The sequence below is a fragment of the Castor canadensis genome, chromosome 6 (assembly GCF_047511655.1).
Source record: "Castor canadensis chromosome 6, mCasCan1.hap1v2, whole genome shotgun sequence".
Classification (NCBI taxonomy): domain Eukaryota; kingdom Metazoa; phylum Chordata; class Mammalia; order Rodentia; family Castoridae; genus Castor; species Castor canadensis.
In genome coordinates, this window is record NC_133391.1 from 53,235,682 (window position 1) to 53,307,770 (window position 72,089).

Sequence of the window (72,089 nt, forward strand, 5' to 3'; positions counted from 1 at the left end):
CTTTGTGCCAAATAGGCCTATTCAGCTGAGTTGAAGAAACAGCTGTACTACTCTAAAGAAACCATCTATGTTTCAGACTGTACCACCTATCACCTGGTTTCCAAGTGAAAATTGAGTTACTTTTTGAAAGGTGTTCCTCCTACAACTTAGATTTTGAACGTTGGAGATTAGCTCATGTTGTCCTAAGGGGCATAGTCACCTCAGTTGAAAAACCCATGTATCGCTGCAAAGAAGAACATCTGTGTTAAAAGCTTCATCATCTAGCACATTGTTTCCCTATGAGAATTGAGTAATTTTTGATAGGAACTGCACCTTCAACTTAGATGATTCAAAGTGGAGATAGGCTGTCATTGTTTAAAATAGGCCTACTCACCTGAATTGAATGAACACATGTTTCTCTAGAAAGAACACCATCTGTCATGGAAGCCAGATCAAAAGTCACATTGTTTCCCTGTGAGAATTGAATGAATTTTTGAAAGGAAAACTTCCTGCTACATAGGTTGTTCAAGGTGTATACAGGCTGTGTTGGTTCCATATTGGGCTGTTCAGCTCAGTTCAACAAACACATGTGTCACTCCAAAGAATCCATCTATGTTACAAGCTGCAGCATCTAGCACACTGTTTCCCTGTGAGAACTGAGATTCTTACTGAAAGCAATACTTCTTGCAAGTTATGTTTCTCAAGGTGGGGATTGGCTTTCTTGTTCCAAATAGGCCTATTCATCAGAGTTGAAGAAACACATATATCACTGCAGAGAAAGCCATGTTTGTTGGAAGCTGCAAAAACTAGCAAATTGTGTCCCAGTGAGAATTGATTTCTTTTTAGAAGGGAATACTTCTGCAACATAGGTATCTCAAGGTGTAGAAAGGCTGCTTTTGTTAGAAGTACGTGTGTGCAGCAGAGTTGATGTAACACATGTATCTCTCGAAAGAAAACCAGCTGTGTTAACTATTTGAGCATCGGACACACTGCTCCCTGTGAGAGTTGAGTTAGTTTTTGAAAGGAAAATCTCCTGAAACTTGAGTGTTTCAAGGTGAATGTTGCCTCTCTTTGTTCAAAATAGGCCTATTCATCTCAGTTGAAGAAATACATGTATCACTAAGAAGAAGGCCACGTGTGTTACAAGCTGCAGTATCTAACACATGGTTTCCCTGTGAGAAATGAGTTCGTTTAGGAACGTAAACTTCCTGCAACTTTGCTTTCTCTCGGTGGAGATAGGCTCTGTTTGTTTCAAGTAGGCCTATACTGCTGAGTTGAAGAAACACATGTATCTCTCGAAAGAAAACAATCTGTTTTAGAAGCAGAATCATTGAGCACATTGTTTCCCAGTGAGAAGGGATGTATTATTGAAAGGAAAACTCCTGCTCCCTGGAATTTTCATGGTGGAGCTAGGCTCTGTTTGTTCCAAGAAGCTCTATTCAGCCCAGTTAAAAATACACATGTATCCCTCCAAAGAAACCATTTCTGTTAGAAGCTGTACCACATACCACATTGTTGCCTTAGGAGAATTCAGTTTCTGATGGAAATACTTCCTGCTCATTAGGTTTGCCAAGGAGGCGCTTCACTTTCTTCCAAATAGGCCTCTTAAGCACAGTTGAAGAACCACATGTATCATGCAAAGAAAATCATCTATATTAGAAGTTGCAGCATCTAGTACATTGTTTTCCTTGCAGAATTGAGTGAGTTTCTTAAAGTGATACTTCTTGCAACTTATGTTTTTCAAGGTGGAGGTAAGCTCTTGTTGCAACTATTCCTATTTAGATGAGATGAAGAAACACATGTATCTCTCCAAAGAAAACCACCTGTGTTAGAAGCAGGATCTTCTAGCACCTAATTTCCCTGTCAGAATTGAATTAGTTTTTCAAAGGAAAACCTCCTGCTTCTTAGGATTTTCAAGGAGTAGATATGATCTGTTTGTTCCATGTAGGCCTGTTCAGCTGAGTTGAGAAATGGATGTTGAACAACAAAGAAAGAGATCTGTGTTAGAAGCTGCAGCATCAAGCACATGGTTTCCCTATGTGACCTGAGTTAGTTTCTGAAAGTAATACTTCCTACAACTTATGTTTTTCAAGGTGGATATAGGCTCTTTTTGTTCCATAGAGGACTATGTAGCTGAGGTGAAGAAACACATGTATCATACCAAAGAAAACCATTTTGGTTACAAGCTGCAGCATCTAGCTCCATGTTTCCCTGTGAATATTGAGTTAATTTTAGAAAGGAGTACTTCCTGCAACTTAGGTTTCTCAAGGTGGAGGTGAGCTTACTTTGTTACCAGTATGCCTATTGAGAAGATGTGAGGACACACATGAATCTCTTGAAAGAAAATAATCCACATTAGAGGCAGGAGTACCTAGCACATTGTCTCTGTCTGAGAACTTAGTTAATTTCTGAAATTAATCGATCCTGAAACGTAGGTTTTTCAAGGTGGAGATAGACTCTCTTTGTGCCAAATATCTCTATTCAGCTGAGTTGAATGAACACCTATATCAATTGAAAAAAAACCCTCCGTTCTGAGATGCAGGATCATTGAGCTTACTGTTTCCCTATTAGATTTCAGTTATTTTTTCCAAGAAAAACCTTCTGCTACTTAGTATGTTCAAATAGGCATATTCAGCTCAGTTGAAGAAACACATATGTCACTGCAAAAAAGGCCATCTGTGTTAGAAGCTACAGCATTTAGCACATTGATTCCCTGTGAGAATGCAGTTATATTCGGATAGCAATACTTCCTGCAACTTAGGTTTTTCCAGCTGGAGCGAGTCTCTCTTCGTTCCAAATATCCCTAGTCGGCTGTGTTGAAAAAACACATGTATCTCTCAAAAGAAAACCATCTGTGTTAGAAGCAGGGGCATCTATCACACTGATTCCCTGTGAGAATTGAGTTATTTTTTGAAAGTAAAAGTTTCTTCTACTTAGGAATTTCAAGATAGTGATAGGCTCTTTTTATTCCCAGTAGGCCTACTGAGCAGACCTGAAGAAACACATATATCCCTTCCAAGACAACCATCTATGTTGAAAGCTGCAGCATCTAGCACATTGGTTCCCTGTGAGAATTGAGTTAGGTTTAGAAAGGAATACTTCCTGTAACTTATGTTTCTCTAAGTAGATGTAGGCTTAGTTTGTCACCTGTAGGCCTATTGATTAGAGTGGATGGAATACATGTATCTCTCCAAAGAGTACCATCTGTGTTCAAAGCTGGTGCATCTAGCACTTGATTCCCTGTGAGAATTGAGTGAATTTGTGAATATAATACTCCCTGCATCTTCGGATTTTCTTTCTGGAGATAGATTCTGGTTGTTCCAAATAGGCCTATTCAGCATAGTTGAAGAAATGTATGTATCAATCGAAAGAAAATCATCTGTGCTAGAAACAGGATCATCAAGCACATTGTTTCAGAGTGAGAATTGAATTAGTTTTTGAGAAGAAACCTTTCTGCTACTTCGGTAATTGAAGGTGAAGTTAAGCTGTGTTTGTTCCCATTTGCCCTGTTCAGGTCACTTGAAGAAACACTTGGATCACTCTAAGAAAAACCATCTATGTTAGAAGCTGCAGAATCTGGCAGACTGTTTCACTCTGAGAATTGAGTACGTTCTTGAAAGCAATTCCTCCCATAACTTAGATTTTCCCAAAAGACGTTTGACTTTCTTTGTTCCAAGTAGTCATACTCACCTCATTTGAAGAAGCACATGTATCAACAGGCAGAAAAACATCTGTGTGAGAAGAAGGACCATCTAGCACATTGTTTTCCTGTGAAAAGGGAGTTAGATTTTGAAAGGAAAATGTCCTGCTATGGAGGTGATTTAAGGTGGAGGATGGCTCTGATTGTTCCAAATAAGCCTATTCAGCTGAGGTGAAGAAACACATGTATCAATTGACAGAAAACCATCTGAGTTAGAGGCACGATCATCTATCACATTGTTTTTTATTTGTGTGAGAATTGAGTTACTGTTTGAAAGGAAAACTTCATGCTACTTGAGGATATCAAGGTGGTGGTAGGCGCTCTTTATTCCAAATAGGCCTATTCGGCAGATTGAAGAAACACATATACCACTGCAAAGATAGCCATCTATGTTAGAAGCTGCAGAATTGAGCACATTGATTGCTTGTGAGAATTGAGTCAGTTTTGAAAGGAATTACTCTTGCCACTTAGACTTTTCGAGGTGGAGTAGGCTCTGGTTGTTCCAAATAGCCCTATTCAGATCAGTTGAAGAAACACATGTATCACTTCAAAGAAGACCATATGTGTGAGAGCTGCAGCATCTAGCACATTGTTTCCCGGTGAGAACTAAATGAGTTTCTGAAAGTAACCCTTCCTCCAACTTATGCTTTTCATGGTGGAGATATGCTGTCTTTGTGCCAAATAGGCCTATTCAGCTGAGTTGAAGAAACAGCTGTACTACTCTAAAGAAACCATCTATGTTTCAGACTGTACCACCTATCACCTGGTTTCCAAGTGAAAATTGAGTTACTTTTTGAAAGGTGTTCCTCCTACAACTTAGATTTTGAACGTTGGAGATTAGCTCATGTTGTCCTAAGGGGCATAGTCACCTCAGTTGAAAAACCCATGTATCGCTGCAAAGAAGAACATCTGTGTTAAAAGCTTCATCATCTAGCACATTGTTTCCCTATGAGAATTGAGTAATTTTTGATAGGAACTGCACCTTCAACTTAGATGATTCAAAGTGGAGATAGGCTGTCATTGTTTAAAATAGGCCTACTCACCTGAATTGAATGAACACATGTTTCTCTAGAAAGAACACCATCTGTCATGGAAGCCAGATCAAAAGTCACATTGTTTCCCTGTGAGAATTGAATGAATTTTTGAAAGGAAAACTTCCTGCTACATAGGTTGTTCAAGGTGTATACAGGCTGTGTTGGTTCCATATTGGGCTGTTCAGCTCAGTTCAACAAACACATGTGTCACTCCAAAGAATCCATCTATGTTACAAGCTGCAGCATCTAGCACACTGTTTCCCTGTGAGAACTGAGATTCTTACTGAAAGCAATACTTCTTGCAAGTTATGTTTCTCAAGGTGGGGATTGGCTTTCTTGTTCCAAATAGGCCTATTCATCAGAGTTGAAGAAACACATATATCACTGCAGAGAAAGCCATGTTTGTTGGAAGCTGCAAAAACTAGCAAATTGTGTCCCAGTGAGAATTGATTTCTTTTTAGAAGGGAATACTTCTGCAACATAGGTATCTCAAGGTGTAGAAAGGCTGCTTTTGTTAGAAGTACGTGTGTGCAGCAGAGTTGATGTAACACATGTATCTCTCGAAAGAAAACCAGCTGTGTTAACTATTTGAGCATCGGACACACTGCTCCCTGTGAGAGTTGAGTTAGTTTTTGAAAGGAAAATCTCCTGAAACTTGAGTGTTTCAAGGTGAATGTTGCCTCTCTTTGTTCAAAATAGGCCTATTCATCTCAGTTGAAGAAATACATGTATCACTAAGAAGAAGGCCACGTGTGTTACAAGCTGCAGTATCTAACACATGGTTTCCCTGTGAGAAATGAGTTCGTTTAGGAACGTAAACTTCCTGCAACTTTGCTTTCTCTCGGTGGAGATAGGCTCTGTTTGTTTCAAGTAGGCCTATACTGCTGAGTTGAAGAAACACATGTATCTCTCGAAAGAAAACAATCTGTTTTAGAAGCAGAATCATTGAGCACATTGTTTCCCAGTGAGAAGGGATGTATTATTGAAAGGAAAACTCCTGCTCCCTGGAATTTTCATGGTGGAGCTAGGCTCTGTTTGTTCCAAGAAGCTCTATTCAGCCCAGTTAAAAATACACATGTATCCCTCCAAAGAAACCATTTCTGTTAGAAGCTGTACCACATACCACATTGTTGCCTTAGGAGAATTCAGTTTCTGATGGAAATACTTCCTGCTCATTAGGTTTGCCAAGGAGGCGCTTCACTTTCTTCCAAATAGGCCTCTTAAGCACAGTTGAAGAACCACATGTATCATGCAAAGAAAATCATCTATATTAGAAGTTGCAGCATCTAGTACATTGTTTTCCTTGCAGAATTGAGTGAGTTTCTTAAAGTGATACTTCTTGCAACTTATGTTTTTCAAGGTGGAGGTAAGCTCTTGTTGCAACTATTCCTATTTAGATGAGATGAAGAAACACATGTATCTCTCCAAAGAAAACCACCTGTGTTAGAAGCAGGATCTTCTAGCACCTAATTTCCCTGTCAGAATTGAATTAGTTTTTCAAAGGAAAACCTCCTGCTTCTTAGGATTTTCAAGGAGTAGATATGATCTGTTTGTTCCATGTAGGCCTGTTCAGCTGAGTTGAGAAATGGATGTTGAACAACAAAGAAAGAGATCTGTGTTAGAAGCTGCAGCATCAAGCACATGGTTTCCCTATGTGACCTGAGTTAGTTTCTGAAAGTAATACTTCCTACAACTTATGTTTTTCAAGGTGGATATAGGCTCTTTTTGTTCCATAGAGGACTATGTAGCTGAGGTGAAGAAACACATGTATCATACCAAAGAAAACCATTTTGGTTACAAGCTGCAGCATCTAGCTCCATGTTTCCCTGTGAATATTGAGTTAATTTTAGAAAGGAGTACTTCCTGCAACTTAGGTTTCTCAAGGTGGAGGTGAGCTTACTTTGTTACCAGTATGCCTATTGAGAAGATGTGAGGACACACATGAATCTCTTGAAAGAAAATAATCCACATTAGAGGCAGGAGTACCTAGCACATTGTCTCTGTCTGAGAACTTAGTTAATTTCTGAAATTAATCGATCCTGAAACGTAGGTTTTTCAAGGTGGAGATAGACTCTCTTTGTGCCAAATATCTCTATTCAGCTGAGTTGAATGAACACCTATATCAATTGAAAAAAAACCCTCCGTTCTGAGATGCAGGATCATTGAGCTTACTGTTTCCCTATTAGATTTCAGTTATTTTTTCCAAGAAAAACCTTCTGCTACTTAGTATGTTCAAATAGGCATATTCAGCTCAGTTGAAGAAACACATATGTCACTGCAAAAAAGGCCATCTGTGTTAGAAGCTACAGCATTTAGCACATTGATTCCCTGTGAGAATGCAGTTATATTCGGATAGCAATACTTCCTGCAACTTAGGTTTTTCCAGCTGGAGCGAGTCTCTCTTCGTTCCAAATATCCCTAGTCGGCTGTGTTGAAAAAACACATGTATCTCTCAAAAGAAAACCATCTGTGTTAGAAGCAGGGGCATCTATCACACTGATTCCCTGTGAGAATTGAGTTATTTTTTGAAAGTAAAAGTTTCTTCTACTTAGGAATTTCAAGATAGTGATAGGCTCTTTTTATTCCCAGTAGGCCTACTGAGCAGACCTGAAGAAACACATATATCCCTTCCAAGACAACCATCTATGTTGAAAGCTGCAGCATCTAGCACATTGGTTCCCTGTGAGAATTGAGTTAGGTTTAGAAAGGAATACTTCCTGTAACTTATGTTTCTCTAAGTAGATGTAGGCTTAGTTTGTCACCTGTAGGCCTATTGATTAGAGTGGATGGAATACATGTATCTCTCCAAAGAGTACCATCTGTGTTCAAAGCTGGTGCATCTAGCACTTGATTCCCTGTGAGAATTGAGTGAATTTGTGAATATAATACTCCCTGCATCTTCGGATTTTCTTTCTGGAGATAGATTCTGGTTGTTCCAAATAGGCCTATTCAGCATAGTTGAAGAAATGTATGTATCAATCGAAAGAAAATCATCTGTGCTAGAAACAGGATCATCAAGCACATTGTTTCAGAGTGAGAATTGAATTAGTTTTTGAGAAGAAACCTTTCTGCTACTTCGGTAATTGAAGGTGAAGTTAAGCTGTGTTTGTTCCCATTTGCCCTGTTCAGGTCACTTGAAGAAACACTTGGATCACTCTAAGAAAAACCATCTATGTTAGAAGCTGCAGAATCTGGCAGACTGTTTCACTCTGAGAATTGAGTACGTTCTTGAAAGCAATTCCTCCCATAACTTAGATTTTCCCAAAAGACGTTTGACTTTCTTTGTTCCAAGTAGTCATACTCACCTCATTTGAAGAAGCACATGTATCAACAGGCAGAAAAACATCTGTGTGAGAAGAAGGACCATCTAGCACATTGTTTTCCTGTGAAAAGGGAGTTAGATTTTGAAAGGAAAATGTCCTGCTATGGAGGTGATTTAAGGTGGAGGATGGCTCTGATTGTTCCAAATAAGCCTATTCAGCTGAGGTGAAGAAACACATGTATCAATTGACAGAAAACCATCTGAGTTAGAGGCACGATCATCTATCACATTGTTTTTTATTTGTGTGAGAATTGAGTTACTGTTTGAAAGGAAAACTTCATGCTACTTGAGGATATCAAGGTGGTGGTAGGCGCTCTTTATTCCAAATAGGCCTATTCGGCAGATTGAAGAAACACATATACCACTGCAAAGATAGCAATCTATGTTAGAAGCTGCAGAATTGAGCACATTGATTGCTTGTGAGAATTGAGTCAGTTTTGAAAGGAATTACTCTTGCCACTTAGACTTTTCGAGGTGGAGTAGGCTCTGGTTGTTCCAAATAGCCCTATTCAGATCAGTTGAAGAAACACATGTATCACTTCAAAGAAGACCATATGTGTGAGAGCTGCAGCATCTAGCACATTGTTTCCCGGTGAGAACTAAATGAGTTTCTGAAAGTAACCCTTCCTCCAACTTATGCTTTTCATGGTGGAGATATGCTGTCTTTGTGCCAAATAGGCCTATTCAGCTGAGTTGAAGAAACAGCTGTACTACTCTAAAGAAACCATCTATGTTTCAGACTGTACCACCTATCACCTGGTTTCCAAGTGAAAATTGAGTTACTTTTTGAAAGGTGTTCCTCCTACAACTTAGATTTTGAACGTTGGAGATTAGCTCATGTTGTCCTAAGGGGCATAGTCACCTCAGTTGAAAAACCCATGTATCGCTGCAAAGAAGAACATCTGTGTTAAAAGCTTCATCATCTAGCACATTGTTTCCCTATGAGAATTGAGTAATTTTTGATAGGAACTGCACCTTCAACTTAGATGATTCAAAGTGGAGATAGGCTGTCATTGTTTAAAATAGGCCTACTCACCTGAATTGAATGAACACATGTTTCTCTAGAAAGAACACCATCTGTCATGGAAGCCAGATCAAAAGTCACATTGTTTCCCTGTGAGAATTGAATGAATTTTTGAAAGGAAAACTTCCTGCTACATAGGTTGTTCAAGGTGTATACAGGCTGTGTTGGTTCCATATTGGGCTGTTCAGCTCAGTTCAACAAACACATGTGTCACTCCAAAGAATCCATCTATGTTACAAGCTGCAGCATCTAGCACACTGTTTCCCTGTGAGAACTGAGATTCTTACTGAAAGCAATACTTCTTGCAAGTTATGTTTCTCAAGGTGGGGATTGGCTTTCTTGTTCCAAATAGGCCTATTCATCAGAGTTGAAGAAACACATATATCACTGCAGAGAAAGCCATGTTTGTTGGAAGCTGCAAAAACTAGCAAATTGTGTCCCAGTGAGAATTGATTTCTTTTTAGAAGGGAATACTTCTGCAACATAGGTATCTCAAGGTGTAGAAAGGCTGCTTTTGTTAGAAGTACGTGTGTGCAGCAGAGTTGATGTAACACATGTATCTCTCGAAAGAAAACCAGCTGTGTTAACTATTTGAGCATCGGACACACTGCTCCCTGTGAGAGTTGAGTTAGTTTTTGAAAGGAAAATCTCCTGAAACTTGAGTGTTTCAAGGTGAATGTTGCCTCTCTTTGTTCAAAATAGGCCTATTCATCTCAGTTGAAGAAATACATGTATCACTAAGAAGAAGGCCACGTGTGTTACAAGCTGCAGTATCTAACACATGGTTTCCCTGTGAGAAATGAGTTCGTTTAGGAACGTAAACTTCCTGCAACTTTGCTTTCTCTCGGTGGAGATAGGCTCTGTTTGTTTCAAGTAGGCCTATACTGCTGAGTTGAAGAAACACATGTATCTCTCGAAAGAAAACAATCTGTTTTAGAAGCAGAATCATTGAGCACATTGTTTCCCAGTGAGAAGGGATGTATTATTGAAAGGAAAACTCCTGCTCCCTGGAATTTTCATGGTGGAGCTAGGCTCTGTTTGTTCCAAGAAGCTCTATTCAGCCCAGTTAAAAATACACATGTATCCCTCCAAAGAAACCATTTCTGTTAGAAGCTGTACCACATACCACATTGTTGCCTTAGGAGAATTCAGTTTCTGATGGAAATACTTCCTGCTCATTAGGTTTGCCAAGGAGGCGCTTCACTTTCTTCCAAATAGGCCTCTTAAGCACAGTTGAAGAACCACATGTATCATGCAAAGAAAATCATCTATATTAGAAGTTGCAGCATCTAGTACATTGTTTTCCTTGCAGAATTGAGTGAGTTTCTTAAAGTGATACTTCTTGCAACTTATGTTTTTCAAGGTGGAGGTAAGCTCTTGTTGCAACTATTCCTATTTAGATGAGATGAAGAAACACATGTATCTCTCCAAAGAAAACCACCTGTGTTAGAAGCAGGATCTTCTAGCACCTAATTTCCCTGTCAGAATTGAATTAGTTTTTCAAAGGAAAACCTCCTGCTTCTTAGGATTTTCAAGGAGTAGATATGATCTGTTTGTTCCATGTAGGCCTGTTCAGCTGAGTTGAGAAACGGATGTTGAACAACAAAGAAAGAGATCTGTGTTAGAAGCTGCAGCATCAAGCACATGGTTTCCCTATGTGACCTGAGTTAGTTTCTGAAAGTAATACTTCCTACAACTTATGTTTTTCAAGGTGGATATAGGCTCTTTTTGTTCCATAGAGGACTATGTAGCTGAGGTGAAGAAACACATGTATCATACCAAAGAAAACCATTTTGGTTACAAGCTGCAGCATCTAGCTCCATGTTTCCCTGTGAATATTGAGTTAATTTTAGAAAGGAGTACTTCCTGCAACTTAGGTTTCTCAAGGTGGAGGTGAGCTTACTTTGTTACCAGTATGCCTATTGAGAAGATGTGAGGACACACATGAATCTCTTGAAAGAAAATAATCCACATTAGAGGCAGGAGTACCTAGCACATTGTCTCTGTCTGAGAACTTAGTTAATTTCTGAAATTAATCGATCCTGAAACGTAGGTTTTTCAAGGTGGAGATAGACTCTCTTTGTGCCAAATATCTCTATTCAGCTGAGTTGAATGAACACCTATATCAATTGAAAAAAAACCCTCCGTTCTGAGATGCAGGATCATTGAGCTTACTGTTTCCCTATTAGATTTCAGTTATTTTTTCCAAGAAAAACCTTCTGCTACTTAGTATGTTCAAATAGGCATATTCAGCTCAGTTGAAGAAACACATATGTCACTGCAAAAAAGGCCATCTGTGTTAGAAGCTACAGCATTTAGCACATTGATTCCCTGTGAGAATGCAGTTATATTCGGATAGCAATACTTCCTGCAACTTAGGTTTTTCCAGCTGGAGCGAGTCTCTCTTCGTTCCAAATATCCCTAGTCGGCTGTGTTGAAAAAACACATGTATCTCTCAAAAGAAAACCATCTGTGTTAGAAGCAGGGGCATCTATCACACTGATTCCCTGTGAGAATTGAGTTATTTTTTGAAAGTAAAAGTTTCTTCTACTTAGGAATTTCAAGATAGTGATAGGCTCTTTTTATTCCCAGTAGGCCTACTGAGCAGACCTGAAGAAACACATATATCCCTTCCAAGACAACCATCTATGTTGAAAGCTGCAGCATCTAGCACATTGGTTCCCTGTGAGAATTGAGTTAGGTTTAGAAAGGAATACTTCCTGTAACTTATGTTTCTCTAAGTAGATGTAGGCTTAGTTTGTCACCTGTAGGCCTATTGATTAGAGTGGATGGAATACATGTATCTCTCCAAAGAGTACCATCTGTGTTCAAAGCTGGTGCATCTAGCACTTGATTCCCTGTGAGAATTGAGTGAATTTGTGAATATAATACTCCCTGCATCTTCGGATTTTCTTTCTGGAGATAGATTCTGGTTGTTCCAAATAGGCCTATTCAGCATAGTTGAAGAAATGTATGTATCAATCGAAAGAAAATCATCTGTGCTAGAAACAGGATCATCAAGCACATTGTTTCAGAGTGAGAATTGAATTAGTTTTTGAGAAGAAACCTTTCTGCTACTTCGGTAATTGAAGGTGAAGTTAAGCTGTGTTTGTTCCCATTTGCCCTGTTCAGGTCACTTGAAGAAACACTTGGATCACTCTAAGAAAAACCATCTATGTTAGAAGCTGCAGAATCTGGCAGACTGTTTCACTCTGAGAATTGAGTACGTTCTTGAAAGCAATTCCTCCCATAACTTAGATTTTCCCAAAAGACGTTTGACTTTCTTTGTTCCAAGTAGTCATACTCACCTCATTTGAAGAAGCACATGTATCAACAGGCAGAAAAACATCTGTGTGAGAAGAAGGACCATCTAGCACATTGTTTTCCTGTGAAAAGGGAGTTAGATTTTGAAAGGAAAATGTCCTGCTATGGAGGTGATTTAAGGTGCAGGATGGCTCTGATTGTTCCAAATAAGCCTATTCAGCTGAGGTGAAGAAACACATGTATCAATTGACAGAAAACCATCTGAGTTAGAGGCACGATCATCTATCACATTGTTTTTTATTTGTGTGAGAATTGAGTTACTGTTTGAAAGGAAAACTTCATGCTACTTGAGGATATCAAGGTGGTGGTAGGCGCTCTTTATTCCAAATAGGCCTATTCGGCAGATTGAAGAAACACATATACCACTGCAAAGATAGCCATCTATGTTAGAAGCTGCAGAATTGAGCACATTGATTGCTTGTGAGAATTGAGTCAGTTTTGAAAGGAATTACTCTTGCCACTTAGACTTTTCGAGGTGGAGTAGGCTCTGGTTGTTCCAAATAGCCCTATTCAGATCAGTTGAAGAAACACATGTATCACTTCAAAGAAGACCATATGTGTGAGAGCTGCAGCATCTAGCACATTGTTTCCCGGTGAGAACTAAATGAGTTTCTGAAAGTAACCCTTCCTCCAACTTATGCTTTTCATGGTGGAGATATGCTGTCTTTGTGCCAAATAGGCCTATTCAGCTGAGTTGAAGAAACAGCTGTACTACTCTAAAGAAACCATCTATGTTTCAGACTGTACCACCTATCACCTGGTTTCCAAGTGAAAATTGAGTTACTTTTTGAAAGGTGTTCCTCCTACAACTTAGATTTTGAACGTTGGAGATTAGCTCATGTTGTCCTAAGGGGCATAGTCACCTCAGTTGAAAAACCCATGTATCGCTGCAAAGAAGAACATCTGTGTTAAAAGCTTCATCATCTAGCACATTGTTTCCCTATGAGAATTGAGTAATTTTTGATAGGAACTGCACCTTCAACTTAGATGATTCAAAGTGGAGATAGGCTGTCATTGTTTAAAATAGGCCTACTCACCTGAATTGAATGAACACATGTTTCTCTAGAAAGAACACCATCTGTCATGGAAGCCAGATCAAAAGTCACATTGTTTCCCTGTGAGAATTGAATGAATTTTTGAAAGGAAAACTTCCTGCTACATAGGTTGTTCAAGGTGTATACAGGCTGTGTTGGTTCCATATTGGGCTGTTCAGCTCAGTTCAACAAACACATGTGTCACTCCAAAGAATCCATCTATGTTACAAGCTGCAGCATCTAGCACACTGTTTCCCTCTGAGAACTGAGATTCTTACTGAAAGCAATACTTCTTGCAAGTTATGTTTCTCAAGGTGGGGATTGGCTTTCTTGTTCCAAATAGGCCTATTCATCAGAGTTGAAGAAACACATATATCACTGCAGAGAAAGCCATGTTTGTTGGAAGCTGCAAAAACTAGCAAATTGTGTCCCAGTGAGAATTGATTTCTTTTTAGAAGGGAATACTTCTGCAACATAGGTATCTCAAGGTGTAGAAAGGCTGCTTTTGTTAGAAGTACGTGTGTGCAGCAGAGTTGATGTAACACATGTATCTCTCGAAAGAAAACCAGCTGTGTTAACTATTTGAGCATCGGACACACTGCTCCCTGTGAGAGTTGAGTTAGTTTTTGAAAGGAAAATCTCCTGAAACTTGAGTGTTTCAAGGTGAATGTTGCCTCTCTTTGTTCAAAATAGGCCTATTCATCTCAGTTGAAGAAATACATGTATCACTAAGAAGAAGGCCACGTGTGTTACAAGCTGCAGTATCTAACACATGGTTTCCCTGTGAGAAATGAGTTCGTTTAGGAACGTAAACTTCCTGCAACTTTGCTTTCTCTCGGTGGAGATAGGCTCTGTTTGTTTCAAGTAGGCCTATACTGCTGAGTTGAAGAAACACATGTATCTCTCGAAAGAAAACAATCTGTTTTAGAAGCAGAATCATTGAGCACATTGTTTCCCAGTGAGAAGGGATGTATTATTGAAAGGAAAACTCCTGCTCCCTGGAATTTTCATGGTGGAGCTAGGCTCTGTTTGTTCCAAGAAGCTCTATTCAGCCCAGTTAAAAATACACATGTATCCCTCCAAAGAAACCATTTCTGTTAGAAGCTGTACCACATACCACATTGTTGCCTTAGGAGAATTCAGTTTCTGATGGAAATACTTCCTGCTCATTAGGTTTGCCAAGGAGGCGCTTCACTTTCTTCCAAATAGGCCTCTTAAGCACAGTTGAAGAACCACATGTATCATGCAAAGAAAATCATCTATATTAGAAGTTGCAGCATCTAGTACATTGTTTTCCTTGCAGAATTGAGTGAGTTTCTTAAAGTGATACTTCTTGCAACTTATGTTTTTCAAGGTGGAGGTAAGCTCTTGTTGCAACTATTCCTATTTAGATGAGATGAAGAAACACATGTATCTCTCCAAAGAAAACCACCTGTGTTAGAAGCAGGATCTTCTAGCACCTAATTTCCCTGTCAGAATTGAATTAGTTTTTCAAAGGAAAACCTCCTGCTTCTTAGGATTTTCAAGGAGTAGATATGATCTGTTTGTTCCATGTAGGCCTGTTCAGCTGAGTTGAGAAACGGATGTTGAACAACAAAGAAAGAGATCTGTGTTAGAAGCTGCAGCATCAAGCACATGGTTTCCCTATGTGACCTGAGTTAGTTTCTGAAAGTAATACTTCCTACAACTTATGTTTTTCAAGGTGGATATAGGCTCTTTTTGTTCCATAGAGGACTATGTAGCTGAGGTGAAGAAACACATGTATCATACCAAAGAAAACCATTTTGGTTACAAGCTGCAGCATCTAGCTCCATGTTTCCCTGTGAATATTGAGTTAATTTTAGAAAGGAGTACTTCCTGCAACTTAGGTTTCTCAAGGTGGAGGTGAGCTTACTTTGTTACCAGTATGCCTATTGAGAAGATGTGAGGACACACATGAATCTCTTGAAAGAAAATAATCCACATTAGAGGCAGGAGTACCTAGCACATTGTCTCTGTCTGAGAACTTAGTTAATTTCTGAAATTAATCGATCCTGAAACGTAGGTTTTTCAAGGTGGAGATAGACTCTCTTTGTGCCAAATATCTCTATTCAGCTGAGTTGAATGAACACCTATATCAATTGAAAAAAAACCCTCCGTTCTGAGATGCAGGATCATTGAGCTTACTGTTTCCCTATTAGATTTCAGTTATTTTTTCCAAGAAAAACCTTCTGCTACTTAGTATGTTCAAATAGGCATATTCAGCTCAGTTGAAGAAACACATATGTCACTGCAAAAAAGGCCATCTGTGTTAGAAGCTACAGCATTTAGCACATTGATTCCCTGTGAGAATGCAGTTATATTCGGATAGCAATACTTCCTGCAACTTAGGTTTTTCCAGCTGGAGCGAGTCTCTCTTCGTTCCAAATATCCCTAGTCGGCTGTGTTGAAAAAACACATGTATCTCTCAAAAGAAAACCATCTGTGTTAGAAGCAGGGGCATCTATCACACTGATTCCCTGTGAGAATTGAGTTATTTTTTGAAAGTAAAAGTTTCTTCTACTTAGGAATTTCAAGATAGTGATAGGCTCTTTTTATTCCCAGTAGGCCTACTGAGCAGACCTGAAGAAACACATATATCCCTTCCAAGACAACCATCTATGTTGAAAGCTGCAGCATCTAGCACATTGGTTCCCTGTGAGAATTGAGTTAGGTTTAGAAAGGAATACTTCCTGTAACTTATGTTTCTCTAAGTAGATGTAGGCTTAGTTTGTCACCTGTAGGCCTATTGATTAGAGTGGATGGAATACATGTATCTCTCCAAAGAGTACCATCTGTGTTCAAAGCTGGTGCATCTAGCACTTGATTCCCTGTGAGAATTGAGTGAATTTGTGAATATAATACTCCCTGCATCTTCGGATTTTCTTTCTGGAGATAGATTCTGGTTGTTCCAAATAGGCCTATTCAGCATAGTTGAAGAAATGTATGTATCAATCGAAAGAAAATCATCTGTGCTAGAAACAGGATCATCAAGCACATTGTTTCAGAGTGAGAATTGAATTAGTTTTTGAGAAGAAACCTTTCTGCTACTTCGGTAATTGAAGGTGAAGTTAAGCTGTGTTTGTTCCCATTTGCCCTGTTCAGGTCACTTGAAGAAACACTTGGATCACTCTAAGAAAAACCATCTATGTTAGAAGCTGCAGAATCTGGCAGACTGTTTCACTCTGAGAATTGAGTACGTTCTTGAAAGCAATTCCTCCCATAACTTAGATTTTGCCAACAGACGTTTGACTTTCTTTGTTCCAAGTAGTCATACTCACCTCATTTGAAGAAGCACATGTATCAACAGGCAGAAAAACATCTGTGTGAGAAGAAGGACCATCTAGCACATTGTTTTCCTGTGAAAAGGGAGTTAGATTTTGAAAGGAAAATGTCCTGCTATGGAGGTGATTTAAGGTGGAGGATGGCTCTGATTGTTCCAAATAAGCCTATTCAGCTGAGGTGAAGAAACACATGTATCAATTGACAGAAAACCATCTGAGTTAGAGGCACGATCATCTATCACATTGTTTTTTATTTGTGTGAGAATTGAGTTACTGTTTGAAAGGAAAACTTCATGCTACTTGAGGATATCAAGGTGGTGGTAGGCGCTCTTTATTCCAAATAGGCCTATTCGGCAGATTGAAGAAACACATATACCACTGCAAAGATAGCCATCTATGTTAGAAGCTGCAGAATTGAGCACATTGATTGCTTGTGAGAATTGAGTCAGTTTTGAAAGGAATTACTCTTGCCACTTAGACTTTTCGAGGTGGAGTAGGCTCTGGTTGTTCCAAATAGCCCTATTCAGATCAGTTGAAGAAACACATGTATCACTTCAAAGAAGACCATATGTGTGAGAGCTGCAGCATCTAGCACATTGTTTCCCGGTGAGAACTAAATGAGTTTCTGAAAGTAACCCTTCCTCCAACTTATGCTTTTCATGGTGGAGATATGCTGTCTTTGTGCCAAATAGGCCTATTCAGCTGAGTTGAAGAAACAGCTGTACTACTCTAAAGAAACCATCTATGTTTCAGACTGTACCACCTATCACCTGGTTTCCAAGTGAAAATTGAGTTACTTTTTGAAAGGTGTTCCTCCTACAACTTAGATTTTGAACGTTGGAGATTAGCTCATGTTGTCCTAAGGGGCATAGTCACCTCAGTTGAAAAACCCATGTATCGCTGCAAAGAAGAACATCTGTGTTAAAAGCTTCATCATCTAGCACATTGTTTCCCTATGAGAATTGAGTAATTTTTGATAGGAACTGCACCTTCAACTTAGATGATTCAAAGTGGAGATAGGCTGTCATTGTTTAAAATAGGCCTACTCACCTGAATTGAATGAACACATGTTTCTCTAGAAAGAACACCATCTGTCATGGAAGCCAGATCAAAAGTCACATTGTTTCCCTGTGAGAATTGAATGAATTTTTGAAAGGAAAACTTCCTGCTACATAGGTTGTTCAAGGTGTATACAGGCTGTGTTGGTTCCATATTGGGCTGTTCAGCTCAGTTCAACAAACACATGTGTCACTCCAAAGAATCCATCTATGTTACAAGCTGCAGCATCTAGCACACTGTTTCCCTGTGAGAACTGAGATTCTTACTGAAAGCAATACTTCTTGCAAGTTATGTTTCTCAAGGTGGGGATTGGCTTTCTTGTTCCAAATAGGCCTATTCATCAGAGTTGAAGAAACACATATATCACTGCAGAGAAAGCCATGTTTGTTGGAAGCTGCAAAAACTAGCAAATTGTGTCCCAGTGAGAATTGATTTCTTTTTAGAAGGGAATACTTCTGCAACATAGGTATCTCAAGGTGTAGAAAGGCTGCTTTTGTTAGAAGTACGTGTGTGCAGCAGAGTTGATGTAACACATGTATCTCTCGAAAGAAAACCAGCTGTGTTAACTATTTGAGCATCGGACACACTGCTCCCTGTGAGAGTTGAGTTAGTTTTTGAAAGGAAAATCTCCTGAAACTTGAGTGTTTCAAGGTGAATGTTGCCTCTCTTTGTTCAAAATAGGCCTATTCATCTCAGTTGAAGAAATACATGTATCACTAAGAAGAAGGCCACGTGTGTTACAAGCTGCAGTATCTAACACATGGTTTAACTGTGAGAAATGAGTTCGTTTAGGAACGTAAACTTCCTGCAACTTTGCTTTCTCTCGGTGGAGATAGGCTCTGTTTGTTTCAAGTAGGCCTATACTGCTGAGTTGAAGAAACACATGTATCTCTCGAAAGAAAACAATCTGTTTTAGAAGCAGAATCATTGAGCACATTGTTTCCCAGTGAGAAGGGATGTATTATTGAAAGGAAAACTCCTGCTCCCTGGAATTTTCATGGTGTTGCTAGGCTCTGTTTGTTCCAAGAAGCTCTATTCAGCCCAGTTAAAAATACACATGTATCCCTCCAAAGAAACCATTTCTGTTAGAAGCTGTACCACATACCACATTGTTGCCTTAGGAGAATTCAGTTTCTGATGGAAATACTTCCTGCTCATTAGGTTGGCCAAGGAGGCGCTTCACTTTCTTCCAAATAGGCCTCTTAAGCACAGTTGAAGAACCACATGTATCATGCAAAGAAAATCATCTATATTGGAAGTTGCAGCATCTAGTACATTGTTTTCCTTGCAGAATTGAGTGAGTTTCTTAAAGTGATACTTCTTGCAACTTATGTTTTTCAAGGTGGAGGTAAGCTCTTGTTGCAACTATTCCTATTTAGATGAGATGAAGAAACACATGTATCTCTCCAAAGAAAACCACCTGTGTTAGAAGCAGGATCTTCTAGCACCTAATTTCCCTGTCAGAATTGAATTAGTTTTTCAAAGGAAAACCTCCTGCTTCTTAGGATTTTCAAGGAGTAGATATGATCTGTTTGTTCCATGTAGGCCTGTTCAGCTGAGTTGAGAAACGGATGTTGAACAACAAAGAAAGAGCTCTGTGTTAGAAGCTGCAGCATCAAGCACATGGTTTCCCTATGTGACCTGAGTTAGTTTCTGAAAGTAATACTTCCTACAACTTATGTTTTTCAAGGTGGATATAGGCTCTTTTTGTTCCATAGAGGACTATGTAGCTGAGGTGAAGAAACACATGTATCATACCAAAGAAAACCATTTTGGTTACAAGCTGCAGCATCTAGCTCCATGTTTCCCTGTGAATATTGAGTTAATTTTAGAAAGGAGTACTTCCTGCAACTTAGGTTTCTCAAGGTGGAGGTGAGCTTACTTTGTTACCAGTATGCCTATTGAGAAGATGTGATGACACACATGAATCTCTTGAAAGAAAATAATCCACATTAGAGGCAGGAGTACCTAGCACATTGTCTCTGTCTGAGAACTTAGTTAATTTCTGAAATTAATCGATCCTGAAACGTAGGTTTTTCAAGGTGGAGATAGACTCTCTTTGTGCCAAATATCTCTATTCAGCTGAGTTGAATGAACACCTATATCAATTGAAAAAAACCCTCCGTTCTGAGATGCAGGATCATTGAGCTTACTGTTTCCCTATTAGATTTCAGTTATTTTTTCCAAGAAAAACCTTCTGCTACTTAGTATGTTCAAATAGGCATATTCAGCTCAGTTGAAGAAACACATATGTCACTGCAAAAAAGGCCATCTGTGTTAGAAGCTACATCATTTAGCACATTGATTCCCTGTGAGAATGCAGTTATATTCGGATAGCAATACTTCCTGCAACTTAGGTTTTTCCAGCTGGAGCGAGTCTCTCTTCGTTCCAAATATCCCTAGTCGGCTGTGTTGAAAAAACACATGTATCTCTCAAAAGAAAACCATCTGTGTTAGAAGCAGGGGCATCTATCACACTGATTCCCTGTGAGAATTGAGTTATTTTTTGAAAGTAAAAGTTTCTTCTACTTAGGAATTTCAAGATAGTGATGGGCTCTTTTTATTCCCAGTAGGCCTACTGAGCAGACCTGAAGAAACACATATATCCCTTCCAAGACAACCATCTATGTTGAAAGCTGCAGCATCTAGCACATTGGTTCCCTGTGAGAATTGAGTTAGGTTTAGAAAGGAATACTTCCTGTAACTTATGTTTCTCTAAGTAGATGTAGGCTTAGTTTGTCACCTGTAGGCCTATTGATTAGAGTGGATGGAATACATGTATCTCTCCAAAGAGTACCATCTGTGTTCAAAGCTGGTGCATCTAGCACTTGATTCCCTGTGAGAATTGAGTGAATTTGTGAATATAATACTCCCTGCATCTTCGGATTTTCTTTCTGGAGATAGATTCTGGTTGTTCCAAATAGGCCTATTCAGCATAGTTGAAGAAATGTATGTATCAATCGAAAGAAAATCATCTGTGCTAGAAACAGGATCATCAAGCACATTGTTTCAGAGTGAGAATTGAATTAGTTTTTGAGAAGAAACCTTTCTGCTACTTCGGTAATTGAAGGTGAAGTTAGGCTGTGTTTGTTCCCATTTGCCCTGTTCAGGTCACTTGAAGAAACACTTGGATCACTCTAAGAAAAACCATCTATGTTAGAAGCTGCAGAATCTGGCAGACTGTTTCACTCTGAGAATTGAGTACGTTCTTGAAAGCAATTCCTCCCATAACTTAGATTTTCCCAACAGACGTTTGACTTTCTTTGTTCCAAGTAGTCATACTCTCCTCATTTGAAGAAGCACATGTATCAACAGGCAGAAAAACATCTGTGTGAGAAGAAGGACCATCTAGCACATTGTTTTCCTGTGAAAAGGGAGTTAGATTTTGAAAGGAAAATGTCCTGCTATGGAGGTGATTTAAGGTGGAGGATGGCTCTGATTGTTCCAAATAAGCCTATTCAGCTGAGGTGAAGAAACACATGTATCAATTGACAGAAAACCATCTGAGTTAGAGGCACGATCATCTATCACATTGTTTTTTATTTGTGTGAGAATTGAGTTACTGTTTGAAAGGAAAACTTCATGCTACTTGAGGATATCAAGGTGGTGGTAGGCGCTCTTTATTCCAAATAGGCCTATTCGGCAGATTGAAGAAACACATATACCACTGCAAAGATAGCCATCTATGTTAGAAGCTGCAGAATTGAGCACATTGATTGCTTGTGAGAATTGAGTCAGTTTTGAAAGGAATTACTCTTGCCACTTAGACTTTTCGAGGTGGAGTAGGCTCTGGTTGTTCCAAATAGCCCTATTCAGATCAGTTGAAGAAACACATGTATCACTTCAAAGAAGACCATATGTGTGAGAGCTGCAGCATCTAGCACATTGTTTCCCGGTGAGAACTAAATGAGTTTCTGAAAGTAACCCTTCCTCCAACTTATGCTTTTCATGGTGGAGATATGCTGTCTTTGTGCCAAATAGGCCTATTCAGCTGAGTTGAAGAAACAGCTGTACTACTCTAAAGAAACCATCTATGTTTCAGACTGTACCACCTATCACCTGGTTTCCAAGTGAAAATTGAGTTACTTTTTGAAAGGTGTTCCTCCTACAACTTAGATTTTGAACGTTGGAGATTAGCTCATGTTGTCCTAAGGGGCATAGTCACCTCAGTTGAAAAACCCATGTATCGCTGCAAAGAAGAACATCTGTGTTAAAAGCTTCATCATCTAGCACATTGTTTCCCTATGAGAATTGAGTAATTTTTGATAGGAACTGCACCTTCAACTTAGATGATTCAAAGTGGAGATAGGCTGTCATTGTTTAAAATAGGCCTACTCACCTGAATTGAATGAACACATGTTTCTCTAGAAAGAACACCATCTGTCATGGAAGCCAGATCAAAAGTCACATTGTTTCCCTGTGAGAATTGAATGAATTTTTGAAAGGAAAACTTCCTGCTACATAGGTTGTTCAAGGTGTATACAGGCTGTGTTGGTTCCATATTGGGCTGTTCAGCTCAGTTCAACAAACACATGTGTCACTCCAAAGAATCCATCTATGTTACAAGCTGCAGCATCTAGCACACTGTTTCCCTGTGAGAACTGAGATTCTTACTGAAAGCAATACTTCTTGCAAGTTATGTTTCTCAAGGTGGGGATTGGCTTTCTTGTTCCAAATAGGCCTATTCATCAGAGTTGAAGAAACACATATATCACTGCAGAGAAAGCCATGTTTGTTGGAAGCTGCAAAAACTAGCAAATTGTGTCCCAGTGAGAATTGATTTCTTTTTAGAAGGGAATACTTCTGCAACATAGGTATCTCAAGGTGTAGAAAGGCTGCTTTTGTTAGAAGTACGTGTGTGCAGCAGAGTTGATGTAACACATGTATCTCTCGAAAGAAAACCAGCTGTGTTAACTATTTGAGCATCGGACACACTGCTCCCTGTGAGAGTTGAGTTAGTTTTTGAAAGGAAAATCTCCTGAAACTTGAGTGTTTCGAGGTGAATGTTGCCTCTCTTTGTTCAAAATAGGCCTATTCATCTCAGTTGAAGAAATACATGTATCACTAAGAAGAAGGCCACGTGTGTTACAAGCTGCAGTATCTAACACATGGTTTCCCTGTGAGAAATGAGTTCGTTTAGGAACGTAAACTTCCTGCAACTTTGCTTTCTCTCGGTGGAGATAGGCTCTGTTTGTTTCAAGTAGGCCTATACTGCTGAGTTGAAGAAACACATGTATCTCTCGAAAGAAAACAATCTGTTTTAGAAGCAGAATCATTGAGCACATTGTTTCCCAGTGAGAAGGGATGTATTATTGAAAGGAAAACTCCTGCTCCCTGGAATTTTCATGGTGGAGCTAGGCTCTGTTTGTTCCAAGAAGCTCTATTCAGCCCAGTTAAAAATACACATGTATCCCTCCAAAGAAACCATTTCTGTTAGAAGCTGTACCACATACCACATTGTTGCCTTAGGAGAATTCAGTTTCTGATGGAAATACTTCCTGCTCATTAGGTTTGCAAAGGAGGAGCTTCACTTTCTTCCAAATAGGCCTCTTAAGCACAGTTGAAGAACCACATGTATCATGCAAAGAAAATCATGTATATTAGAAGTTGCAGCATCTAGTACATTGTTTTCCTTGCAGAATTGAGTGAGTTTCTTAAAGTGATACTTCTTGCAACTTATGTTTTTCAAGGTGGAGGTAAGCTCTTGTTGCAACTATTCCTATTTAGATGAGATGAAGAAACACATGTATCTCTCCAAAGAAAACCACCTGTGTTAGAAGCAGGATCTTCTAGCACCTAATTTCCCTGTCAGAATTGAATTAGTTTTTCAAAGGAAAACCTCCTGCTTCTTAGGATTTTCAAGGAGTAGATATGATCTGTTTGTTCCATGTAGGCCTGTTCAGCTGAGTTGAGAAACGGATGTTGAACAACAAAGAAAGAGATCTGTGTTAGAAGCTGCAGCATCAAGCACATGGTTTCCCTATGTGACCTGAGTTAGTTTCTGAAAGTAATACTTCCTACAACTTATGTTTTTCAAGGTGGATATAGGCTCTTTTTGTTCCATAGAGGACTATGTAGCTGAGGTGAAGAAACACATGTATCATACCAAAGAAAACCATTTTGGTTACAAGCTGCAGCATCTAGCTCCATGTTTCCCTGTGAATATTGAGTTAATTTTAGAAAGGAGTACTTCCTGCAACTTAGGTTTCTCAAGGTGGAGGTGAGCTTACTTTGTTACCAGTATGCCTATTGAGAAGATGTGATGACACACATGAATCTCTTGAAAGAAAATAATCCACATTAGAGGCAGGAGTACCTAGCACATTGTCTCTGTCTGAGAACTTAGTTAATTTCTGAAATTAATCGATCCTGGAACGTAGGTTTTTCAAGGTGGAGATAGACTCTCTTTGTGCCAAATATCTCTATTCAGCTGAGTTGAATGAACACCTATATCAATTGAAAAAAACCCTCCGTTCTGAGATGCAGGATCATTGAGCTTACTGTTTCCCTATTAGATTTCAGTTATTTTTTCCAAGAAAAACCTTCTGCTACTTAGTATGTTCAAATAGGCATATTCAGCTCAGTTGAAGAAACACATATGTCACTGCAAAAAAGGCCATCTGTGTTAGAAGCTACAGCATTTAGCACATTGATTCCCTGTGAGAATGCAGTTATATTCGGATAGCAATACTTCCTGCAACTTAGGTTTTTCCAGCTGGAGCGAGTCTCTCTTCGTTCCAAATATCCCTAGTCGGCTGTGTTGAAAAAACACATGTATCTCTCAAAAGAAAACCATCTGTGTTAGAAGCAGGGGCATCTATCACACTGATTCCCTGTGAGAATTGAGTTATTTTTTGAAAGTAAAAGTTTCTTCTACTTAGGAATTTCAAGATAGTGATAGGCTCTTTTTATTCCCAGTAGGCCTACTGAGCAGACCTGAAGAAACACATATATCCCTTCCAAGACAACCATCTATGTTGAAAGCTGCAGCATCTAGCACATTGGTTCCCTGTGAGAATTGAGTTAGGTTTAGAAAGGAATACTTCCTGTAACTTATGTTTCTCTAAGTAGATGTAGGCTTAGTTTGTCACCTGTAGGCCTATTGATTAGAGTGGATGGAATACATGTATCTCTCCAAAGAGTACCATCTGTGTTCAAAGCTGGTGCATCTAGCACTTGATTCCCTGTGAGAATTGAGTGAATTTGTGAATATAATACTCACTGCATCTTCGGATTTTCTTTCTGGAGATAGATTCTGGTTGTTCCAAATAGGCCTATTCAGCATAGTTGAAGAAATGTATGTATCAATCGAAAGAAAATCATCTGTGCTAGAAACAGGATCATCAAGCACATTGTTTCAGAGTGAGAATTGAATTAGTTTTTGAGAAGAAACCTTTCTGCTACTTCGGTAATTGAAGGTGAAGTTAGGCTGTGTTTGTTCCCATTTGCCCTGTTCAGGTCACTTGAAGAAACACTTGGATCACTCTAAGAAAAACCATCTATGTTAGAAGCTGCAGAATCTGGCAGACTGTTTCACTCTGAGAATTGAGTACGTTCTTGAAAGCAATTCCTCCCATAACTTAGATTTTCCCAACAGACGTTTGACTTTCTTTGTTCCAAGTAGTCATACTCACCTCATTTGAAGAAGCACATGTATCAACAGGCAGAAAAACATCTGTGTGAGAAGAAGGACCATCTAGCACATTGTTTTCCTGTGAAAAGGGAGTTAGATTTTGAAAATAAAATGTCCTGCTATGGAGGTGATTTAAGGTGGAGGATGGCTCTGATTGTTCCAAATAAGCCTATTCAGCTGAGGTGAAGAAACACATGTATCAATTGACAGAAAACCATCTGAGTTAGAGGCACGATCATCTATCACATTGTTTTTTATTTGTGTGAGAATTGAGTTACTGTTTGAAAGGAAAACTTCATGCTACTTGAGGATATCAAGGTGGTGGTAGGCGCTCTTTATTCCAAATAGGCCTATTCGGCAGATTGAAGAAACACATATACCACTGCAAAGATAGCCATCTATGTTAGAAGCTGCAGAATTGAGCACATTGATTGCTTGTGAGAATTGAGTCAGTTTTGAAAGGAATTACTCTTGCCACTTAGACTTTTCGAGGTGGAGTAGGCTCTGGTTGTTCCAAATAGCCCTATTCAGATCAGTTGAAGAAACACATGTATCACTTCAAAGAAGACCATATGTGTGAGAGCTGCAGCATCTAGCACATTGTTTCCCGGTGAGAACTAAATGAGTTTCTGAAAGTAACCCTTCCTCCAACTTATGCTTTTCATGGTGGAGATATGCTGTCTTTGTGCCAAATAGGCCTATTCAGCTGAGTTGAAGAAACAGCTGTACTACTCTAAAGAAACCATCTATGTTTCAGACTGTACCACCTATCACCTGGTTTCCAAGTGAAAATTGAGTTACTTTTTGAAAGGTGTTCCTCCTACAACTTAGATTTTGAACGTTGGAGATTAGCTCATGTTGTCCTAAGGGGCATAGTCACCTCAGTTGAAAAACCCATGTATCGCTGCAAAGAAGAACATCTGTGTTAAAAGCTTCATCATCTAGCACATTGTTTCCCTATGAGAATTGAGTAATTTTTGATAGGAACTGCACCTTCAACTTAGATGATTCAAAGTGGAGATAGGCTGTCATTGTTTAAAATAGGCCTACTCACCTGAATTGAATGAACACATGTTTCTCTAGAAAGAACACCATCTGTCATGGAAGCCAGATCAAAAGTCACATTGTTTCCCTGTGAGAATTGAATGAATTTTTGAAAGGAAAACTTCCTGCTACATAGGTTGTTCAAGGTGTATACAGGCTGTGTTGGTTCCATATTGGGCTGTTCAGCTCAGTTCAACAAACACATGTGTCACTCCAAAGAATCCATCTATGTTACAAGCTGCAGCATCTAGCACACTGTTTCCCTGTGAGAACTGAGATTCTTACTGAAAGCAATACTTCTTGCAAGTTATGTTTCTCAAGGTGGGGATTGGCTTTCTTGTTCCAAATAGGCCTATTCATCAGAGTTGAAGAAACACATATATCACTGCAGAGAAAGCCATGTTTGTTGGAAGCTGCAAAAACTAGCAAATTGTGTCCCAGTGAGAATTGATTTCTTTTTAGAAGGGAATACTTCTGCAACATAGGTATCTCAAGGTGTAGAAAGGCTGCTTTTGTTAGAAGTACGTGTGTGCAGCAGAGTTGATGTAACACATGTATCTCTCGAAAGAAAACCAGCTGTGTTAACTATTTGAGCATCGGACACACTGCTCCCTGTGAGAGTTGAGTTAGTTTTTGAAAGGAAAATCTCCTGAAACTTGAGTGTTTCGAGGTGAATGTTGCCTCTCTTTGTTCAAAATAGGCCTATTCATCTCAGTTGAAGAAATACATGTATCACTAAGAAGAAGGCCACGTGTGTTACAAGCTGCAGTATCTAACACATGGTTTCCCTGTGAGAAATGAGTTCGTTTAGGAACGTAAACTTCCTGCAACTTTGCTTTCTCTCGGTGGAGATAGGCTCTGTTTGTTTCAAGTAGGCCTATACTGCTGAGTTGAAGAAACACATGTATCTCTCGAAAGAAAACAATCTGTTTTAGAAGCAGAATCATTGAGCACATTGTTTCCCAGTGAGAAGGGATGTATTATTGAAAGGAAAACTCCTGCTCCCTGGAATTTTCATGGTGGAGCTAGGCTCTGTTTGTTCCAAGAAGCTCTATTCAGCCCAGTTAAAAATACACATGTATCCCTCCAAAGAAACCATTTCTGTTAGAAGCTGTACCACATACCACATTGTTGCCTTAGGAGAATTCAGTTTCTGATGGAAATACTTCCTGCTCATTAGGTTTGCCAAGGAGGAGCTTCACTTTCTTCCAAATAGGCCTCTTAAGCACAGTTGAAGAACCACATGTATCATGCAAAGAAAATCATCTATATTAGAAGTTGCAGCATCTAGTACATTGTTTTCCTTGCAGAATTGAGTGAGTTTCTTAAAGTGATACTTCTTGCAACTTATGTTTTTCAAGGTGGAGGTAAGCTCTTGTTGCAACTATTCCTATTTAGATGAGATGAAGAAACACATGTATCTCTCCAAAGAAAACCACCTGTGTTAGAAGCAGGATCTTCTAGCACCTAATTTCCCTGTCAGAATTGAATTAGTTTTTCAAAGGAAAACCTCCTGCTTCTTAGGATTTTCAAGGAGTAGATATGATCTGTTTGTTCCATGTAGGCCTGTTCAGCTGAGTTGAGAAACGGATGTTGAACAACAAAGAAAGAGATCTGTGTTAGAAGCTGCAGCATCAAGCACATGGTTTCCCTATGTGACCTGAGTTAGTTTCTGAAAGTAATACTTCCTACAACTTATGTTTTTCAAGGTGGATATAGGCTCTTTTTGTTCCATAGAGGACTATGTAGCTGAGGTGAAGAAACACATGTATCATACCAAAGAAAACCATTTTGGTTACAAGCTGCAGCATCTAGCTCCATGTTTCCCTGTGAATATTGAGTTAATTTTAGAAAGGAGTACTTCCTGCAACTTAGGTTTCTCAAGGTGGAGGTGAGCTTACTTTGTTACCAGTATGCCTATTGAGAAGATGTGATGACACACATGAATCTCTTGAAAGAAAATAATCCACATTAGAGGCATGAGTACCTAGCACATTGTCTCTGTCTGAGAACTTAGTTAATTTCTGAAATTAATCGATCCTGAAACGTAGGTTTTTCAAGGTGGAGATAGACTCTCTTTGTGCCAAATATCTCTATTCAGCTGAGTTGAATGAACACCTATATCAATTGAAAAAAACCCTCCGTTCTGAGATGCAGGATCATTGAGCTTACTGTTTCCCTATTAGATTTCAGTTATTTTTTCCAAGAAAAACCTTCTGCTACTTAGTATGTTCAAATAGGCATATTCAGCTCAGTTGAAGAAACACATATGTCACTGCAAAAAAGGCCATCTGTGTTAGAAGCTACAGCATTTAGCACATTGATTCCCTGTGAGAATGCAGTTATATTCGGATAGCAATACTTCCTGCAACTTAGGATTTTCCAGCTGGAGCGAGTCTCTCTTCGTTCCAAATATCCCTAGTCGGCTGTGTTGAAAAAACACATGTATCTCTCAAAAGAAAACCATCTGTGTTAGAAGCAGGGGCATCTATCACACTGATTCCCTGTGAGAATTGAGTTATTTTTTGAAAGTAAAAGTTTCTTCTACTTAGGAATTTCAAGATAGTGATAGGCTCTTTTTATTCCCAGTAGGCCTACTGAGCAGACCTGAAGAAACACATATATCCCTTCCAAGATAACCATCTATGTTGAAAGCTGCAGCATCTAGCACATTGGTTCCCTGTGAGAATTGAGTTAGGTTTAGAAAGGAATACTTCCTGTAACTTATGTTTCTCTAAGTAGATGTAGGCTTAGTTTGTCACCTGTAGGCCTATTGATTAGAGTGGATGGAATACATGTATCTCTCCAAAGAGTACCATCTGTGTTCAAAGCTGGTGCATCTAGCACTTGATTCCCTGTGAGAATTGAGTGAATTTGTGAATATAATACTCCCTGCATCTTCGGATTTTCTTTCTGGAGATAGATTCTGGTTGTTCCAAATAGGCCTATTCAGCATAGTTGAAGAAATGTATGTATCAATCGAAAGAAAATCATCTGTGCTAGAAACAGGATCATCAAGCACATTGTTTCAGAGTGAGAATTGAATTAGTTTTTGAGAAGAAACCTTTCTGCTACTTCGGTAATTGAAGGTGAAGTTAGGCTGTGTTTGTTCCCATTTGCCCTGTTCAGGTCACTTGAAGAAACACTTGGATCACTCTAAGAAAAACCATCTATGTTAGAAGCTGCAGAATCTGGCAGACTGTTTCACTCTGAGAATTGAGTACGTTCTTGAAAGCAATTCCTCCCATAACTTAGATTTTCCCAACAGACGTTTGACTTTCTTTGTTCCAAGTAGTCATACTCACCTCATTTGAAGAAGCACATGTATCAACAGGCAGAAAAACATCTGTGTGAGAAGAAGGACCATCTAGCACATTGTTTTCCTGTGAAAAGGGAGTTAGATTTTGAAAGGAAAATGTCCTGCTATGGAGGTGATTTAAGGTGGAGGATGGCTCTGATTGTTCCAAATAAGCCTATTCAGCTGAGGTGAAAAAACACATGTATCAATTGACAGAAAACCATCTGAGTTAGAGGCACGATCATCTATCACATTGTTTTTTATTTGTGTGAGAATTGAGTTACTGTTTGAAAGGAAAACTTCATGCTACTTGAGGATATCAAGGTGGTGGTAGGCGCTCTTTATTCCAAATAGGCCTATTCGGCAGATTGAAGAAACACATATACCACTGCAAAGATAGCCATCTATGTTAGAAGCTGCAGAATTGAGCACATTGATTGCTTGTGAGAATTGAGTCAGTTTTGAAAGGAATTACTCTTGCCACTTAGACTTTTCGAGGTGGAGTAGGCTCTGGTTGTTCCAAATAGCCCTATTCAGATCAGTTGAAGAAACACATGTATCACTTCAAAGAAGACCATATGTGTGAGAGCTGCAGCATCTAGCACATTGTTTCCCGGTGAGAACTAAATGAGTTTCTGAAAGTAACCCTTCCTCCAACTTATGCTTTTCATGGTGGAGATATGCTGTCTTTGTGCCAAATAGGCCTATTCAGCTGAGTTGAAGAAACAGCTGTACTACTCTAAAGAAACCATCTATGTTTCAGACTGTACCACCTATCACCTGGTTTCCAAGTGAAAATTGAGTTACTTTTTGAAAGGTGTTCCTCCTACAACTTAGATTTTGAACGTTGGAGATTAGCTCATGTTGTCCTAAGGGGCATAGTCACCTCAGTTGAAAAACCCATGTATCGCTGCAAAGAAGATCATCTGTGTTAAAAGCTTCATCATCTAGCACATTGTTTCCCTATGAGAATTGAGTAATTTTTGATAGGAACTGCACCTTCAACTTAGATGATTCAAAGTGGAGATAGGCTGTCATTGTTTAAAATAGGCCTACTCACCTGAATTGAATGAACACATGTTTCTCTAGAAAGAACACCATCTGTCATGGAAGCCAGATCAAAAGTCACATTGTTTCCCTGTGAGAATTGAATGAATTTTTGAAAGGAAAACTTCCTGCTACATAGGTTGTTCAAGGTGTATACAGGCTGTGTTGGTTCCATATTGGGCTGTTCAGCTCAGTTCAACAAACACATGTGTCACTCCAAAGAATCCATCTATGTTACAAGCTGCAGCATCTAGCACACTGTTTCCCTGTGAGAACTGAGATTCTTACTGAAAGCAATACTTCTTGCAAGTTATGTTTCTCAAGGTGGGGATTGGCTTTCTTGTTCCAAATAGGCCTATTCATCAGAGTTGAAGAAACACATATATCACTGCAGAGAAAGCCATGTTTGTTGGAAGCTGCAAAAACTAGCAAATTGTGTCCCAGTGAGAATTGATTTCTTTTTAGAAGGGAATACTTCTGCAACATAGGTATCTCAAGGTGTAGAAAGGCTGCTTTTGTTAGAAGTGCGTGTGTGCAGCAGAGTTGATGTAACACATGTATCTCTCGAAAGAAAACCAGCTGTGTTAACTATTTGAGCATCGGACACACTGCTCCCTGTGAGAGTTGAGTTAGTTTTTGAAAGGAAAATCTCCTGAAACTTGAGTGTTTCAAGGTGAATGTTGCCTCTCTTTGTTCAAAATAGGCCTATTCATCTCAGTTGAAGAAATACATGTATCACTAAGAAGAAGGCCACGTGTGTTACAAGCTGCAGTATCTAACACATGGTTTCCCTGTGAGAAATGAGTTCGTTTAGGAACGTAAACTTCCTGCAACTTTGCTTTCTCTCGCTGGAGATAGGCTCTGTTTGTTTCAAGTAGGCCTATACTGCTGAGTTGAAGAAACACATGTATCTCTCGAAAGAAAACAATCTGTTTTAGAAGCAGAATCATTGAGCACATTGTTTCCCAGTGAGAAGGGATGTATTATTGAAAGGAAAACTCCTGCTCCCTGGAATTTTCATGGTGGAGCTAGGCTCTGTTTGTTCCAAGAAGCTCTATTCAGCCCAGTTAAAAATACACATGTATCCCTCCAAAGAAACCATTTCTGTTAGAAGCTGTACCACATACCACATTGTTGCCTTAGGAGAATTCAGTTTCTGATGGAAATACTTCCTGCTCATTAGGTTTGCCAAGGAGGAGCTTCACTTTCTTCCAAATAGGCCTCTTAAGCACAGTTGAAGAACCACATGTATCATGCAAAGAAAATCATCTATATTGGAAGTTGCAGCATCTAGTACATTGTTTTCCTTGCAGAATTGAGTGAGTTTCTTAAAGTGATACTTCTTGCAACTTATGTTTTTCAAGGTGGAGGTAAGCTCTTGTTGCAACTATTCCTATTTAGATGAGATGAAGAAACACATGTATCTCTCCAAAGAAAACCACCTGTGTTAGAAGCAGGATCTTCTAGCACCTAATTTCCCTGTCAGAATTGAATTAGTTTTTCAAAGGAAAACCTCCTGCTTCTTAGGATTTTCAAGGAGTAGATATGATCTGTTTGTTCCATGTAGGCCTGTTCAGCTGAGTTGAGAAACGGATGTTGAACAACAAAGAAAGAGATCTGTGTTAGAAGCTGCAGCATCAAGCACATGGTTTCCCTATGTGACCTGAGTTAGTTTCTGAAAGTAATACTTCCTACAACTTATGTTTTTCAAGGTGGATATAGGCTCTTTTTGTTCCATAGAGGACTATGTAGCTGAGGTGAAGAAACACATGTATCATACCAAAGAAAACCATTTTGGTTACAAGCTGCAGCATCTAGCTCCATGTTTCCCTGTGAATATTGAGTTAATTTTAGAAAGGAGTACTTCCTGCAACTTAGGTTTCTCAAGGTGGAGGTGAGCTTACTTTGTTACCAGTATGCCTATTGAGAAGATGTGATGACACACATGAATCTCTTGAAAGAAAATAATCCACATTAGAGGCAGGAGTACCTAGTACATTGTCTCTGTCTGAGAACTTAGTTAATTTCTGAAATTAATCGATCCTGAAACGTAGGTTTTTCAAGGTGGAGATAGACTCTCTTTGTGCCAAATATCTCTATTCAGCTGAGTTGAATGAACACCTATATCAATTGAAAAAAACCCTCCGTTCTGAGATGCAGGATCATTGAGCTTACTGTTTCCCTATTAGATTTCAGTTATTTTTTCCAAGAAAAACCTTCTGCTACTTAGTATGTTCAAATAGGCATATTCAGCTCAGTTGAAGAAACACATATGTCACTGCAAAAAAGGCCATCTGTGTTAGAAGCTACAGCATTTAGCACATTGATTCCCTGTGAGAATGCAGTTATATTCGGATAGCAATACTTCCTGCAACTTAGGTTTTTCCAGCTGGAGCGAGTCTCTCTTCGTTCCAAATATCCCTAGTCGGCTGTGTTGAAAAAACACATGTATCTCTCAAAAGAAAACCATCTGTGTTAGAAGCAGGGGCATCTATCACACTGATTCCCTGTGAGAATTGAGTTATTTTTTGAAAGTAAAAGTTTCTTCTACTTAGGAATTTCAAGATAGTGATAGGCTCTTTTTATTCCCAGTAGGCCTACTGAGCAGACCTGAAGAAACACATATATCCCTTCCAAGACAACCATCTATGTTGAAAGCTGCAGCATCTAGCACATTGGTTCCCTGTGAGAATTGAGTTAGGTTTAGAAAGGAATACTTCCTGTAACTTATGTTTCTCTAAGTAGATGTAGGCTTAGTTTGTCACCTGTAGGCCTATTGATTAGAGTGGATGGAATACATGTATCTCTCCAAAGAGTACCATCTGTGTTCAAAGCTGGTGCATCTAGCACTTGATTCCCTGTGAGAATTGAGTGAATTTGTGAATATAATACTCCCTGCATCTTCGGATTTTCTTTCTGGAGATAGATTCTGGTTGTTCCAAATAGGCCTATTCAGCATAGTTGAAGAAATGTATGTATCAATCGAAAGAAAATCATCTGTGCTAGAAACAGGATCATCAAGCACATTGTTTCAGAGTGAGAATTGAATTAGTTTTTGAGAAGAAACCTTTCTGCTACTTCGGTAATTGAAGGTGAAGTTAGGCTGTGTTTGTTCCCATTTGCCCTGTTCAGGTCACTTGAAGAAACGCTTGGATCACTCTAAGAAAAACCATCTATGTTAGAAGCTGCAGAATCTGGCAGACTGTTTCACTCGGAGAATTGAGTACGTTCTTGAAAGCAATTCCTCCCATAACTTAGATTTTGCCAACAGACGTTTGACTTTCTTTGTTCCAAGTAGTCATACTCACCTCATTTGAAGAAGCACATGTATCAACAGGCAGAAAAACATCTGTGTGAGAAGAAGGACCATCTAGCACATTGTTTTCCTGTGAAAAGGGAGTTAGATTTTGAAAGGAAAATGTCCTGCTATGGAGATGATTTAAGGTGGAGGATGGCTCTGATTGTTCCAAATAAGCCTATTCAGCTGAGGTGAAGAAACACATGTATCAATTGACAGAAAACCATCTGAGTTAGAGGCACGATCATCTATCACATTGTTTTTTATTTGTGTGAGAATTGAGTTACTGTTTGAAAGGAAAACTTCATGCTACTTGAGGATATCAAGGTGGTGGTAGGCGCTCTTTATTCCAAATAGGCCTATTCGGCAGATTGAAGAAACACATATACCACTGCAAAGATAGCCATCTATGTTAGAAGCTGCAGAATTGAGCACATTGATTGCTTGTGAGAATTGAGTCAGTTTTGAAAGGAATTACTCTTGCCACTTAGACTTTTCGAGGTGGAGTAGGCTCTGGTTGTTCCAAATAGCCCTATTCAGATCAGTTGAAGAAACACATGTATCACTTCAAAGAAGACCATATGTGTGAGAGCTGCAGCATCTAGCACATTGTTTCCCGGTGAGAACTAAATGAGTTTCTGAAAGTAACCCTTCCTCCAACTTATGCTTTTCATGGTGGAGATATGCTGTCTTTGTGCCAAATAGGCCTATTCAGCTGAGTTGAAGAAACAGCTGTACTACTCTAAAGAAACCATCTATGTTTCAGACTGTACCACCTATCACCTGGTTTCCAAGTGAAAATTGAGTTACTTTTTGAAAGGTGTTCCTCCTACAACTTAGATTTTGAACGTTGGAGATTAGCTCATGTTGTCCTAAGGGGCATAGTCACCTCAGTTGAAAAACCCATGTATCGCTGCAAAGAAGAACATCTGTGTTAAAAGCTTCATCATCTAGCACATTGTTTCCCTATGAGAATTGAGTAATTTTTGATAGGAACTGCACCTTCAACTTAGATGATTCAAAGTGGAGATAGGCTGTCATTGTTTAAAATAGGCCTACTCACCTGAATTGAATGAACACATGTTTCTCTAGAAAGAACACCATCTGTCATGGAAGCCAGATCAAAAGTCACATTGTTTCCCTGTGAGAATTGAATGAATTTTTGAAAGGAAAACTTCCTGCTACATAGGTTGTTCAAGGTGTATACAGGCTGTGTTGGTTCCATATTGGGCTGTTCAGCTCAGTTCAACAAACACATGTGTCACTCCAAAGAATCCATCTATGTTACAAGCTGCAGCATCTAGCACACTGTTTCCCTGTGAGAACTGAGATTCTTACTGAAAGCAATACTTCTTGCAAGTTATGTTTCTCAAGGTGGGGATTGGCTTTCTTGTTCCAAATAGGCCTATTCATCAGAGTTGAAGAAACACATATATCACTGCAGAGAAAGCCATGTTTGTTGGAAGCTGCAAAAACTAGCAAATTGTGTCCCAGTGAGAATTGATTTCTTTTTAGAAGGGAATACTTCTGCAACATAGGTATCTCAAGGTGTAGAAAGGCTGCTTTTGTTAGAAGTACGTGTGTGCAGCAGAGTTGATGTAACACATGTATCTCTCGAAAGAAAACCAGCTGTGTTAACTATTTGAGCATCGGACACACTGCTCCCTGTGAGAGTTGAGTTAGTTTTTGAAAGGAAAATCTCCTGAAACTTGAGTGTTTCAAGGTGAATGTTGCCTCTCTTTGTTCAAAATAGGCCTATTCATCTCAGTTGAAGAAATACATGTATCACTAAGAAGAAGGCCACGTGTGTTACAAGCTGCAGTATCTAACACATGGTTTCCCTGTGAGAAATGAGTTCGTTTAGGAACGTAAACTTCCTGCAACTTTGCTTTCTCTCGGTGGAGATAGGCTCTGTTTGTTTCAAGTAGGCCTATACTGCTGAGTTGAAGAAACACATGTATCTCTCGAAAGAAAACAATCTGTTTTAGAAGCAGAATCATTGAGCACATTGTTTCCCAGTGAGAAGGGATGTATTATTGAAAGGAAAACTCCTGCTCCCTGGAATTTTCATGGTGGAGCTAGGCTCTGTTTGTTCCAAGAAGCTCTATTCAGCCCAGTTAAAAATACACATGTATCCCTCCAAAGAAACCATTTCTGTTAGAAGCTGTACCACATACCACATTGTTGCCTTAGGAGAATTCAGTTTCTGATGGAAATACTTCCTGCTCATTAGGTTTGCCAAGGAGGAGCTTCACTTTCTTCCAAATAGGCCTCTTAAGCACAGTTGAAGAACCACATGTATCATGCAAAGAAAATCATCTATATTAGAAGTTGCAGCATCTAGTACATTGTTTTCCTTGCAGAATTGAGTGAGTTTCTTAAAGTGATACTTCTTGCAACTTATGTTTTTCAAGGTGGAGGTAAGCTCTTGTTGCAACTATTCCTATTTAGATGAGATGAAGAAACACATGTATCTCTCCAAAGAAAACCACCTGTGTTAGAAGCAGGATCTTCTAGCACCTAATTTCCCTGTCAGAATTGAATTAGTTTTTCAAAGGAAAACCTCCTGCTTCTTAGGATTTTCAAGGAGTAGATATGATCTGTTTGTTCCATGTAGGCCTGTTCAGCTGAGTTGAGAAACGGATGTTGAACAACAAAGAAAGAGATCTGTGTTAGAAGCTGCAGCATCAAGCACATGGTTTCCCTATGTGACCTGAGTTAGTTTCTGAAAGTAATACTTCCTACAACTTATGTTTTTCAAGGTGGATATAGGCTCTTTTTGTTCCATAGAGGACTATGTAGCTGAGGTGAAGAAACACATGTATCATACCAAAGAAAACCATTTTGGTTACAAGCTGCAGCATCTAGCTCCATGTTTCCCTGTGAATATTGAGTTAATTTTAGAAAGGAGTACTTCCTGCAACTTAGGTTTCTCAAGGTGGAGGTGAGCTTACTTTGTTACCAGTATGCCTATTGAGAAGATGTGATGACACACATGAATCTCTTGAAAGAAAATAATCCACATTAGAGGCAGGAGTACCTAGCACATTGTCTCTGTCTGAGAACTTAGTTAATTTCTGAAATTAATCGATCCTGGAACGTAGGTTTTTCAAGGTGGAGATAGACTCTCTTTGTGCCAAATATCTCTATTCAGCTGAGTTGAATGAACACCTATATCAATTGAAAAAAACCCTCCGTTCTGAGATGCAGGATCATTGAGCTTACTGTTTCCCTATTAGATTTCAGTTATTTTTTCCAAGAAAAACCTTCTGCTACTTAGTATGTTCAAATAGGCATATTCAGCTCAGTTGAAGAAACACATATGTCACTGCAAAAAAGGCCATCTGTGTTAGAAGCTACAGCATTTAGCACATTGATTCCCTGTGAGAATGCAGTTATATTCGGATAGCAATACTTCCTGCAACTTAGGTTTTTCCAGCTGGAGCGAGTCTCTCTTCGTTCCAAATATCCCTAGTCGGCTGTGTTGAAAAAACACATGTATCTCTCAAAAGAAAACCATCTGTGTTAGAAGCAGGGGCATCTATCACACTGATTCCCTGTGAGAATTGAGTTATTTTTTGAAAGTAAAAGTTTCTTCTACTTAGGAATTTCAAGATAGTGATAGGCTCTTTTTATTCCCAGTAGGCCTACTGAGCAGACCTGAAGAAACACATATATCCCTTCCAAGACAACCATCTATGTTGAAAGCTGCAGCATCTAGCACATTGGTTCCCTGTGAGAATTGAGTTAGGTTTAGAAAGGAATACTTCCTGTAACTTATGTTTCTCTAAGTAGATGTAGGCTTAGTTTGTCACCTGTAGGCCTATTGATTAGAGTGGATGGAATACATGTATCTCTCCAAAGAGTACCATCTGTGTTCAAAGCTGGTGCATCTAGCACTTGATTCCCTGTGAGAATTGAGTGAATTTGTGAATATAATACTCCCTGCATCTTCGGATTTTCTTTCTGGAGATAGATTCTGGTTGTTCCAAATAGGCCTATTCAGCATAGTTGAAGAAATGTATGTATCAATCGAAAGAAAATCATCTGTGCTAGAAACAGGATCATCAAGCACATTGTTTCAGAGTGAGAATTGAATTAGTTTTTGAGAAGAAACCTTTCTGCTACTTCGGTAATTGAAGGTGAAGTTAGGCTGTGTTTGTTCCCATTTGCCCTGTTCAGGTCACTTGAAGAAACACTTGGATCACTCTAAGAAAAACCATCTATGTTAGAAGCTGCAGATTCTGGCAGACTGTTTCACTCGGAGAATTGAGTACGTTCTTGAAAGCAATTCCTCCCATAACTTAGATTTTCCCAACAGACGTTTGACTTTCTTTGTTCCAAGTAGTCATACTCACCTCATTTGAAGAAGCACATGTATCAACAGGCAGAAAAACATCTGTGTGAGAAGAAGGACCATCTAGCACATTGTTTTCCTGTGAAAAGGGAGTTAGATTTTGAAAGGAAAATGTCCTGCTATGGAGGTGATTTAAGGTGGAGGATGGCTCTGATTGTTCCAAATAAGCCTATTCAGCTGAGGTGAAGAAACACATGTATCAATTGACAGAAAACCATCTGAGTTAGAGGCACGATCATCTATCACATTGTTTTTTATTTGTGTGAGAATTGAGTTACTGTTTGAAAGGAAAACTTCATGCTACTTGAGGATATCAAGGTGGTGGTAGGCGCTCTTTATTCCAAATAGGCCTATTCGGCAGATTGAAGAAACACATATACCACTGCAAAGATAGCCATCTATGTTAGAAGCTGCAGAATTGAGCACATTGATTGCTTGTGAGAATTGAGTCAGTTTTGAAAGGAATTACTCTTGCCACTTAGACTTTTCGAGGTGGAGTAGGCTCTGGTTGTTCCAAATAGCCCTATTCAGATCAGTTGAAGAAACACATGTATCACTTCAAAGAAGACCATATGTGTGAGAGCTGCAGCATCTAGCACATTGTTTCCCGGTGAGAACTAAATGAGTTTCTGAAAGTAACCCTTCCTCCAACTTATGCTTTTCATGGTGGAGATATGCTGTCTTTGTGCCAAATAGGCCTATTCAGCTGAGTTGAAGAAACAGCTGTACTACTCTAAAGAAACCATCTATGTTTCAGACTGTACCACCTATCACCTGGTTTCCAAGTGAAAATTGAGTTACTTTTTGAAAGGTGTTCCTCCTACAACTTAGATTTTGAACGTTGGAGATTAGCTCATGTTGTCCTAAGGGGCATAGTCACCTCAGTTGAAAAACCCATGTATCGCTGCAAAGAAGAACATCTGTGTTAAAAGCTTCATCATCTAGCACATTGTTTCCCTATGAGAATTGAGTAATTTTTGATAGGAACTGCACCTTCAACTTAGATGATTCAAAGTGGAGATAGGCTGTCATTGTTTAAAATAGGCCTACTCACCTGAATTGAATGAACACATGTTTCTCTAGAAAGAACACCATCTGTCATGGAAGCCAGATCAAAAGTCACATTGTTTCCCTGTGAGAATTGAATGAATTTTTGAAAGGAAAACTTCCTGCTACATAGGTTGTTCAAGGTGTATACAGGCTGTGTTGGTTCCATATTGGGCTGTTCAGCTCAGTTCAACAAACACATGTGTCACTCCAAAGAATCCATCTATGTTACAAGCTGCAGCATCTAGCACACTGTTTCCCTCTGAGAACTGAGATTCTTACTGAAAGCAATACTTCTTGCAAGTTATGTTTCTCAAGGTGGGGATTGGCTTTCTTGTTCCAAATAGGCCTATTCATCAGAGTTGAAGAAACACATATATCACTGCAGAGAAAGCCATGTTTGTTGGAAGCTGCAAAAACTAGCAAATTGTGTCCCAGTGAGAATTGATTTCTTTTTAGAAGGGAATACTTCTGCAACATAGGTATCTCAAGGTGTAGAAAGGCTGCTTTTGTTAGAAGTACGTGTGTGCAGCAGAGTTGATGTAACACATGTATCTCTCGAAAGAAAACCAGCTGTGTTAACTATTTGAGCATCGGACACACTGCTCCCTGTGAGAGTTGAGTTAGTTTTTGAAAGGAAAATCTCCTGAAACTTGAGTGTTTCAAGGTGAATGTTGTCTCTCTTTGTTCAAAATAGGCCTATTCATCTCAGTTGAAGAAATACATGTATCACTAAGAAGAAGGCCACGTGTGTTACAAGCTGCAGTATCTAACACATGGTTTCCCTGTGAGAAATGAGTTCGTTTAGGAACGTAAACTTCCTGCAACTTTGCTTTCTCTCGGTGGAGATAGGCTCTGTTTGTTTCAAGTAGGCCTATACTGCTGAGTTGAAGAAACACATGTATCTCTCGAAAGAAAACAATCTGTTTTAGAAGCAGAATCATTGAGCACATTGTTTCCCAGTGAGAAGGGATGTATTATTGAAAGGAAAACTCCTGCTCCCTGGAATTTTCATGGTGTTGCTAGGCTCTGTTTGTTCCAAGAAGCTCTATTCAGCCCAGTTAAAAATACACATGTATCCCTCCAAAGAAACCATTTCTGTTAGAAGCTGTACCACATACCACATTGTTGCCTTAGGAGAATTCAGTTTCTGATGGAAATACTTCCTGCTCATTAGGTTGGCCAAGGAGGCGCTTCACTTTCTTCCAAATAGGCCTCTTAAGCACAGTTGAAGAACCACATGTATCATGCAAAGAAAATCATCTATATTAGAAGTTGCAGCATCTAGTACATTGTTTTCCTTGCAGAATTGAGTGAGTTTCTTAAAGTGATACTTCTTGCAACTTATGTTTTTCAAGGTGGAGGTAAGCTCTTGTTGCAACTATTCCTATTTAGATGAGATGAAGAAACACATGTATCTCTCCAAAGAAAACCACCTGTGTTAGAAGCAGGATCTTCTAGCACCTAATTTCCCTGTCAGAATTGAATTAGTTTTTCAAAGGAAAACCTCCTGCTTCTTAGGATTTTCAAGGAGTAGATATGATCTGTTTGTTCCATGTAGGCCTGTTCAGCTGAGTTGAGAAACGGATGTTGAACAACAAAGAAAGAGATCTGTGTTAGAAGCTGCAGCATCAAGCACATGGTTTCCCTATGTGACCTGAGTTAGTTTCTGAAAGTAATACTTCCTACAACTTATGTTTTTCAAGGTGGATATAGGCTCTTTTTGTTCCATAGAGGACTATGTAGCTGAGGTGAAGAAACACATGTATCATACCAAAGAAAACCATTTTGGTTACAAGCTGCAGCATCTAGCTCCATGTTTCCCTGTGAATATTGAGTTAATTTTAGAAAGGAGTACTTCCTGCAACTTAGGTTTCTCAAGGTGGAGGTGAGCTTACTTTGTTACCAGTATGCCTATTGAGAAGATGTGAGGACACACATGAATCTCTTGAAAGAAAATAATCCACATTAGAGGCAGGAGTACCTAGCACATTGTCTCTGTCTGAGAACTTAGTTAATTTCTGAAATTAATCGATCCTGAAACGTAGGTTTTTCAAGGTGGAGATAGACTCTCTTTGTGCCAAATATCTCTATTCAGCTGAGTTGAATGAACACCTATATCAATTGAAAAAAACCCTCCGTTCTGAGATGCAGGATCATTGAGCTTACTGTTTCCCTATTAGATTTCAGTTATTTTTTCCAAGAAAAACCTTCTGCTACTTAGTATGTTCAAATAGGCATATTCAGCTCAGTTGAAGAAACACATATGTCACTGCAAAAAAGGCCATCTGTGTTAGAAGCTACAGCATTTAGCACATTGATTCCCTGTGAGAATGCAGTTATATTCGGATAGCAATACTTCCTACAACTTAGGTTTTTCCAGCTGGAGCGAGTCTCTCTTCGTTCCAAATATCCCTAGTCGGCTGTGTTGAAAAAACACATGTATCTCTCAAAAGAAAACCATCTGTGTTAGAAGCAGGGGCATCTATCACACTGATTCCCTGTGAGAATTGAGTTATTTTTTGAAAGTAAAAGTTTCTTCTACTTAGGAATTTCAAGATAGTGATAGGCTCTTTTTATTCCCAGTAGGCCTACTGAGCAGACCTGAAGAAACACATATATCCCTTCCAAGACAACCATCTATGTTGAAAGCTGCAGCATCTAGCACATTGGTTCCCTGTGAGAATTGAGTTAGGTTTAGAAAGGAATACTTCCTGTAACTTATGTTTCTCTAAGTAGATGTAGGCTTAGTTTGTCACCTGTAGGCCTATTGATTAGAGTGGATGGAATACATGTATCTCTCCAAAGAGTACCATCTGTGTTCAAAGCTGGTGCATCTAGCACTTGATTCCCTGTGAGAATTGAGTGAATTTGTGAATATAATACTCCCTGCATCTTCGGATTTTCTTTCTGGAGATAGATTCTGGTTGTTCCAAATAGGCCTATTCAGCATAGTTGAAGAAATGTATGTATCAATCGAAAGAAAATCATCTGTGCTAGAAACAGGATCATCAAGCACATTGTTTCAGAGTGAGAATTGAATTAGTTTCTGCTACTTCGGTAATTGAAGGTGAAGTTAAGCTGTGTTTGTTCCCATTTGCCCTGTTCAGGTCACTTGAAGAAACACTTGGATCACTCTAAGAAAAACCATCTATGTTAGAAGCTGCAGAATCTGGCAGACTGTTTCACTCTGAGAATTGAGTACGTTCTTGAAAGCAATTCCTCCCATAACTTAGATTTTGCCAACAGACGTTTGACTTTCTTTGTTCCAAGTAGTCATACTCACCTCATTTGAAGAAGCACATGTATCAACAGGCAGAAAAACATCTGTGTGAGAAGAAGGACCATCTAGCACATTGTTTTCCTGTGAAAAGGGAGTTAGATTTTGAAAGGAAAATGTCCTGCTATGGAGGTGATTTAAGGTGCAGGATGGCTCTGATTGTTCCAAATAAGCCTATTCAGCTGAGGTGAAGAAACACATGTATCAATTGACAGAAAACCATCTGAGTTAGAGGCACGATCATCTATCACATTGTTTTTTATTTGTGTGAGAATTGAGTTACTGTTTGAAAGGAAAACTTCATGCTACTTGAGGATATCAAGGTGGTGGTAGGCGCTCTTTATTCCAAATAGGCCTATTCGGCAGATTGAAGAAACACATATACCACTGCAAAGATAGCCATCTATGTTAGAAGCTGCAGAATTGAGCACATTGATTGCTTGTGAGAATTGAGTCAGTTTTGAAAGGAATTACTCTTGCCACTTAGACTTTTCGAGGTGGAGTAGGCTCTGGTTGTTCCAAATAGCCCTATTCAGATCAGTTGAAGAAACACATGTATCACTTCAAAGAAGACCATATGTGTGAGAGCTGCAGCATCTAGCACATTGTTTCCCGGTGAGAACTAAATGAGTTTCTGAAAGTAACCCTTCCTCCAACTTATGCTTTTCATGGTGGAGATATGCTGTCTTTGTGCCAAATAGGCCTATTCAGCTGAGTTGAAGAAACAGCTGTACTACTCTAAAGAAACCATCTATGTTTCAGACTGTACCACCTATCACCTGGTTTCCAAGTGAAAATTGAGTTACTTTTTGAAAGGTGTTCCTCCTACAACTTAGATTTTGAACGTTGGAGATTAGCTCATGTTGTCCTAAGGGGCATAGTCACCTCAGTTGAAAAACCCATGTATCGCTGCAAAGAAGAACATCTGTGTTAAAAGCTTCATCATCTAGCACATTGTTTCCCTATGAGAATTGAGTAATTTTTGATAGGAACTGCACCTTCAACTTAGATGATTCAAAGTGGAGATAGGCTGTCATTGTTTAAAATAGGCCTACTCACCTGAATTGAATGAACACATGTTTCTCTAGAAAGAACACCATCTGTCATGGAAGCCAGATCAAAAGTCACATTGTTTCCCTGTGAGAATTGAATGAATTTTTGAAAGGAAAACTTCCTGCTACATAGGTTGTTCAAGGTGTATACAGGCTGTGTTGGTTCCATATTGGGCTGTTCAGCTCAGTTCAACAAACACATGTGTCACTCCAAAGAATCCATCTATGTTACAAGCTGCAGCATCTAGCACACTGTTTCCCTGTGAGAACTGAGATTCTTACTGAAAGCAATACTTCTTGCAAGTTATGTTTCTCAAGGTGGGGATTGGCTTTCTTGTTCCAAATAGGCCTATTCATCAGAGTTGAAGAAACACATATATCACTGCAGAGAAAGCCATGTTTGTTGGAAGCTGCAAAAACTAGCAAATTGTGTCCCAGTGAGAATTGATTTCTTTTTAGAAGGGAATACTTCTGCAACATAGGTATCTCAAGGTGTAGAAAGGCTGCTTTTGTTAGAAGTACGTGTGTGCAGCAGAGTTGATGTAACACATGTATCTCTCGAAAGAAAACCAGCTGTGTTAACTATTTGAGCATCGGACACACTGCTCCCTGTGAGAGTTGAGTTAGTTTTTGAAAGGAAAATCTCCTGAAACTTGAGTGTTTCAAGGTGAATGTTGCCTCTCTTTGTTCAAAATAGGCCTATTCATCTCAGTTGAAGAAATACATGTATCACTAAGAAGAAGGCCACGTGTGTTACAAGCTGCAGTATCTAACACATGGTTTCCCTGTGAGAAATGAGTTCGTTTAGGAACGTAAACTTCCTGCAACTTTGCTTTCTCTCGGTGGAGATAGGCTCTGTTTGTTTCAAGTAGGCCTATACTGCTGAGTTGAAGAAACACATGTATCTCTCGAAAGAAAACAATCTGTTTTAGAAGCAGAATCATTGAGCACATTGTTTCCCAGTGAGAAGGGATGTATTATTGAAAGGAAAACTCCTGCTCCCTGGAATTTTCATGGTGGAGCTAGGCTCTGTTTGTTCCAAGAAGCTCTATTCAGCCCAGTTAAAAATACACATGTATCCCTCCAAAGAAACCATTTCTGTTAGAAGCTGTACCACATACCACATTGTTGCCTTAGGAGAATTCAGTTTCTGATGGAAATACTTCCTGCTCATTAGGTTTGCCAAGGAGGAGCTTCACTTTCTTCCAAATAGGCCTCTTAAGCACAGTTGAAGAACCACATGTATCATGCAAAGAAAATCATCTATATTAGAAGTTGCAGCATCTAGTACATTGTTTTCCTTGCAGAATTGAGTGAGTTTCTTAAAGTGATACTTCTTGCAACTTATGTTTTTCAAGGTGGAGGTAAGCTCTTGTTGCAACTATTCCTATTTAGATGAGATGAAGAAACACATGTATCTCTCCAAAGAAAACCACCTGTGTTAGAAGCAGGATCTTCTAGCACCTAATTTCCCTGTCAGAATTGAATTAGTTTTTCAAAGGAAAACCTCCTGCTTCTTAGGATTTTCAAGGAGTAGATATGATCTGTTTGTTCCATGTAGGCCTGTTCAGCTGAGTTGAGAAACGGATGTTGAACAACAAAGAAAGAGATCTGTGTTAGAAGCTGCAGCATCAAGCACATGGTTTCCCTATGTGACCTGAGTTAGTTTCTGAAAGTAATACTTCCTACAACTTATGTTTTTCAAGGTGGATATAGGCTCTTTTTGTTCCATAGAGGACTATGTAGCTGAGGTGAAGAAACACATGTATCATACCAAAGAAAACCATTTTGGTTACAAGCTGCAGCATCTAGCTCCATGTTTCCCTGTGAATATTGAGTTAATTTTAGAAAGGAGTACTTCCTGCAACTTAGGTTTCTCAAGGTGGAGGTGAGCTTACTTTGTTACCAGTATGCCTATTGAGAAGATGTGATGACACACATGAATCTCTTGAAAGAAAATAATCCACATTAGAGGCAGGAGTACCTAGCACATTGTCTCTGTCTGAGAACTTAGTTAATTTCTGAAATTAATCGATCCTGAAACGTAGGTTTTTCAAGGTGGAGATAGACTCTCTTTGTGCCAAATATCTCTATTCAGCTGAGTTGAATGAACACCTATATCAATTGAAAAAAACCCTCCGTTCTGAGATGCAGGATCATTGAGCTTACTGTTTCCCTATTAGATTTCAGTTATTTTTTCCAAGAAAAACCTTCTGCTACTTAGTATGTTCAAATAGGCATATTCAGCTCAGTTGAAGAAACACATATGTCACTGCAAAAAAGGCCATCTGTGTTAGAAGCTACAGCATTTAGCACATTGATTCCCTGTGAGAATGCAGTTATATTCGGATAGCAATACTTCCTGCAACTTAGGTTTTTCCAGCTGGAGCGAGTCTCTCTTCGTTCCAAATATCCCTAGTCGGCTGTGTTGAAAAAACACATGTATCTCTCAAAAGAAAACCATCTGTGTTAGAAGCAGGGGCATCTATCACACTGATTCCCTGTGAGAATTGAGTTATTTTTTGAAAGTAAAAGTTTCTTCTACTTAGGAATTTCAAGATAGTGATAGGCTCTTTTTATTCCCAGTAGGCCTACTGAGCAGACCTGAAGAAACACATATATCCCTTCCAAGACAACCATCTATGTTGAAAGCTGCAGCATCTAGCACATTGGTTCCCTGTGAGAATTGAGTTAGGTTTAGAAAGGAATACTTCCTGTAACTTATGTTTCTCTAAGTAGATGTAGGCTTAGTTTGTCACCTGTAGGCCTATTGATTAGAATGGATGGAATACATGTATCTCTCCAAAGAGTACCATCTGTGTTCAAAGCTGGTGCATCTAGCACTTGATTCCCTGTGAGAATTGAGTGAATTTGTGAATATAATACTCCCTGCATCTTCGGATTTTCTTTCTGGAGATAGATTCTGGTTGTTCCAAATAGGCCTATTCAGCATAGTTGAAGAAATGTATGTATCAATCGAAAGAAAATCATCTGTGCTAGAAACAGGATCATCAAGCACATTGTTTCAGAGTGAGAATTGAATTAGTTTTTGAGAAGAAACCTTTCTGCTACTTCGGTAATTGAAGGTGAAGTTAGGCTGTGTTTGTTCCCATTTGCCCTGTTCAGGTCACTTGAAGAAACACTTGGATCACTCTAAGAAAAACCATCTATGTTAGAAGCTGCAGAATCTGGCAGACTGTTTCACTCGGAGAATTGAGTACGTTCTTGAAAGCAATTCCTCCCATAACTTAGATTTTGCCAACAGACGTTTGACTTTCTTTGTTCCAAGTAGTCATACTCACCTCATTTGAAGAAGCACATGTATCAACAGGCAGAAAAACATCTGTGTGAGAAGAAGGACCATCTAGCACATTGTTTTCCTGTGAAAAGGGAGTTAGATTTTGAAAGGAAAATGTCCTGCTATGGAGGTGATTTAAGGTGGAGGATGGCTCTGATTGTTCCAAATAAGCCTATTCAGCTGAGGTGAAGAAACACATGTATCAATTGACAGAAAACCATCTGAGTTAGAGGCACGATCATCTATCACATTGTTTTTTATTTGTGTGAGAATTGAGTTACTGTTTGAAAGGAAAACTTCATGCTACTTGAGGATATCAAGGTGGTGGTAGGCGCTCTTTATTCCAAATAGGCCTATTCGGCAGATTGAAGAAACACATATACCACTGCAAAGATAGCCATCTATGTTAGAAGCTGCAGAATTGAGCACATTGATTGCTTGTGAGAATTGAGTCAGTTTTGAAAGGAATTACTCTTGCCACTTAGACTTTTCGAGGTGGAGTAGGCTCTGGTTGTTCCAAATAGCCCTATTCAGATCAGTTGAAGAAACACATGTATCACTTCAAAGAAGACCATATGTGTGAGAGCTGCAGCATCTAGCACATTGTTTCCCGGTGAGAACTAAATGAGTTTCTGAAAGTAACCCTTCCTCCAACTTATGCTTTTCATGGTGGAGATATGCTGTCTTTGTGCCAAATAGGCCTATTCAGCTGAGTTGAAGAAACAGCTGTACTACTCTAAAGAAACCATCTATGTTTCAGACTGTACCACCTATCACCTGGTTTCCAAGTGAAAATTGAGTTACTTTTTGAAAGGTGTTCCTCCTACAACTTAGATTTTGAACGTTGGAGATTAGCTCATGTTGTCCTAAGGGGCATAGTCACCTCAGTTGAAAAACCCATGTATCGCTGCAAAGAAGAACATCTGTGTTAAAAGCTTCATCATCTAGCACATTGTTTCCCTATGAGAATTGAGTAATTTTTGATAGGAACTGCACCTTCAACTTAGATGATTCAAAGTGGAGATAGGCTGTCATTGTTTAAAATAGGCCTACTCACCTGAATTGAATGAACACATGTTTCTCTAGAAAGAACACCATCTGTCATGGAAGCCAGATCAAAAGTCACATTGTTTCCCTGTGAGAATTGAATGAATTTTTGAAAGGAAAACTTCCTGCTACATAGGTTGTTCAAGGTGTATACAGGCTGTGTTGGTTCCATATTGGGCTGTTCAGCTCAGTTCAACAAACACATGTGTCACTCCAAAGAATCCATCTATGTTACAAGCTGCAGCATCTAGCACACTGTTTCCCTGTGAGAACTGAGATTCTTACTGAAAGCAATACTTCTTGCAAGTTATGTTTCTCAAGGTGGGGATTGGCTTTCTTGTTCCAAATAGGCCTATTCATCAGAGTTGAAGAAACACATATATCACTGCAGAGAAAGCCATGTTTGTTGGAAGCTGCAAAAACTAGCAAATTGTGTCCCAGTGAGAATTGATTTCTTTTTAGAAGGGAATACTTCTGCAACATAGGTATCTCAAGGTGTAGAAAGGCTGCTTTTGTTAGAAGTACGTGTGTGCAGCAGAGTTGATGTAACACATGTATCTCTCGAAAGAAAACCAGCTGTGTTAACTATTTGAGCATCGGACACACTGCTCCCTGTGAGAGTTGAGTTAGTTTTTGAAAGGAAAATCTCCTGAAACTTGAGTGTTTCGAGGTGAATGTTGCCTCTCTTTGTTCAAAATAGGCCTATTCATCTCAGTTGAAGAAATACATGTATCACTAAGAAGAAGGCCACGTGTGTTACAAGCTGCAGTATCTAACACATGGTTTCCCTGTGAGAAATGAGTTCGTTTAGGAACGTAAACTTCCTGCAACTTTGCTTTCTCTCGGTGGAGATAGGCTCTGTTTGTTTCAAGTAGGCCTATACTGCTGAGTTGAAGAAACACATGTATCTCTCGAAAGAAAACAATCTGTTTTAGAAGCAGAATCATTGAGCACATTGTTTCCCAGTGAGAAGGGATGTATTATTGAAAGGAAAACTCCTGCTCCCTGGAATTTTCATGGTGGAGCTAGGCTCTGTTTGTTCCAAGAAGCTCTATTCAGCCCAGTTAAAAATACACATGTATCCCTCCAAAGAAACCATTTCTGTTAGAAGCTGTACCACATACCACATTGTTGCCTTAGGAGAATTCAGTTTCTGATGGAAATACTTCCTGCTCATTAGGTTTGCCAAGGAGGAGCTTCACTTTCTTCCAAATAGGCCTCTTAAGCACAGTTGAAGAACCACATGTATCATGCAAAGAAAATCATCTATATTAGAAGTTGCAGCATCTAGTACATTGTTTTCCTTGCAGAATTGAGTGAGTTTCTTAAAGTGATACTTCTTGCAACTTATGTTTTTCAAGGTGGAGGTAAGCTCTTGTTGCAACTATTCCTATTTAGATGAGATGAAGAAACACATGTATCTCTCCAAAGAAAACCACCTGTGTTAGAAGCAGGATCTTCTAGCACCTAATTTCCCTGTCAGAATTGAATTAGTTTTTCAAAGGAAAACCTCCTGCTTCTTAGGATTTTCAAGGAGTAGATATGATCTGTTTGTTCCATGTAGGCCTGTTCAGCTGAGTTGAGAAACGGATGTTGAACAACAAAGAAAGAGATCTGTGTTAGAAGCTGCAGCATCAAGCACATGGTTTCCCTATGTGACCTGAGTTAGTTTCTGAAAGTAATACTTCCTACAACTTATGTTTTTCAAGGTGGATATAGGCTCTTTTTGTTCCATAGAGGACTATGTAGCTGAGGTGAAGAAACACATGTATCATACCAAAGAAAACCATTTTGGTTACAAGCTGCAACATCTAGCTCCATGTTTCCCTGTGAATATTGAGTTAATTTTAGAAAGGAGTACTTCCTGCAACTTAGGTTTCTCAAGGTGGAGGTGAGCTTACTTTGTTACCAGTATGCCTATTGAGAAGATGTGATGACACACATGAATCTCTTGAAAGAAAATAATCCACATTAGAGGCAGGAGTACCTAGCACATTGTCTCTGTCTGAGAACTTAGTTAATTTCTGAAATTAATCGATCCTGGAACGTAGGTTTTTCAAGGTGGAGATAGACTCTCTTTGTGCCAAATATCTCTATTCAGCTGAGTTGAATGAACACCTATATCAATTGAAAAAAACCCTCCGTTCTGAGATGCAGGATCATTGAGCTTACTGTTTCCCTATTAGATTTCAGTTATTTTTTCCAAGAAAAACCTTCTGCTACTTAGTATGTTCAAATAGGCATATTCAGCTCAGTTGAAGAAACACATATGTCACTGCAAAAAAGGCCATCTGTGTTAGAAGCTACAGCATTTAGCACATTGATTCCCTGTGAGAATGCAGTTATATTCGGATAGCAATACTTCCTGCAACTTAGGTTTTTCCAGCTGGAGCGAGTCTCTCTTCGTTCCAAATATCCCTAGTCGGCTGTGTTGAAAAAACACATGTATCTCTCAAAAGAAAACCATGTGTGTTAGAAGCAGGGGCATCTATCACACTGATTCCCTGTGAGAATTGAGTTATTTTTTGAAAGTAAAAGTTTCTTCTACTTAGGAATTTCAAGATAGTGATAGGCTCTTTTTATTCCCAGTAGGCCTACTGAGCAGACCTGAAGAAACACATATATCCCTTCCAAGACAACCATCTATGTTGAAAGCTGCAGCATCTAGCACATTGGTTCCCTGTGAGAATTGAGTTAGGTTTAGAAAGGAATACTTCCTGTAACTTATGTTTCTCTAAGTAGATGTAGGCTTAGTTTGTCACCTGTAGGCCTATTGATTAGAGTGGATGGAATACATGTATCTCTCCAAAGAGTACCATCTGTGTTCAAAGCTGGTGCATCTAGCACTTGATTCCCTGTGAGAATTGAGTGAATTTGTGAATATAATACTCCCTGCATCTTCGGATTTTCTTTCTGGAGATAGATTCTGGTTGTTCCAAATAGGCCTATTCAGCATAGTTGAAGAAATGTATGTATCAATCGAAAGAAAATCATCTGTGCTAGAAACAGGATCATCAAGCACATTGTTTCAGAGTGAGAATTGAATTAGTTTTTGAGAAGAAACCTTTCTGCTACTTCGGTAATTGAAGGTGAAGTTAGGCTGTGTTTGTTCCCATTTGCCCTGTTCAGGTCACTTGAAGAAACACTTGGATCACTCTAAGAAAAACCATCTATGTTAGAAGCTGCAGAATCTGGCAGACTGTTTCACTCGGAGAATTGAGTACGTTCTTGAAAGCAATTCCTCCCATAACTTAGATTTTCCCAACAGACGTTTGACTTTCTTTGTTCCAAGTAGTCATACTCACCTCATTTGAAGAAGCACATGTATCAACAGGCAGAAAAACATCTGTGTGAGAAGAAGGACCATCTAGCACATTGTTTTCCTGTGAAAAGGGAGTTAGATTTTGAAAGGAAAATGTCCTGCTATGGAGGTGATTTAAGGTGGAGGATGGCTCTGATTGTTCCAAATAAGCCTATTCAGCTGAGGTGAAGAAACACATGTATCAATTGACAGAAAACCATCTGAGTTAGAGGCACGATCATCTATCACATTGTTTTTTATTTGTGTGAGAATTGAGTTACTGTTTGAAAGGAAAACTTCATGCTACTTGAGGATATCAAGGTGGTGGTAGGCGCTCTTTATTCCAAATAGGCCTATTCGGCAGATTGAAGAAACACATATACCACTGCAAAGATAGCCATCTATGTTAGAAGCTGCAGAATTGAGCACATTGATTGCTTGTGAGAATTGAGTCAGTTTTGAAAGGAATTACTCTTGCCACTTAGACTTTTCGAGGTGGAGTAGGCTCTGGTTGTTCCAAATAGCCCTATTCAGATCAGTTGAAGAAACACATGTATCACTTCAAAGAAGACCATATGTGTGAGAGCTGCAGCATCTAGCACATTGTTTCCCGGTGAGAACTAAATGAGTTTCTGAAAGTAACCCTTCCTCCAACTTATGCTTTTCATGGTGGAGATATGCTGTCTTTGTGCCAAATAGGCCTATTCAGCTGAGTTGAAGAAACAGCTGTACTACTCTAAAGAAACCATCTATGTTTCAGACTGTACCACCTATCACCTGGTTTCCAAGTGAAAATTGAGTTACTTTTTGAAAGGTGTTCCTCCTACAACTTAGATTTTGAACGTTGGAGATTAGCTCATGTTGTCCTAAGGGGCATAGTCACCTCAGTTGAAAAACCCATGTATCGCTGCAAAGAAGAACATCTGTGTTAAAAGCTTCATCATCTAGCACATTGTTTCCCTATGAGAATTGAGTAATTTTTGATAGGAACTGCACCTTCAACTTAGATGATTCAAAGTGGAGATAGGCTGTCATTGTTTAAAATAGGCCTACTCACCTGAATTGAATGAACACATGTTTCTCTAGAAAGAACACCATCTGTCATGGAAGCCAGATCAAAAGTCACATTGTTTCCCTGTGAGAATTGAATGAATTTTTGAAAGGAAAACTTCCTGCTACATAGGTTGTTCAAGGTGTATACAGGCTGTGTTGGTTCCATATTGGGCTGTTCAGCTCAGTTCAACAAACACATGTGTCACTCCAAAGAATCCATCTATGTTACAAGCTGCAGCATCTAGCACACTGTTTCCCTGTGAGAACTGAGATTCTTACTGAAAGCAATACTTCTTGCAAGTTATGTTTCTCAAGGTGGGGATTGGCTTTCTTGTTCCAAATAGGCCTATTCATCAGAGTTGAAGAAACACATATATCACTGCAGAGAAAGCCATGTTTGTTGGAAGCTGCAAAAACTAGCAAATTGTGTCCCAGTGAGAATTGATTTCTTTTTAGAAGGGAATACTTCTGCAACATAGGTATCTCAAGGTGTAGAAAGGCTGCTTTTGTTAGAAGTACGTGTGTGCAGCAGAGTTGATGTAACACATGTATCTCTCGAAAGAAAACCAGCTGTGTTAACTATTTGAGCATCGGACACACTGCTCCCTGTGAGAGTTGAGTTAGTTTTTGAAAGGAAAATCTCCTGAAACTTGAGTGTTTCGAGGTGAATGTTGCCTCTCTTTGTTCAAAATAGGCCTATTCATCTCAGTTGAAGAAATACATGTATCACTAAGAAGAAGGCCACGTGTGTTACAAGCTGCAGTATCTAACACATGGTTTCCCTGTGAGAAATGAGTTCGTTTAGGAACGTAAACTTCCTGCAACTTTGCTTTCTCTCGGTGGAGATAGGCTCTGTTTGTTTCAAGTAGGCCTATACTGCTGAGTTGAAGAAACACATGTATCTCTCGAAAGAAAACAATCTGTTTTAGAAGCAGAATCATTGAGCACATTGTTTCCCAGTGAGAAGGGATGTATTATTGAAAGGAAAACTCCTGCTCCCTGGAATTTTCATGGTGGAGCTAGGCTCTGTTTGTTCCAAGAAGCTCTATTCAGCCCAGTTAAAAATACACATGTATCCCTCCAAAGAAACCATTTCTGTTAGAAGCTGTACCACATACCACATTGTTGCCTTAGGAGAATTCAGTTTCTGATGGAAATACTTCCTGCTCATTAGGTTTGCCAAGGAGGAGCTTCACTTTCTTCCAAATAGGCCTCTTAAGCACAGTTGAAGAACCACATGTATCATGCAAAGAAAATCATCTATATTAGAAGTTGCAGCATCTAGTACATTGTTTTCCTTGCAGAATTGAGTGAGTTTCTTAAAGTGATACTTCTTGCAACTTATGTTTTTCAAGGTGGAGGTAAGCTCTTGTTGCAACTATTCCTATTTAGATGAGATGAAGAAACACATGTATCTCTCCAAAGAAAACCACCTGTGTTAGAAGCAGGATCTTCTAGCACCTAATTTCCCTGTCAGAATTGAATTAGTTTTTCAAAGGAAAACCTCCTGCTTCTTAGGATTTTCAAGGAGTAGATATGATCTGTTTGTTCCATGTAGGCCTGTTCAGCTGAGTTGAGAAACGGATGTTGAACAACAAAGAAAGAGATCTGTGTTAGAAGCTGCAGCATCAAGCACATGGTTTCCCTATGTGACCTGAGTTAGTTTCTGAAAGTAATACTTCCTACAACTTATGTTTTTCAAGGTGGATATAGGCTCTTTTTGTTCCATAGAGGACTATGTAGCTGAGGTGAAGAAACACATGTATCATACCAAAGAAAACCATTTTGGTTACAAGCTGCAACATCTAGCTCCATGTTTCCCTGTGAATATTGAGTTAATTTTAGAAAGGAGTACTTCCTGCAACTTAGGTTTCTCAAGGTGGAGGTGAGCTTACTTTGTTACCAGTATGCCTATTGAGAAGATGTGATGACACACATGAATCTCTTGAAAGAAAATAATCCACATTAGAGGCAGGAGTACCTAGCACATTGTCTCTGTCTGAGAACTTAGTTAATTTCTGAAATTAATCGATCCTGGAACGTAGGTTTTTCAAGGTGGAGATAGACTCTCTTTGTGCCAAATATCTCTATTCAGCTGAGTTGAATGAACACCTATATCAATTGAAAAAAACCCTCCGTTCTGAGATGCAGGATCATTGAGCTTACTGTTTCCCTATTAGATTTCAGTTATTTTTTCCAAGAAAAACCTTCTGCTACTTAGTATGTTCAAATAGGCATATTCAGCTCAGTTGAAGAAACACATATGTCACTGCAAAAAAGGCCATCTGTGTTAGAAGCTACAGCATTTAGCACATTGATTCCCTGTGAGAATGCAGTTATATTCGGATAGCAATACTTCCTGCAACTTAGGTTTTTCCAGCTGGAGCGAGTCTCTCTTCGTTCCAAATATCCCTAGTCGGCTGTGTTGAAAAAACACATGTATCTCTCAAAAGAAAACCATGTGTGTTAGAAGCAGGGGCATCTATCACACTGATTCCCTGTGAGAATTGAGTTATTTTTTGAAAGTAAAAGTTTCTTCTACTTAGGAATTTCAAGATAGTGATAGGCTCTTTTTATTCCCAGTAGGCCTACTGAGCAGACCTGAAGAAACACATATATCCCTTCCAAGACAACCATCTATGTTGAAAGCTGCAGCATCTAGCACATTGGTTCCCTGTGAGAATTGAGTTAGGTTTAGAAAGGAATACTTCCTGTAACTTATGTTTCTCTAAGTAGATGTAGGCTTAGTTTGTCACCTGTAGGCCTATTGATTAGAGTGGATGGAATACATGTATCTCTCCAAAGAGTACCATCTGTGTTCAAAGCTGGTGCATCTAGCACTTGATTCCCTGTGAGAATTGAGTGAATTTGTGAATATAATACTCCCTGCATCTTCGGATTTTCTTTCTGGAGATAGATTCTGGTTGTTCCAAATAGGCCTATTCAGCATAGTTGAAGAAATGTATGTATCAATCGAAAGAAAATCATCTGTGCTAGAAACAGGATCATCAAGCACATTGTTTCAGAGTGAGAATTGAATTAGTTTTTGAGAAGAAACCTTTCTGCTACTTCGGTAATTGAAGGTGAAGTTAGGCTGTGTTTGTTCCCATTTGCCCTGTTCAGGTCACTTGAAGAAACACTTGGATCACTCTAAGAAAAACCATCTATGTTAGAAGCTGCAGAATCTGGCAGACTGTTTCACTCGGAGAATTGAGTACGTTCTTGAAAGCAATTCCTCCCATAACTTAGATTTTCCCAACAGACGTTTGACTTTCTTTGTTCCAAGTAGTCATACTCACCTCATTTGAAGAAGCACATGTATCAACAGGCAGAAAAACATCTGTGTGAGAAGAAGGACCATCTAGCACATTGTTTTCCTGTGAAAAGGGAGTTAGATTTTGAAAGGAAAATGTCCTGCTATGGAGGTGATTTAAGGTGGAGGATGGCTCTGATTGTTCCAAATAAGCCTATTCAGCTGAGGTGAAGAAACACATGTATCAATTGACAGAAAACCATCTGAGTTAGAGGCACGATCATCTATCACATTGTTTTTTATTTGTGTGAGAATTGAGTTACTGTTTGAAAGGAAAACTTCATGCTACTTGAGGATATCAAGGTGGTGGTAGGCGCTCTTTATTCCAAATAGGCCTATTCGGCAGATTGAAGAAACACATATACCACTGCAAAGATAGCCATCTATGTTAGAAGCTGCAGAATTGAGCACATTGATTGCTTGTGAGAATTGAGTCAGTTTTGAAAGGAATTACTCTTGCCACTTAGACTTTTCGAGGTGGAGTAGGCTCTGGTTGTTCCAAATAGCCCTATTCAGATCAGTTGAAGAAACACATGTATCACTTCAAAGAAGACCATATGTGTGAGAGCTGCAGCATCTAGCACATTGTTTCCCGGTGAGAACTAAATGAGTTTCTGAAAGTAACCCTTCCTCCAACTTATGCTTTTCATGGTGGAGATATGCTGTCTTTGTGCCAAATAGGCCTATTCAGCTGAGTTGAAGAAACAGCTGTACTACTCTAAAGAAACCATCTATGTTTCAGACTGTACCACCTATCACCTGGTTTCCAAGTGAAAATTGAGTTACTTTTTGAAAGGTGTTCCTCCTACAACTTAGATTTTGAACGTTGGAGATTAGCTCATGTTGTCCTAAGGGGCATAGTCACCTCAGTTGAAAAACCCATGTATCGCTGCAAAGAAGAACATCTGTGTTAAAAGCTTCATCATCTAGCACATTGTTTCCCTATGAGAATTGAGTAATTTTTGATAGGAACTGCACCTTCAACTTAGATGATTCAAAGTGGAGATAGGCTGTCATTGTTTAAAATAGGCCTACTCACCTGAATTGAATGAACACATGTTTCTCTAGAAAGAACACCATCTGTCATGGAAGCCAGATCAAAAGTCACATTGTTTCCCTGTGAGAATTGAATGAATTTTTGAAAGGAAAACTTCCTGCTACATAGGTTGTTCAAGGTGTATACAGGCTGTGTTGGTTCCATATTGGGCTGTTCAGCTCAGTTCAACAAACACATGTGTCACTCCAAAGAATCCATCTATGTTACAAGCTGCAGCATCTAGCACACTGTTTCCCTGTGAGAACTGAGATTCTTACTGAAAGCAATACTTCTTGCAAGTTATGTTTCTCAAGGTGGGGATTGGCTTTCTTGTTCCAAATAGGCCTATTCATCAGAGTTGAAGAAACACATATATCACTGCAGAGAAAGCCATGTTTGTTGGAAGCTGCAAAAACTAGCAAATTGTGTCCCAGTGAGAATTGATTTCTTTTTAGAAGGGAATACTTCTGCAACATAGGTATCTCAAGGTGTAGAAAGGCTGCTTTTGTTAGAAGTACGTGTGTGCAGCAGAGTTGATGTAACACATGTATCTCTCGAAAGAAAACCAGCTGTGTTAACTATTTGAGCATCGGACACACTGCTCCCTGTGAGAGTTGAGTTAGTTTTTGAAAGGAAAATCTCCTGAAACTTGAGTGTTTCAAGGTGAATGTTGCCTCTCTTTGTTCAAAATAGGCCTATTCATCTCAGTTGAAGAAATACATGTATCACTAAGAAGAAGGCCACGTGTGTTACAAGCTGCAGTATCTAACACATGGTTTCCCTGTGAGAAATGAGTTCGTTTAGGAACGTAAACTTCCTGCAACTTTGCTTTCTCTCGGTGGAGATAGGCTCTGTTTGTTTCAAGTAGGCCTATACTGCTGAGTTGAAGAAACACATGTATCTCTCGAAAGAAAACAATCTGTTTTAGAAGCAGAATCATTGAGCACATTGTTTCCCAGTGAGAAGGGATGTATTATTGAAAGGAAAACTCCTGCTCCCTGGAATTTTCATGGTGGAGCTAGGCTCTGTTTGTTCCAAGAAGCTCTATTCAGCCCAGTTAAAAATACACATGTATCCCTCCAAAGAAACCATTTCTGTTAGAAGCTGTACCACATACCACATTGTTGCCTTAGGAGAATTCAGTTTCTGATGGAAATACTTCCTGCTCATTAGGTTTGCCAAGGAGGAGCTTCACTTTCTTCCAAATAGGCCTCTTAAGCACAGTTGAAGAACCACATGTATCATGCAAAGAAAATCATCTATATTGGAAGTTGCAGCATCTAGTACATTGTTTTCCTTGCAGAATTGAGTGAGTTTCTTAAAGTGATACTTCTTGCAACTTATGTTTTTCAAGGTGGAGGTAAGCTCTTGTTGCAACTATTCCTGTTTAGATGAGATGAAGAAACACATGTATCTCTCCAAAGAAAACCACCTGTGTTAGAAGCAGGATCTTCTAGCACCTAATTTCCCTGTCAGAATTGAATTAGTTTTTCAAAGGAAAACCTCCTGCTTCTTAGGATTTTCAAGGAGTAGATATGATCTGTTTGTTCCATGTAGGCCTGTTCAGCTGAGTTGAGAAACGGATGTTGAACAACAAAGAAAGAGATCTGTGTTAGAAGCTGCAGCATCAAGCACATGGTTTCCCTATGTGACCTGAGTTAGTTTCTGAAAGTAATACTTCCTACAACTTATGTTTTTCAAGGTGGATATAGGCTCTTTTTGTTCCATAGAGGACTATGTAGCTGAGGTGAAGAAACACATGTATCATACCAAAGAAAACCATTTTGGTTACAAGCTGCAGCATCTAGCTCCATGTTTCCCTGTGAATATTGAGTTAATTTTAGAAAGGAGTACTTCCTGCAACTTAGGTTTCTCAAGGTGGAGGTGAGCTTACTTTGTTACCAGTATGCCTATTGAGAAGATGTGATGACACACATGAATCTCTTGAAAGAAAATAATCCACATTAGAGGCAGGAGTACCTAGCACATTGTCTCTGTCTGAGAACTTAGTTAATTTCTGAAATTAATCGATCCTGGAACGTAGGTTTTTCAAGGTGGAGATAGACTCTCTTTGTGCCAAATATCTCTATTCAGCTGAGTTGAATGAACACCTATATCAATTGAAAAAAACCCTCCGTTCTGAGATGCAGGATCATTGAGCTTACTGTTTCCCTATTAGATTTCAGTTATTTTTTCCAAGAAAAACCTTCTGCTACTTAGTATGTTCAAATAGGCATATTCAGCTCAGTTGAAGAAACACATATGTCACTGCAAAAAAGGCCATCTGTGTTAGAAGCTACAGCATTTAGCACATTGATTCCCTGTGAGAATGCAGTTATATTCGGATAGCAATACTTCCTGCAACTTAGGTTTTTCCAGCTGGAGCGAGTCTCTCTTCGTTCCAAATATCCCTAGTCGGCTGTGTTGAAAAAACACATGTATCTCTCAAAAGAAAACCATGTGTGTTAGAAGCAGGGGCATCTATCACACTGATTCCCTGTGAGAATTGAGTTATTTTTTGAAAGTAAAAGTTTCTTCTACTTAGGAATTTCAAGATAGTGATAGGCTCTTTTTATTCCCAGTAGGCCTACTGAGCAGACCTGAAGAAACACATATATCCCTTCCAAGACAACCATCTATGTTGAAAGCTGCAGCATCTAGCACATTGGTTCCCTGTGAGAATTGAGTTAGGTTTAGAAAGGAATACTTCCTGTAACTTATGTTTCTCTAAGTAGATGTAGGCTTAGTTTGTCACCAGTAGGCCTATTGATTAGAGTGGATGGAATACATGTATCTCTCCAAAGAGTACCATCTGTGTTCAAAGCTGGTGCATCTAGCACTTGATTCCCTGTGAGAATTGAGTGAATTTGTGAATATAATACTCCCTGCATCTTCGGATTTTCTTTCTGGAGATAGATTCTGGTTGTTCCAAATAGGCCTATTCAGCATAGTTGAAGAAATGTATGTATCAATCGAAAGAAAATCATCTGTGCTAGAAACAGGATCATCAAGCACATTGTTTCAGAGTGAGAATTGAATTAGTTTTTGAGAAGAAACCTTTCTGCTACTTCGGTAATTGAAGGTGAAGTTAGGCTGTGTTTGTTCCCATTTGCCCTGTTCAGGTCACTTGAAGAAACACTTGGATCACTCTAAGAAAAACCATCTATGTTAGAAGCTGCAGAATCTGGCAGACTGTTTCACTCGGAGAATTGAGTACGTTCTTGAAAGCAATTCCTCCCATAACTTAGATTTTCCCAACAGACGTTTGACTTTCTTTGTTCCAAGTAGTCATACTCACCTCATTTGAAGAAGCACATGTATCAACAGGCAGAAAAACATCTGTGTGAGAAGAAGGACCATCTAGCACATTGTTTTCCTGTGAAAAGGGAGTTAGATTTTGAAAGGAAAATGTCCTGCTATGGAGGTGATTTAAGGTGGAGGATGGCTCTGATTGTTCCAAATAAGCCTATTCAGCTGAGGTGAAGAAACACATGTATCAATTGACAGAAAACCATCTGAGTTAGAGGCACGATCATCTATCACATTGTTTTTTATTTGTGTGAGAATTGAGTTACTGTTTGAAAGGAAAACTTCATGCTACTTGAGGATATCAAGGTGGTGGTAGGCGCTCTTTATTCCAAATAGGCCTATTCGGCAGATTGAAGAAACACATATACCACTGCAAAGATAGCCATCTATGTTAGAAGCTGCAGAATTGAGCACATTGATTGCTTGTGAGAATTGAGTCAGTTTTGAAAGGAATTACTCTTGCCACTTAGACTTTTCGAGGTGGAGTAGGCTCTGGTTGTTCCAAATAGCCCTATTCAGATCAGTTGAAGAAACACATGTATCACTTCAAAGAAGACCATATGTGTGAGAGCTGCAGCATCTAGCACATTGTTTCCCGGTGAGAACTAAATGAGTTTCTGAAAGTAACCCTTCCTCCAACTTATGCTTTTCATGGTGGAGATATGCTGTCTTTGTGCCAAATAGGCCTATTCAGCTGAGTTGAAGAAACAGCTGTACTACTCTAAAGAAACCATCTATGTTTCAGACTGTACCACCTATCACCTGGTTTCCAAGTGAAAATTGAGTTACTTTTTGAAAGGTGTTCCTCCTACAACTTAGATTTTGAACGTTGGAGATTAGCTCATGTTGTCCTAAGGGGCATAGTCACCTCAGTTGAAAAACCCATGTATCGCTGCAAAGAAGAACATCTGTGTTAAAAGCTTCATCATCTAGCACATTGTTTCCCTATGAGAATTGAGTAATTTTTGATAGGAACTGCACCTTCAACTTAGATGATTCAAAGTGGAGATAGGCTGTCATTGTTTAAAATAGGCCTACTCACCTGAATTGAATGAACACATGTTTCTCTAGAAAGAACACCATCTGTCATGGAAGCCAGATCAAAAGTCACATTGTTTCCCTGTGAGAATTGAATGAATTTTTGAAAGGAAAACTTCCTGCTACATAGGTTGTTCAAGGTGTATACAGGCTGTGTTGGTTCCATATTGGGCTGTTCAGCTCAGTTCAACAAACACATGTGTCACTCCAAAGAATCCATCTATGTTACAAGCTGCAGCATCTAGCACACTGTTTCCCTGTGAGAACTGAGATTCTTACTGAAAGCAATACTTCTTGCAAGTTATGTTTCTCAAGGTGGGGATTGGCTTTCTTGTTCCAAATAGGCCTATTCATCAGAGTTGAAGAAACACATATATCACTGCAGAGAAAGCCATGTTTGTTGGAAGCTGCAAAAACTAGCAAAGTGTGTCCCAGTGAGAATTGATTTCTTTTTAGAAGGGAATACTTCTGCAACATAGGTATCTCAAGGTGTAGAAAGGCTGCTTTTGTTAGAAGTACGTGTGTGCAGCAGAGTTGATGTAACACATGTATCTCTCGAAAGAAAACCAGCTGTGTTAACTATTTGAGCATCGGACACACTGCTCCCTGTGAGAGTTGAGTTAGTTTTTGAAAGGAAAATCTCCTGAAACTTGAGTGTTTCAAGGTGAATGTTGCCTCTCTTTGTTCAAAATAGGCCTATTCATCTCAGTTGAAGAAATACATGTATCACTAAGAAGAAGGCCACGTGTGTTACAAGCTGCAGTATCTAACACATGGTTTCCCTGTGAGAAATGAGTTCGTTTAGGAACGTAAACTTCCTGCAACTTTGCTTTCTCTCGGTGGAGATAGGCTCTGTTTGTTTCAAGTAGGCCTATACTGCTGAGTTGAAGAAACACATGTATCTCTCGAAAGAAAACAATCTGTTTTAGAAGCAGAATCATTGAGCACATTGTTTCCCAGTGAGAAGGGATGTATTATTGAAAGGAAAACTCCTGCTCCCTGGAATTTTCATGGTGGAGCTAGGCTCTGTTTGTTCCAAGAAGCTCTATTCAGCCCAGTTAAAAATACACATGTATCCCTCCAAAGAAACCATTTCTGTTAGAAGCTGTACCACATACCACATTGTTGCCTTAGGAGAATTCAGTTTCTGATGGAAATCCTTCCTGCTCATTAGGTTTGCCAAGGAGGAGCTTCACTTTCTTCCAAATAGGCCTCTTAAGCACAGTTGAAGAACCACATGTATCATGCAAAGAAAATCATCTGTATTAGAAGTTGCAGCATCTAGTACATTGTTTTCCTTGCAGAATTGAGTGAGTTTCTTAAAGTGATACTTCTTGCAACTTATGTTTTTCAAGGTGGAGGTAAGCTCTTATTGCAACTATTCCTATTTAGATGAGATGAAGAAACACATGTATCTCTCCAAAGAAAACCACCTGTGTTAGAAGCAGGATCTTCTAGCACCTAATTTCCCTGTCAGAATTGAATTAGTTTTTCAAAGGAAAACCTCCTGCTTCTTAGGATTTTCAAGGAGTAGATATGATCTGTTTGTTCCATGTAGGCCTGTTCAGCTGAGTTGAGAAACGGATGTTGAACAACAAAGAAAGAGATCTGTGTTAGAAGCTGCAGCATCAAGCACATGGTTTCCCTATGTGACCTGAGTTAGTTTCTGAAAGTAATACTTCCTACAACTTATGTTTTTCAAGGTGGATATAGGCTCTTTTTGTTCCATAGAGGACTATGTAGCTGAGGTGAAGAAACACATGTATCATACCAAAGAAAACCATTTTGGTTACAAGCTGCAGCATCTAGCTCCATGTTTCCCTGTGAATATTGAGTTAATTTTAGAAAGGAGTACTTCCTGCAACTTAGGTTTCTCAAGGTGGAGGTGAGCTTACTTTGTTACCAGTATGCCTATTGAGAAGATGTGATGACACACATGAATCACTTGAAAGAAAATAATCCACATTAGAGGCAGGAGTACCTAGCACATTGTCTCTGTCTGAGAACTTAGTTAATTTCTGAAATTAATCGATCCTGAAACGTAGGTTTTTCAAGGTGGAGATAGACTCTCTTTGTGCCAAATATCTCTATTCAGCTGAGTTGAATGAACACCTATATCAATTGAAAAAAACCCTCCGTTCTGAGATGCAGGATCATTGAGCTTACTGTTTCCCTATTAGATTTCAGTTATTTTTTCCAAGAAAAACCTTCTGCTACTTAGTATGTTCAAATAGGCATATTCAGCTCAGTTGAAGAAACACATATGTCACTGCAAAAAAGGCCATCTGTGTTAGAAGCTACAGCATTTAGCACATTGATTCCCTGTGAGAATGCAGTTATATTCGGATAGCAATACTTCCTGCAACTTAGGTTTTTCCAGCTGGAGCGAGTCTCTCTTCGTTCCAAATATCCCTAGTCGGCTGTGTTGAAAAAACACATGTATCTCTCAAAAGAAAACCATCTGTGTTAGAAGCAGGGGCATCTATCACACTGATTCCCTGTGAGAATTGAGTTATTTTTTGAAAGTAAAAGTTTCTTCTACTTAGGAATTTCAAGATAGTGATAGGCTCTTTTTATTCCCAGTAGGCCTACTGAGCAGACCTGAAGAAACACATATATCCCTTCCAAGACAACCATCTATGTTGAAAGCTGCAGCATCTAGCACATTGGTTCCCTGTGAGAATTGAGTTAGGTTTAGAAAGGAATACTTCCTGTAACTTATGTTTCTCTAAGTAGATGTAGGCTTAGTTTGTCACCTGTAGGCCTATTGATTAGAGTGGATGGAATACATGTATCTCTCCAAAGAGTACCATCTGTGTTCAAAGCTGGTGCATCTAGCACTTGATTCCCTGTGAGAATTGAGTGAATTTGTGAATATAATACTCCCTGCATCTTCGGATTTTCTTTCTGGAGATAGATTCTGGTTGTTCCAAATAGGCCTATTCAGCATAGTTGAAGAAATGTATGTATCAATCGAAAGAAAATCATCTGTGCTAGAAACAGGATCATCAAGCACATTGTTTCAGAGTGAGAATTGAATTAGTTTTTGAGAAGAAACCTTTCTGCTACTTCGGTAATTGAAGGTGAAGTTAGGCTGTGTTTGTTCCCATTTGCCCTGTTCAGGTCACTTGAAGAAACGCTTGGATCACTCTAAGAAAAACCATCTATGTTAGAAGCTGCAGAATCTGGCAGACTGTTTCACTCGGAGAATTGAGTACGTTCTTGAAAGCAATTCCTCCCATAACTTAGATTTTGCCAACAGACGTTTGACTTTCTTTGTTCCAAGTAGTCATACTCACCTCATTTGAAGAAGCACATGTATCAACAGGCAGAAAAACATCTGTGTGAGAAGAAGGACCATCTAGCACATTGTTTTCCTGTGAAAAGGGAGTTAGATTTTGAAAGGAAAATGTCCTGCTATGGAGATGATTTAAGGTGGAGGATGGCTCTGATTGTTCCAAATAAGCCTATTCAGCTGAGGTGAAGAAACACATGTATCAATTGACAGAAAACCATCTGAGTTAGAGGCACGATCATCTATCACATTGTTTTTTATTTGTGTGAGAATTGAGTTACTGTTTGAAAGGAAAACTTCATGCTACTTGAGGATATCAAGGTGGTGGTAGGCGCTCTTTATTCCAAATAGGCCTATTCGGCAGATTGAAGAAACACATATACCACTGCAAAGATAGCCATCTATGTTAGAAGCTGCAGAATTGAGCACATTGATTGCTTGTGAGAATTGAGTCAGTTTTGAAAGGAATTACTCTTGCCACTTAGACTTTTCGAGGTGGAGTAGGCTCTGGTTGTTCCAAATAGCCCTATTCAGATCAGTTGAAGAAACACATGTATCACTTCAAAGAAGACCATATGTGTGAGAGCTGCAGCATCTAGCACATTGTTTCCCGGTGAGAACTAAATGAGTTTCTGAAAGTAACCCTTCCTCCAACTTATGCTTTTCATGGTGGAGATATGCTGTCTTTGTGCCAAATAGGCCTATTCAGCTGAGTTGAAGAAACAGCTGTACTACTCTAAAGAAACCATCTATGTTTCAGACTGTACCACCTATCACCTGGTTTCCAAGTGAAAATTGAGTTACTTTTTGAAAGGTGTTCCTCCTACAACTTAGATTTTGAACGTTGGAGATTAGCTCATGTTGTCCTAAGGGGCATAGTCACCTCAGTTGAAAAACCCATGTATCGCTGCAAAGAAGAACATCTGTGTTAAAAGCTTCATCATCTAGCACATTGTTTCCCTATGAGAATTGAGTAATTTTTGATAGGAACTGCACCTTCAACTTAGATGATTCAAAGTGGAGATAGGCTGTCATTGTTTAAAATAGGCCTACTCACCTGAATTGAATGAACACATGTTTCTCTAGAAAGAACACCATCTGTCATGGAAGCCAGATCAAAAGTCACATTGTTTCCCTGTGAGAATTGAATGAATTTTTGAAAGGAAAACTTCCTGCTACATAGGTTGTTCAAGGTGTATACAGGCTGTGTTGGTTCCATATTGGGCTGTTCAGCTCAGTTCAACAAACACATGTGTCACTCCAAAGAATCCATCTATGTTACAAGCTGCAGCATCTAGCACACTGTTTCCCTGTGAGAACTGAGATTCTTACTGAAAGCAATACTTCTTGCAAGTTATGTTTCTCAAGGTGGGGATTGGCTTTCTTGTTCCAAATAGGCCTATTCATCAGAGTTGAAGAAACACATATATCACTGCAGAGAAAGCCATGTTTGTTGGAAGCTGCAAAAACTAGCAAAGTGTGTCCCAGTGAGAATTGATTTCTTTTTAGAAGGGAATACTTCTGCAACATAGGTATCTCAAGGTGTAGAAAGGCTGCTTTTGTTAGAAGTACGTGTGTGCAGCAGAGTTGATGTAACACATGTATCTCTCGAAAGAAAACCAGCTGTGTTAACTATTTGAGCATCGGACACACTGCTCCCTGTGAGAGTTGAGTTAGTTTTTGAAAGGAAAATCTCCTGAAACTTGAGTGTTTCAAGGTGAATGTTGCCTCTCTTTGTTCAAAATAGGCCTATTCATCTCAGTTGAAGAAATACATGTATCACTAAGAAGAAGGCCACGTGTGTTACAAGCTGCAGTATCTAACACATGGTTTCCCTGTGAGAAATGAGTTCGTTTAGGAACGTAAACTTCCTGCAACTTTGCTTTCTCTCGCTGGAGATAGGCTCTGTTTGTTTCAAGTAGGCCTATACTGCTGAGTTGAAGAAACACATGTATCTCTCGAAAGAAAACAATCTGTTTTAGAAGCAGAATCATTGAGCACATTGTTTCCCAGTGAGAAGGGATGTATTATTGAAAGGAAAACTCCTGCTCCCTGGAATTTTCATGGTGGAGCTAGGCTCTGTTTGTTCCAAGAAGCTCTATTCAGCCCAGTTAAAAATACACATGTATCCCTCCAAAGAAACCATTTCTGTTAGAAGCTGTACCACATACCACATTGTTGCCTTAGGAGAATTCAGTTTCTGATGGAAATCCTTCCTGCTCATTAGGTTTGCCAAGGAGGAGCTTCACTTTCTTCCAAATAGGCCTCTTAAGCACAGTTGAAGAACCACATGTATCATGCAAAGAAAATCATCTGTATTAGAAGTTGCAGCATCTAGTACATTGTTTTCCTTGCAGAATTGAGTGAGTTTCTTAAAGTGATACTTCTTGCAACTTATGTTTTTCAAGGTGGAGGTAAGCTCTTATTGCAACTATTCCTATTTAGATGAGATGAAGAAACACATGTATCTCTCCAAAGAAAACCACCTGTGTTAGAAGCAGGATCTTCTAGCACCTAATTTCCCTGTCAGAATTGAATTAGTTTTTCAAAGGAAAACCTCCTGCTTCTTAGGATTTTCAAGGAGTAGATATGATCTGTTTGTTCCATGTAGGCCTGTTCAGCTGAGTTGAGAAACGGATGTTGAACAACAAAGAAAGAGATCTGTGTTAGAAGCTGCAGCATCAAGCACATGGTTTCCCTATGTGACCTGAGTTAGTTTCTGAAAGTAATACTTCCTACAACTTATGTTTTTCAAGGTGGATATAGGCTCTTTTTGTTCCATAGAGGACTATGTAGCTGAGGTGAAGAAACACATGTATCATACCAAAGAAAACCATTTTGGTTACAAGCTGCAGCATCTAGCTCCATGTTTCCCTGTGAATATTGAGTTAATTTTAGAAAGGAGTACTTCCTGCAACTTAGGTTTCTCAAGGTGGAGGTGAGCTTACTTTGTTACCAGTATGCCTATTGAGAAGATGTGATGACACACATGAATCACTTGAAAGAAAATAATCCACATTAGAGGCAGGAGTACCTAGCACATTGTCTCTGTCTGAGAACTTAGTTAATTTCTGAAATTAATCGATCCTGAAACGTAGGTTTTTCAAGGTGGAGATAGACTCTCTTTGTGCCAAATATCTCTATTCAGCTGAGTTGAATGAACACCTATATCAATTGAAAAAAACCCTCCGTTCTGAGATGCAGGATCATTGAGCTTACTGTTTCCCTATTAGATTTCAGTTATTTTTTCCAAGAAAAACCTTCTGCTACTTAGTATGTTCAAATAGGCATATTCAGCTCAGTTGAAGAAACACATATGTCACTGCAAAAAAGGCCATCTGTGTTAGAAGCTACAGCATTTAGCACATTGATTCCCTGTGAGAATGCAGTTATATTCGGATAGCAATACTTCCTGCAACTTAGGTTTTTCCAGCTGGAGCGAGTCTCTCTTCGTTCCAAATATCCCTAGTCGGCTGTGTTGAAAAAACACATGTATCTCTCAAAAGAAAACCATCTGTGTTAGAAGCAGGGGCATCTATCACACTGATTCCCTGTGAGAATTGAGTTATTTTTTGAAAGTAAAAGTTTCTTCTACTTAGGAATTTCAAGATAGTGATAGGCTCTTTTTATTCCCAGTAGGCCTACTGAGCAGACCTGAAGAAACACATATATCCCTTCCAAGACAACCATCTATGTTGAAAGCTGCAGCATCTAGCACATTGGTTCCCTGTGAGAATTGAGTTAGGTTTAGAAAGGAATACTTCCTGTAACTTATGTTTCTCTAAGTAGATGTAGGCTTAGTTTGTCACCTGTAGGCCTATTGATTAGAGTGGATGGAATACATGTATCTCTCCAAAGAGTACCATCTGTGTTCAAAGCTGGTGCATCTAGCACTTGATTCCCTGTGAGAATTGAGTGAATTTGTGAATATAATACTCCCTGCATCTTCGGATTTTCTTTCTGGAGATAGATTCTGGTTGTTCCAAATAGGCCTATTCAGCATAGTTGAAGAAATGTATGTATCAATCGAAAGAAAATCATCTGTGCTAGAAACAGGATCATCAAGCACATTGTTTCAGAGTGAGAATTGAATTAGTTTTTGAGAAGAAACCTTTCTGCTACTTCGGTAATTGAAGGTGAAGTTAGGCTGTGTTTGTTCCCATTTGCCCTGTTCAGGTCACTTGAAGAAACGCTTGGATCACTCTAAGAAAAACCATCTATGTTAGAAGCTGCAGAATCTGGCAGACTGTTTCACTCGGAGAATTGAGTACGTTCTTGAAAGCAATTCCTCCCATAACTTAGATTTTGCCAACAGACGTTTGACTTTCTTTGTTCCAAGTAGTCATACTCACCTCATTTGAAGAAGCACATGTATCAACAGGCAGAAAAACATCTGTGTGAGAAGAAGGACCATCTAGCACATTGTTTTCCTGTGAAAAGGGAGTTAGATTTTGAAAGGAAAATGTCCTGCTATGGAGATGATTTAAGGTGGAGGATGGCTCTGATTGTTCCAAATAAGCCTATTCAGCTGAGGTGAAGAAACACATGTATCAATTGACAGAAAACCATCTGAGTTAGAGGCACGATCATCTATCACATTGTTTTTTATTTGTGTGAGAATTGAGTTACTGTTTGAAAGGAAAACTTCATGCTACTTGAGGATATCAAGGTGGTGGTAGGCGCTCTTTATTCCAAATAGGCCTATTCGGCAGATTGAAGAAACACATATACCACTGCAAAGATAGCCATCTATGTTAGAAGCTGCAGAATTGAGCACATTGATTGCTTGTGAGAATTGAGTCAGTTTTGAAAGGAATTACTCTTGCCACTTAGACTTTTCGAGGTGGAGTAGGCTCTGGTTGTTCCAAATAGCCCTATTCAGATCAGTTGAAGAAACACATGTATCACTTCAAAGAAGACCATATGTGTGAGAGCTGCAGCATCTAGCACATTGTTTCCCGGTGAGAACTAAATGAGTTTCTGAAAGTAACCCTTCCTCCAACTTATGCTTTTCATGGTGGAGATATGCTGTCTTTGTGCCAAATAGGCCTATTCAGCTGAGTTGAAGAAACAGCTGTACTACTCTAAAGAAACCATCTATGTTTCAGACTGTACCACCTATCACCTGGTTTCCAAGTGAAAATTGAGTTACTTTTTGAAAGGTGTTCCTCCTACAACTTAGATTTTGAACGTTGGAGATTAGCTCATGTTGTCCTAAGGGGCATAGTCACCTCAGTTGAAAAACCCATGTATCGCTGCAAAGAAGAACATCTGTGTTAAAAGCTTCATCATCTAGCACATTGTTTCCCTATGAGAATTGAGTAATTTTTGATAGGAACTGCACCTTCAACTTAGATGATTCAAAGTGGAGATAGGCTGTCATTGTTTAAAATAGGCCTACTCACCTGAATTGAATGAACACATGTTTCTCTAGAAAGAACACCATCTGTCATGGAAGCCAGATCAAAAGTCACATTGTTTCCCTGTGAGAATTGAATGAATTTTTGAAAGGAAAACTTCCTGCTACATAGGTTGTTCAAGGTGTATACAGGCTGTGTTGGTTCCATATTGGGCTGTTCAGCTCAGTTCAACAAACACATGTGTCACTCCAAAGAATCCATCTATGTTACAAGCTGCAGCATCTAGCACACTGTTTCCCTGTGAGAACTGAGATTCTTACTGAAAGCAATACTTCTTGCAAGTTATGTTTCTCAAGGTGGGGATTGGCTTTCTTGTTCCAAATAGGCCTATTCATCAGAGTTGAAGAAACACATATATCACTGCAGAGAAAGCCATGTTTGTTGGAAGCTGCAAAAACTAGCAAATTGTGTCCCAGTGAGAATTGATTTCTTTTTAGAAGGGAATACTTCTGCAACATAGGTATCTCAAGGTGTAGAAAGGCTGCTTTTGTTAGAAGTACGTGTGTGCAGCAGAGTTGATGTAACACATGTATCTCTCGAAAGAAAACCAGCTGTGTTAACTATTTGAGCATCGGACACACTGCTCCCTGTGAGAGTTGAGTTAGTTTTTGAAAGGAAAATCTCCTGAAACTTGAGTGTTTCAAGGTGAATGTTGCCTCTCTTTGTTCAAAATAGGCCTATTCATCTCAGTTGAAGAAATACATGTATCACTAAGAAGAAGGCCACGTGTGTTACAAGCTGCAGTATCTAACACATGGTTTCCCTGTGAGAAATGAGTTCGTTTAGGAACGTAAACTTCCTGCAACTTTGCTTTCTCTCGCTGGAGATAGGCTCTGTTTGTTTCAAGTAGGCCTATACTGCTGAGTTGAAGAAACACATGTATCTCTCGAAAGAAAACAATCTGTTTTAGAAGCAGAATCATTGAGCACATTGTTTCCCAGTGAGAAGGGATGTATTATTGAAAGGAAAACTCCTGCTCCCTGGAATTTTCATGGTGGAGCTAGGCTCTGTTTGTTCCAAGAAGCTCTATTCAGCCCAGTTAAAAATACACATGTATCCCTCCAAAGAAACCATTTCTGTTAGAAGCTGTACCACATACCACATTGTTGCCTTAGGAGAATTCAGTTTCTGATGGAAATACTTCCTGCTCATTAGGTTTGCCAAGGAGGCGCTTCACTTTCTTCCAAATAGGCCTCTTAAGCACAGTTGAAGAACCACATGTATCATGCAAAGAAAATCATCTGTATTAGAAGTTGCAGCATCTAGTACATTGTTTTCCTTGCAGAATTGAGTGAGTTTCTTAAAGTGATACTTCTTGCAACTTATGTTTTTCAAGGTGGAGGTAAGCTCTTGTTGCAACTATTCCTATTTAGATGAGATGAAGAAACACATGTATCTCTCCAAAGAAAACCACCTGTGTTAGAAGCAGGATCTTCTAGCACTTAATTTCCCTGTCAGAATTGAATTAGTTTTTCAAAGGAAAACCTCCTGCTTCTTAGGATTTTCAAGGAGTAGATATGATCTGTTTGTTCCATGTAGGCCTGTTCAGCTGAGTTGAGAAACGGATGTTGAACAACAAAGAAAGCCATCTGTGTTAGAAGCTGCAGCATCAAGCACATGGTTTCCCTATGAGACCTGAGTTAGTTTCTGAAAGTAATACTTCCTACAACTTATGTTTTTCAAGGTGGATATAGGCTCTTTTTGTTCCATAGAGGACTATGTAGCTGAGGTGAAGAAACACATGTATCATACCAAAGAAAACCATTTTGGTTACAAGCTGCAGCATCTAGCTCCATGTTTCCCTGTGAATATTGAGTTAATTTTAGAAAGGAGTACTTCCTGCAACTTAGGTTTCTCAAGGTGGAGGTGAGCTTACTTTGTTACCAGTATGCCTATTGAGAAGATGTGATGACACACATGAATCTCTTGAAAGAAAATAATCCACATTAGAGGCAGGAGTACCTAGCACATTGTCTCTGTCTGAGAACTTAGTTAATTTCTGAAATTAATAGATCCTGAAACGTAGGTTTTTCAAGGTGGAGATAGACTCTCTTTGTGCCAAATATCTCTATTCAGCTGAGTTGAATGAACACCTATATCAATTGAAAAAAACCCTCCGTTCTGAGATGCAGGATCATTGAGCTT